The sequence below is a fragment of the Oncorhynchus masou genome, chromosome 20, assembly GCF_036934945.1.
Source record: "Oncorhynchus masou masou isolate Uvic2021 chromosome 20, UVic_Omas_1.1, whole genome shotgun sequence".
In the NCBI taxonomy this organism is placed as follows: domain Eukaryota; kingdom Metazoa; phylum Chordata; class Actinopteri; order Salmoniformes; family Salmonidae; genus Oncorhynchus; species Oncorhynchus masou.
The window spans coordinates 1,190,425-1,258,941 of record NC_088231.1 but is presented as its reverse complement, the minus strand read 5'-3'; the positions used below and the strand labels follow the sequence as shown (position 1 = coordinate 1,258,941).

Below are 68,517 nucleotides of genomic sequence, written 5' to 3'. Positions count from 1 at the left end.
GGGGCTCTCAACAAAACTCCCCCATACAGAAGAAACCTACGTCTAATGACTCTTATGTATAATGTAATGGGACTGAGTAATGATCAAGGGTAATTGCCTCCTTAAGACATGATTGACATCGGACAAAGAGGGTGGGCTATCAGTTGAACATTGATATATAATAGTTTTACAGCAAATTTCCTGCAAGTCTACCCATTTTGCCATGGTGTGGAGAGATGTTTTTGCAGTTTGGGAAATCTGAAGTGGTAACTTTGGATATTTTCTGTGCTAATACTTTTGATGTGCTAAAACTTTTCAGTCTACGTTTCACTCCCCATCATGGCATTGTTTATTAAACAGAAACACTTGCAACGTTTTTCCTCTTCACGAGTCGCGACTGAGCTGAGCCATATAGGTCATCTTGGCAAATTAAAATAGGGGGTGCAAATGTTTTTACACCTACACTTTTTTTACCAGCAAATGATCAACTGGCTCATTTGTTAAGTTTCACAAATAGTTTTGCTAGTTTGCATTAAAAAAAGATATATAACCATTTTCTAAATAATAAAATTGGGTGTGATATGATTGCATTTTGGAAAACTGCTCCCCCAAGATGAACGGTTTTGACCACCCTCCACTGCTTTGATGGTGCAGCTATAATTCCCAAGTGTCTATCCTATAATGAAAAGGCACCTGCAGAATGAAAATTCCACAAACATGTTTATCTATGTTGTGCTTTTATTACATTTGTATTGATGTTTAGTTTCGTGTCTGATGAGCTCAGGGTGTTGTTGCACAAGTTTGCAGCGGGCATCATAAGCAAAGTCATTGTATCCTATTATTTCACTTCCCCTAGCTTTGAGAACCAGGGCATGAGCACAGGGCTGACTTGGCATTGCTGTGGCACAGCTGTTAATCTGGCGGCAGCCTACTGTACCTGAAGTTGCACTGTGTCCATTATAATGTAGAGAAACACATCTCTAGTTCAAACCGTTCAATAGTTAGACTATTCATATTACCAGAGCTTCATCTTATTCTTTCTATTTTTATGGCACTTTATGGAACATGACAAAACTATAACAATAGATGGCAAGGTCAAATATACTGGTTTCCCCTATCCATCTGTGGTGAAGTTTTCCCTAAATGATTATGACAAATTCAGCAATAGCCTAGCCAGCTGGCTAATTTTTAAATATGCTGTAGCAACAACAGATAACATTAGCTATGTATGCTTAACATGCTAGCGAGCTACACTGACAGCTGTCAGTATCCTACTTGTTGTTATTTCTCCACTCCACGTGGAAATCAACAGAGTGTTCTCACCCCCAATTCGGGAATATGTATTAGCATCCGGTTTCATTCATGAGGTGGAACCTAAAAGAGAATTTCTGCCTTGGAGGTGGAACCTAAAAGAGAATTTCCGCTATAGGACAGAAATCACTTCGAAATAGGGGCGGCATTGCCCTCTGGGGGGGGGCCTTTTAAGCAAAATTACATGTTAATATGATCTGAATAAAATTGACTAACAAAATCAATGGGGGCCCCCTGGAAGTCAGGGCCCCTGGGCACGTGTCATATGTGCCCGGTCAGTATTCGGCCATGATTACTATTACTTCTGTTTAGATTGCTGGCTAGACTAACTACCAGTCAAAACATGTACATGGCTAATTGTCAAGAGAAAAAGTGCTGATGCACAAAAAGTGCTGATGCACAATACCATTTTGAAATTGCACCTGATGTATTTTACCCAACCAGACCGAATATCAATGATGATGTAAAGCAAGTGTTGATCAAATGTTATGCTGCTGTGGCACTACTGTTGATATTTAAACTACTGTAGGTAGCTACACACACTTGACCGGTGTCCGCATCTCACGCCATGCATGTTTGGATACCTGGCGTGCGCAATCTCAGTTAAGGGAAGACTGGAAACAAGTGCAACCAGGCCCGCGCGAGTTCTGTACAGGGCAGACCAACAGGCGCAACCAAAGGACGGGGTGTGGAGTGGGGATATTGACAATGTCAGAACAACTTGTGGGCAATGGGTTCAGAACAACAATGACAAAAATGATACCACCACCCAAAAGGGTACTTGGCAAGTGGAAGGTCAAAGGGGCATGTGCTGGGCACAGGTTGACTCCTACTGTTTCTGTGCAAGAACCCGACTGAATGGTTTGATGAGCATGAAAATGGTGTAAACCATATGCATGGCTCCCTCAGTCACCTGATCTTAACCCAATTGAACACTTATGGGAGATTCTGAGCAACACCTAAGACAGTGTTTTCCACCACCATCAACAAAATACCAAATGGTGTAATTTCTAGTGGAGGTGTTCCAGACACTAGAATCTATGCCAAGGTGCATTGCAGCTGTTCTGCTCATGGTGGCCCAACACTCAATTATGACACTTTATGTTTCCTTTATTTTGGCAGCTACCTGTACAGTATGTGGATATTGTGAGATATGATTATATGTGTGGTGTGTAAATCAAAATGACATTGAATGAGAAAGAAAAACTGCAGTTTTCTTTCCTATTTAGGCTGGTTCCATTCTGCCCTCCCTGCCACAGTTGAAATCAAATCAGCTCCGTCAACTACTACTTACCATGTTTGCTGCCCCTTCCCCAGCCCCTGCACCAACCGCAACTGGTGATGTTACAGTTTTGACAATGTTACACCCAGCACTTATTCATTTCATGTCTCAACATTTACAGTGAATTCATACAATTTTCAGAACCCTTGACCTTTCCCACATTTTCTTACTGTACACCCTTATTTTAAAATGGATTTATTTTTAAATTCCCTCCTCATACTACACACAATACCACATAATGACAAAGCCAAAAAAAATAATATATATATAAATATATATATGTATATCACATTTACATAAGTATTCAGACCCTTTACTCAGTACTTTGTTGAAGCACCTTTGGCCGCGATTACAGCCTGGAGTCTTCTTGAGTATGACGCTACAAGCACCTGCATTTGGGGAGTTTCTAGACAGGTGTGTGCCTTTCAAAATCATGTCCAATGAAAAATGTTGAAAAAAAAGTTTTTGCTTTGTCATTATGGGGTAATGTGTGGAGACTGATGAGGGATAAACAAAAAAAACATGTTTAGAATAAGGCTGTAACGTTGAAAAAAATGTGGAAAAAGTTAAGGGTCTGAGTATTTTTCGAATGTATTGTATATTAAACTCCCACTACATAAGATAAAATGGATCTTTATATTAATTAATGTACTTTTCTGTCTATCAGAAAAAGTACGTCGCTTGATATCCTGCATCACACAGAATGTTCACCCACTCCACCATTCAGCACTCTGTGGAAATCTACACTTTACACCATGATTTGTAATTCCTTTATGCATTTCTGTCCAATCAACAAATTATTATTTCAAGCTCAATTGTATGTCCCTCCATTCCTCTGAAGAATGCTAATAATGTTTGTGGAAATTAAAATTAAGTGTTGTACATTGCATTGCATAACTGAGAAATGTAAATGAAGTGTGGTACCTTAGCTATATTGCATAAAATCAAGTTGTACATTACAATTTGAAACAATATGTTATCAGTAAATGTAACATTAGTTAAACCTGGTGAATACACAACGTACGTTGCATGGTGTGTTAATTTAGCCTCCGCAATCCCCAAAAACCAGGTGAATTAATCATTTACAGTTTCAAAACTTTTGAACAACCAAAGTTTCTTAATACTGTTGAGACATTGTTGTTTGTGGGGACTGTGGATATATGTATTTTTAGGATTATCCACCAAATGCCTATTTTCTTCACATTTGACATCTTTAGGACACGCATTGGATGACAGCACTATCCCTTAAAGCTCATTGGTTGACTGAATGCTCAGTGGTTGACTGTGAACTAAAACGGTCTATAAAAAGCACATTCTAGTTGTTCAGTTGCAATACAACATCAGTGTCTCATCTTTAATACCAACTTTCTAACCCTTTTACATCACTTGAACAGGTAAGAGCTTCAAAGAACACTGTAGTGGAGTTTAGTCATGCGTGTCGAGCTTTGAATTCACGATACGTCTTTTTCATTTCAAGAACTCCGTGGTGACCATGAAACTACTATTCCTAGTGATGTGCCTGATTGGACTTTGTTCTTCCATTCCTGTAAGAATTCTTGAAATGCAACATCAATCCTGCAGTTTAAACATCAATACATCAAGAGATTGCTCCTTCCACAGATTGTATTGCAATGGAATGAGTAAAAATCTGACTTCTTTCCCAATATGATGAGCTTAAGTTCACAATTTGAGTGTTGATCACTTTATACTGTAATATCCTTCATCCTGTGATTTTGTTTGTGTGTGCAGATGTCTGAGGAACATGATCGAGAGGAGCGCTCGGCTAGTGATGAGGTATAGCAATATTTAGCACCATCTATTGGTATCTATTAGGTATTCTATCTATTAGAGTATTATAGTATGGGCTACTATTTGAATATGATTACTAACCAGAACTTCCCTGTAACACTGACTATCCATCCATCCATCCATCTCTCTCTCTCTCTCTCTCTCTCTCTCTCTCTTTCTAGATGTTCAGGGGTAATGGGCGTGGTTTGGGAGGGTTTTACCACTATCAGCCACCACAGTACCCACCATACTTCCCTTATGCCCAGCCTCCCCAAAGTAACTCCGCCCTGATGGCCCTCCTGCCCTTCCTATTTGCCAGACTCGCTGCCACTCCTGTAGCAACTCCTGCTGCAGCTCCCGCGCCAGCTGCCGCTGCCACACCGGCCCCAGCAGCAGGTGGAAAATGAGATGGGCGTCGCCAGAGGAACCAGAGAGAAAACTCTGACTCCCATGTCTCCACCTTGTTTACTTAAATTATGTTGATATTAGTTGCTGTTCAAAGCTGATTATTCCATGATCAATAAATTAATTAAGTTTTAAGATCCGTCATTATGTATATGTTTGTCTGTTGTGTTCTGTTTAATTTACAGAAAGGGGCAATTCTGTTTGTGATGCTTTCAAAACAGTGTAACGGCGTTCTTCGTTTGTTGAATGAGAGCCGGACCGAAATGCAGTGTGGTGGTTACTCATGTCTTTAATGAAGAAAAAAACGTAACGATACATGAAATAACTAATAAATACAAAAACAACAAACAGAACGTGAAACCTATTACAGCCTATCTGGTGAACACTACACAGAGACAGGAACAATCACCCACGAAATACACAGTGAAACCCAGGCTACCTAAATACGGTTCCCTATCAGAGACAACAAGAATCACCTGACTCTGATTGAGAACCGCCTCAGGCAGCCAAACCTAAACTAAACACATCCCTAATCAACCACAATCCCAATGCCTACAAAAACCCCAATACGACAACACAATAACATAAACCCATGTCACACCCTGGCCTGACCAACTAATTAACTAAAACACAAAATACTAAGACCAAGGAGTGACAAACCCCCCCCCCTAAGGTGCGGACTCCCGAACGCACCTCAAAACCATAGGGAGGGTCCGGGTGGGCTTCTGTCCATGGTGGCGGTTCCGGCTCGGGACGTGGACCCCACTCCATAAATGTCATAGTTCCTCCCCTTCGCGTCCTGGGATAATCCACCCTCGCCGCCGACCATGGCCTAATAGTCCTCACCCAGAACCCCACTGAACTGAGGAGCAGCTCGTGACTGAGGGGCAGCTCGGGACTGAGGGGCAGCTCGGGACTGAAGCAGCTCGGGTTTGAGGGGAAGCTCGGGACTGAGGGGCAGCTCGGGACTGAGGGGCAGCCCAGCACTGAGAGGAAGCTCAGCCAGGCAGTTGAATCCGGCAGATCCTGGCTGGCTGGCAGTTCTGGCAGATCCTGGCTGACTGGCGGATCTGGAAGAGTCTGGCTGACTAGCGGATCTGGAAGAGTCTGGCTGACTAGCGGATCTGGAAGAGTCTGGCTGACTAGCAGATCTGGAAGAGTCTGGTTGACTAGCAGATCTGGAAGAGTCTGGTTGACTAGCAGATCTGGAAGAGTCTGGTTGACTAGCAGATCTGGAAGAGTCTGGTTGACTGGCAGATCTGGAAGAGTCTGGTTGACTAGCAGATCTGGAAGAGTCTGGTTGACTGGCAGATCTGGAAGAGTCTGGCTGACTGGCAGATCTGGAAGAGTCTGGCTGACTGGCAGATCTGGAAGAGTCTGGCTGACTGGCAGATCTGGAAGAGTCTGGCTGACTGGCAGATCTGGAAGAGTCTGGCTGACTGGCGGATCTGGAAGAGTCTGGCTGACTGGCGGATCTGGAATAGACTGGCTGAGTGGCGGATCTGGAAGAGTCTGGCTGACTGGCGGATCTGGAAGAGTCTGGCTGACTGGCAGATCTGGAAGAGTCTGGTTGACTGGCAGATCTGGAAGAGTCTGGCTGACTGGCAGATCCTGGCAGACTGACGTCTCTGGCTGCTTCATGCTGACTCACGGCTCTGGCTGCGCCATGCTGACTGGCGGCTCTGGCTGCTCCATGCAGATTGACAGCTCTTGCGGCTTCTTGCAGACTGACAGCTCTGACTGTTCCATGCAGACTAACAGCTTTGGCAGTTCCTTGCAGACTGACAGCTCCTTGCAGACTGGCAGCTCCTTGCAGACTGGCAGCTCCTTGCAGACTGGCAGCTTCTTGCAGACTGGCAGCTCCTTGCAGACTGGCAACTCCATGCAGACTGGCAGCTCCATGCAGACTGGCAGCTCCATGCAGACTGGCAGCTCCATGCAGACTGGCAGCTCTGGCTGCTCCAAGCAGACTGACAGCTCTGGCCGCTCCATGCAGACTGGCAGCTCTGGCTGCTCCATGCAGACTGACAGCTCTGACTGCTCCATGCAGGCTGACAGCTCTGACTGCTCCATGCAGGCTGACAGCTCCTTGCAAACTGGCAGCTCCTTGCAGACTGGCAGCTCCTTGCAGACTGGCAGCTCTGGCTGCTTCATGCAGACTGGCAGCTCAGGCTGCTCCGAACAGGCAGGAGGCTCCGGCAGCGCTGTAGAGGAGGAAGGCTCTAGAAGCGCTGAACAGGCGGGAGACTCCGGTAGCGCAGGAGAGGAGAAAGGCTCTGATAGCGCTGAACAGACAGGAGACTCCAGCAGCGCTGTAGAGGAGGAAGGCTCTAGAAGCGCTGAACAGGCGGGAGACTCCGGTAGCGCAGGAGAGGAGAAAGGCTCTGATAGCGCTGAACAGACAGGAGACTCCAGCAGCGCTGTAGAGGAGGAAGGCTCTAGAAGCGCTGAATAGGCGGGAGACTCCGACAGCGCAGGAGAGGGAGAAAGTGCTGGCTGCGCTGAACAGGCAAGGCGCACTGAAGGCCTGGTGCGTGGTACTGGAACTGGTGGTACTGGATCGAGGACACGCACAGGAAGCCTGGTGCGGGGAGCTGCCACCGGAGGACTGGTGTGTGAAGGTGGCACAGGATGGACTGGACCGTGAAGGTGTACTGGAGAGCCTGAGAGCAGGACTGGCACAGGACGTGCAAGGCTAGGTAGGTACACAGGAGGCCTAGTGCATGAGGCTGGCACATTTTTCACCAGCCAACTAACACGCACCTCAGGACTAGTATGGAGTGCTGACCCAGGTGCCATTGAATCCCCGACACGCTCCGTCGGACAAATCTTGTACCTAAAGCACCAAGCTAGCAACTCCCTCATTACTCTCTCCTCCAATTTCTCCATTAACTCCTTCACAGTCTCTGTTTTGCTCACCTCCAACACCGGTTCTGGTCTCCTCCTTGGCTCCTCACGATAAACAAGGAGAGTTGGCTCAGGTCTGTCTCTTGACTCAGCCACTCTCCCTCTGAGCCCCCCCCCCAATAAATGTTTGGGGCTGACTCACGGGCTTTCCTCTGCGCCGTCGTGATTGCCTCTCCAACTCCATTCTCCTATAGCCCTCTTCGCACTGCTCCAGCGAATCCCAGGCGGGCTCCGGCACTCTCTCTGGGTCGACCGCCCACCTGTCTATTTCATCCCACGTCGTATACTCCATGCTTCTGCTGTCCATAACGACCTCCCTTCGCTGCTCCTGCTGTCACTGCCTGTTAACACGCTGCTCGGTCCATGTGTGGTGGGTGATTCTGTAACGGCGTTCTTCGTTTGTTGAATGAGAGTCGGACCGAAATGCAGCGTGGTGGTTACTCATGTCTTTAATGAAGAAAAAACGGAACGATACATGAAATAACTAATAAATACAAAAACAACAAACGGAACGTGAAACCTATTACAGCCTATCTGGTGAACACTACACAGAGACAGGAACAATCACCCACAAAATACACAGTGAAACCCAGGCTACCTAAATACGGTTCCCTATCAGAGACAACAAGAATCACCTGACTCTGATTGAGAACCGCCTCAGGCAGCCAAACCTAAACTAAACACACCCCTAATCAACCACAATCCCAATGCCTACAAAAACCCCAATACGACAACACAATAACATAAACCCATGTCACACCCTGGCCTGACCAACTAATAAACTAAAACACAAAATACTAAGACCAAGGCGTGACAAACAGGAGTGAAACTTCTCTGACATTGGGTGGAAGGCTCTCCAAGTCCAAATACAAGTATGAAATCCCCAAAACGCCTGAAGTCATTATCAATTGCAGGGTATTTGGTGTTTCCAAAAAGGGGTCAAAACCCACCACCAAATTCTCTTGCATTGCAGATAACAAAATATGTTGTCTATTTGGTAGCTAATAACAATACCATTTTGAAAGACACTTTGAAAATGGGTTACAACATAAAACGTTTGTGAACCTCAACTCTTTAACTTCAGTATGAAGTCAGGTACTGTAGATATCTTTCTCTAGCACTGAGAAAATAACAACATTTAATATTAGCCTAGTATACATTTTCCCCGCTTATAACAAGCCTTTAACATGTTGATTTTTGTATCGTTTATGATTTGAATTCAATCAATATCCGACGTTCTACAGTAAATTCCTAAAATATTGTGATTTGATATAAAAACCCACTCAAATGTCTTGCAATGCTAGATTAAAATCTAACTTGGTTGCATGCTTTCTGACAGTTGCATTAAACACTTGAACTTTTTATGCCATTGGACTGTATATACAGAGCATTCAGAAAGTATTCAAAAGCCCTGAATTTTTCCACATTTTGTTAAATTAAAACCTTAATCCAAAATGAATTATAAAAACAAATCCCTCACCAATCTACACACAACACCCCATATGACAAAGCAAAAACCAGTTTATAGAATTTTTTGCAAATTTATTTAAAAAAAATAAGTGAAATATCACACTTACATAAGTATTCAGACAATTTGTTCAGTACCTTGTTGAATCACCTTTGGCAGTGATTACAGCCTTGAGTCTTCTTGGGTATGACGCTACAATCTTGGCACACTTGTATTGGGGGGTTTCTCCCATTCTTCTCTGCAGATCCGCTCAAGTTATGTCAGGTTGGATGGGGAGCGTCACTGCACAGCTATTTTCAGGTCTCTTCAGATTTGTTTGATCAGGTTCAAGTTCGGGCTCTGACTGGGCCACTCACAGATATTCAGAGACATTCATTGTCCCGAGCCACTCCTGAGTTGTCTTGGCTGTGTGCTTAGGATCGTTGTCCTGCGGGAAGATGAACCTTCGCCCCCAGTCTGATGTCCTGACCACTCTGGAGCAGGTTTTCATCAAGGAACTCTCTGTACTGTACTCTGTTCATGTTTCCCTTGTTCCTGACTAGTCTCCCAGTCCCTTCCTCTGAAAAACATACCCACAGCATGACGCTGCCACTACCATGCCTCACCTTAGAGATGGTGCAAAGAGTTCAATCTTGTTTTCATCAGACCAGAGGATGTTGTTTCTCATGGTCTGAGAGTCATTTAGGTGCTTTTTGGCAAACTCCAAGTGGGCTGTCATTTGCCTTTTACTGAGGAGTGGCTTCCGTCTGGCCACTACCATAACGGCCTGATTGGTGGAGTGCTGAAGAGATGGTTGTCCTTCTGGAAGGTTCTCCCATCTCCACAGAGGAACTCTGGAACAGTGTCAGAGTGACCATCTGGTTCCCGGTCACCTCTATGACCAAGGCCCTTCTCCACGATTGCCCAGTTTTGCCGGGCGGCCAGTTCTTGGAAGAGTCTTGGTGGCTCCAAACTTCTTCCATTTAATAATGATAGAGTCCACTGTGTTCTTGAGGACCTTCAGTGCTGCAGCAATGTGTTGGTACCCTTCCCCCAATCTTTGCCTCTACACAATCCTGCCTCTGAACTCCAAGGACAATTCCTTCAACCTCAAGGCTTGGTTTTTACTCTGGCATACACTGTCAACTGTAGGACCTTATTATAGACAGGTGTGCGTCTTTCCAAATCATATCCAATCAAGTTGATTCACCACAGGTGGACTCCAATCAAGTTGAAGAAACATCTCAAGGACGATCAATGGAAACAGGATGCACCTGAGCTCAATTTCGAGTCTCATAGCAAAGGGTCTGAATACTTATGTAAATAAGCTATTTCTGTTTTTTATTCATAATAAGTTTGCACAAATGTCTGAAAAACGTTTTTACTTTGTTATAATGGGGTACTGTGTGTAGATTGATGTTGAAGGGGTCTGAATACTTTCCTGATGCACTGTATAGTTTGGCTCAAAGGCCCCTTTGTGAGGGAGACCCTTATTTGCTGGTCTGTGACTCACTGACACTACCTGGTCAGAGGTAATAAGGTAATAAGGTTACACACAGAGATTGTTATTGCAATAAATATACATGTGGAATAATAGATATTGTTCTAGGATTAACAGCAGACGACCCAGAATTTACGCATTTGATAAATACCAGTGGCAAGACGCTAATTTGTTTGCCCGACATTGCAAGGAAAACCCAGACAACATATAACATCCTTCATTGAAACACATGTAGGCTTCATTAGGGCTTTATGATTGGCTGAGAAACACTATATATTGTCTGCGTATTGATGAGTGTACTAGCGCATACAGAGGCACTGAGAAGGCTTTTGACCCTGAGATACTGTCATGCATAGGTGTAATAGGTGGCAGGGAAGTCAGGCGCAGGAGAGTCAAATGGAGTGTAAAATGGAGTCTTTTAATAAAGTCCATGGAATATGCTCCATAACACTAAATGTACATAACAAACAAACATGGGTACAAGGACCCGACGCGCACCGATACAACAAACACACTACACTGACAATAAAACAATCTCTGACAAAGACATGAGGGAAAACAGAGGGTTATATACACAACAGGTAATGAATGGGATTGAAAACAGGTGTGTGGGAAGACAAGACGAAACCAATGGAAAATGAAAAAAGGATCAATGATGGCTAGAAGACCGGTGACGTCGAACGCCGAGCACCGCCCGAACAAGGAGAGGCAACGACTTCGGCAGAAGTTGTGACAGATACGTTAAGGTATGGTTATACTAATAATTCTAACACTTTGTTCAGAGTGAAGTCATTCTTATACACTCATTAACTGTGTAGTAGATTATACATACAATATAATCTGTAACTTGTTGGGAATAGATGGATTAATAAAGTGATGATGTTTATGTTTATACTCTATTTAGATGAAGAATTTCAGCATGAAGATTGTTGTTCTACTTGGATTTGTGATGCTTCTCTCTATTGCTTTGGTAAGCCATGCATATAGTATGTACATGAAATGCTGGTACAAATGTTATTCTTTTAGATGTAGAATATACTTAAAGTTAGTGTATTTCATCCATATGTACTTTATTTTCTTATTGTTTACTTTTGAAGGCTGAGCATGAGCATGGCCATCAGCATGTCATTGAGAAGCGCTCTTCAAGTGAGGAGATGAGGAGTATGTATGACACACATCTTTGAATATTTGTTTCTTTATTGGGGGATAGAGACGTCGAGAAAATGACAGGAAAGGCTAAGTTTGTGCAAGAAGAGCATGGGCTACATTCAAACCCACTCTGACACGGTATATGTGTGCGCTAAAGTTAGCAGCCTTAACCACTAGAGCACCTCAGCCCACATTTACACATAAAAAGTTGCCAAAGACAGTATCAACACGGACAGAAACTTCACTTTAAATGGTTTAATGATTTTTTCCTTCAAATAACTTGACATACAAACCAATTACCTATAGTATCACTATCTGCATGGCCCTTGTTATATACAGTTATATATGTACAGTTATAAACAATGTACAGTTATGCTTCTATACCTGCACCTTCTGCTTCTGCAAAGACTTGGTCGGGACCCAGCCCCTGCAGCACTGGCCCCTGTAGCACCGGTCCCTGCAGCTCCGGTCCCTGCAGCACCGGTACCTGCAGCACCAGTCCCTCCAGCACCGGCCCCTGTAGCACCGGTACCTGCAGCACTGGCCCCTGTATCACCGGTACCTGCAGCACTGGCCCCTGTAGCACCGGTACCTGCAGCACCAGTCCCAGCTCCAGCCCCAACTCCAGCTGGTCGCTGAGAAAGGACATGAATCAGAAACTTCAGCTCAACAAGAGCTTGGTTGATGGTTGATGAAATGACCAGAACATTAACTGACAATAAGTACTGTAATAGCTGTAATAGCTGTAATAGAATTTTGCTTGAGTTTCCCTTTTATGTACTTGCTGTATGTCTATCTGTAATGCAATAAAGAGGATTTGAAATGGCATATGTCCCCCCCTGCACACTTTCTTTTGCCTGAGAAATTTGATTTTGAATACAAACATAATGCAGTTAGGGAATTTGTTCAGTCAGAGCAGGTTGTTTGAACATATGTGGTATGTTTTTTTACTTTTACACACAAGAATCTGTTCTTAATTGACTTACCTTCATAAATAAAGGTTACAATAATAAAAACCTCTGCTTTGATTATGCTGCAGCAGCTCCAAAGCTGATGTCTGCCCATTTGCCTTTTTAGTTGACTTTCTCCTTCACTCTCTCTCCTTATTAATAAGTTAATGATAAAAAAAATGTCTGTCTCCTGACATTTTAATACATTTGGTCTCCAGTCTATGGGCCACAGAAAACCACATACGCTACTTCTCTTTCTACCGTAGGCTACATCATTTATGTGAAATTAATTTGATGGAGTGTTGGTGGAGCGCAGCTGCACTGCGCCTCTCCAACAGCACCCTGGAGAGGCGTGCTGGGCATGGACAAGCCTTTGGCAAAGTTGACACTGCTTATCATGGGGCGGCATCGTCGCTCACCTAAATATCCTTCATGCCCCTGAGTGAGACAAGTTATCATTGTTTTGGGGCAAAATAATGTGGTGTTATGTATTGTTGGAGGTGCACCTTGGTCAGTTTACCTCGGAAAATGCTGCTCTCATCAAACTACCGCTCTCGGCAGCTGGCTAATCCTGCTTAATTTGCGGGCCGGCTGTGGGGCCTAATCATAGAATTATATTTAGAATTCCTATTAATTCAATAGCATCTCTGTGGCCCTAGTCATAAAGATTAGCCATTTTTCTTTTTAAATGTATTACCTTTAATTGTGGCATGAACGCAAACGAACATTATGTTTTCATCTGACTGTCAAACACAAGAGGCTGCTGAGGGGAGAACGGCTTCAAATAATGTCTGGAACGGGGCAAACGGAATGGCATCAAACACCAGGAAACCATGTGTTTGATGTATTTACCGTTCCACAAATTCCACCCCAGTCATTACCATGAGCCCGTTCTCCCCAATTAAGCTGCCACCTGTGCTGTCAAACAATCACTTCAAAGGGCTCCTTTTTCTAGGCTTAAGTTTTACCAGTATGGAGTACCCTCATGACTTATTTTGCCGGTACGTATTACTGGGCCGTACATCCTTACTTTCACCCCTGAATATATATGCATCACTGGACATCTAGCTAAATGGAGGAGAAAAAAAGATGGGCAGTGTGTGAGAGAGAGAAAGGGGTGGGGCTTGAGAGGATATGAGTAACAAATGATTTAAATCTGAGGATGAGCATGTTGTTTTGTCTGTTGATGTTTCTCAATATATTTGGTGACTGTGAACAATACTTGTGAACAATATTGGAGTTATGTTTTAAACATTGAAACATGTTTGAAATCACAGTCACATTGTGATGAGTAAAGTAGGATAAAGATCCAAAGGCCAAATTCAATGGTCAAACGTTAAAATCATTCAATGGTTGAAATCAATAAAAGCTTTGACATAATACAGTATAATGTTACTCGACTGCTTATTTTACCAGGCTGCTTATTATGAGCAAGTAAATGAGTCACTGGGTTACAGTTACTGTACCTGGATACAGTATAGTACATATGCATACAGGGACAAGGCAAGGATTGCAACAAGGCAAGACTAAAAACATATTTCTGTTTCAGTCTGTACATGGATACTGAAGTGTTGCCAGTGGCCCACGTGAGTTTTGCCGTAATCTCTCAATGAAGACACAGACTCAAAGTCAGTGTCTTCATCAAGTTAACACTCGTTCTGCACATGTTCTTGCAGGAGGTGCTGAATGAGGTTATACTGAAAGTAAGATTGTTCTTCTTCAGCAGATTTTACTCTCAAAGTTACCAGCACGTCGACGAAGAAAACATAGAGACAAATAAAAGATAGATTTAAAGAACAATATAAGAAAATCAAAGGGTCCAATATGTCTGTTCCACCACAGGTAAGTGGTAGTCTAACTATGCAGCTGATACTGTACTTGAGCACTAAATCAAGCCACTACTGTGTGATGAATAGGTATTGAAGGAATTTCAATTTCAAGCCATGAGTGACACCATGCGGTTGAAGGTAATACCTCACCTGGTGTGTGTGTGTTTTTTCCCGGTGTGTGTGTGTGTGTGTGTGTGTGTGTGTGTGTGTGTGTGTGTGTGTGTGTGTGTGTGTGTGTGTGTGTGTGTGTGTGTGTGTGTGTGTGTGTGTGTGTGTGTGTGTGTGTGTGTGTGTGTGTGTGTGTGTGTGTGTGTGTGTGCACGTGTGTGAATACTTTTTGACAGAGAATGACCATGTGTGTCATCTATTCATTCTTTCTTAATTCAGAGCCCATTACAATGGATTAAGCATATAATGCCAGAGTAATAATATTGAGACAGTGATATTGGGAAATCATTTGTATGACATCCAGACACAGTATTAACCCTCTCAGTCTCGTCAAGATCAACAAAAGGCTAATATTGATTAATGAGTCTAATAAGTAGATCATGATTGTTTTCATTGCTAATCTGCGTATTTATGTAGAGGTTGCCATGAGACAAACTACATCCGAAATGAGGCAAGAGTGAAGTTACACAGGAACACAACCATTAATAATGAAGACATGCCTGTTCTATCGCTAATGGAATTTCCCTAAAGTACCTGTTTCGAGGAGTCAAGGTAAAGTCAATTCAATTGTAAAGGTGAATTAAATTCCATAACTGTTCATGGAAAGCTTATTTAGACATTTGAGTAATTTAGCAGATGCTCTTATACAGAGCTACGTACAGTTAGTGCATTCACCTTATGATAGCTGTGTAGGACAACCACATATCACAGTCATATTGTGTACATTTGTCCTCAGTAAAGTAGCTATGAGCAAAGTCAGAGTTAGCAAGAGGGGGAAAAAAGTTAAGTGCGAATGTTGGTTATTTCTTTTAATGTCAAATTGAAATTATCATGGGAAAATATAAAGAATACATTGTATAAAATTATACAAAAGTGTATGGTTATATGTTAACGATACACTAAGATATAAGGACATTGATTCATTTATTAATTTGTAGGTCTGGAAGTCTGCTTTCATGATGAAATTTGCTGTACTTGCCATGCTTTTGTTTACTGTGCCTGAAACTGTAAGTGCAAAATTAACTCATCATAATATCCAAGTATATTTTTGTAATTTCAAAGTACACCAACATTTTGTTTAGAACCCTTTCAGTGGTATGATCAATTTAAGCAATTACAAATGTGAGTTTCAACCTGAATAATAAATTGATACATTGATATGTTTGATGAGTTTTAATCCTTTTTACAGCACTCTGGCCGTCACTATCATGGAAGCTACTCTGACAGTGATGAGGTAAAGATTTATTTACATTTCTTAAACATAGCTATTTTAGTATATCCTGTCTGTTGTGTTTTTTTGTGTGATCAAATTTGTATATATTTTTTAGTTATATGGTGATACAGTAACTCTGTCTTGTGTTTTTGTTAGAGGTTCTATCTTGCCCCGATCCCAACATTTCACTGGTATCAACAGAGGCCAGCGCCACCCCGACTTCAGTTCCCTCTCTGGCCCTTCTTCCCTGGGTTACTGCCCCAGCCGGCCCCTGCTCTTATCCCAGCACCAAGGCCTGGACCAAGTCCGGGCCAGACCACCACTGCCCCTGCCACAACTAGTAAAAGGGGAGATAACGGATAAACAGGACCCATCTCAGAACCGGACCAACCCAATGGATCTTCTTTTGGACTATATGTTTTTATTCTAAAATAACAATGGTACATTCAATAACAACATATTATACTTTATTAATAAAATATTCTGGGTGAAATGGTGTATCTTTTTGTTTCATGTTTTGTTTAATGTTCATTTTTGTTTATTGAATTTCATTCAGCTGTATTAATCATACTTTATTATTTGTGCATTTCTATATATTTGCTATTTTGTTAACTGCCCACTGGAATATGATTTTCTGGTTCATCTTATTGTCTTTGTGTGGATTCATGTTGAAGATCTGCTTTTCTTAATATGTGTACATCTCAATGTATATAATGGTATCTTTTTATACACTGTATTATTTTTATATTTTCCTACGATCATTTAAATTTGACATCAACATTTTATTTTGTGACAGCCATAAAGGTGTGGACTATATGAGTCAAGGTAATCATAAACTTAAAAGCTAGGCTACTGGGTGGGTCTGGTGTTTTGTCTGATCTCACACAGGATTATACACCTGTGTGTTGGCAACACCCCTGGAATAGACCTACAGCATGGACACACACCAATATCATTGGATTAACAGAGATTAGGTCTAAACTCACTGTTGATGCTGTAATACCTTCTTGTCATGACTCAGATGTCTCGTTCTGCAATGGCTGATGGCAGAAGCAAGATAGCCTACACCTTAGTCAGCACCTTAGTCAGCATTAAATGCTAATCATTCTTCTTACAGTAAACTCAAGCACACTGGTATTCTAGAATATCAACAACAACAATCTTAAAGGTGCAATGCAGTCAAAACTTCAATTTTACTGTGTTTTATATTTCCACACTATGATTTTGGAATAATGCTGTGAAATTGTGAAAATTATGACAATGCCTTTTTAGTGAAAGAGCTGTTTGAAAAGACCACCTGAAATTTCTGCCTGTTTTGGTGGGTTAGAGGTTTGCCCTGCCTGGTGACATCAGCAGGTGGTAAATTATTTAATAGAAAATAAGAAAGAGAGTTCCACACGTCTCTACCAATAACAGCTAGTTTTCAGGTTCTCCTTCCTCCCCGCTCAGACCACTCCAAGACAGTCCGAGCTAAATTCTTTCTGGAGAAATTGCTCTTTGCGAGGAAGCAATTTTTATTGAAAGAAATCACAGTAAAGTCCTTAATTGTTACCCATAAATGATTAGATATTGAGATAACAATGCCTGCATTGGACGTTTAAAATACTCCACAATTAATTTAGGCTAAAGGATTTTAAATAGACTCATAACTCTGCTTAACCCTGATGAACATCTTGACAGAAACATGATAAGATCTAATGAATTGTTTTTAGAGAATTCTAGAAATACCAGTATCCCATAGTAAATATAAAAATGTCAAAAACTTGATGAAAATGTATATCTTCTTTAGTTTAATGTACTGCCGTCATCAACATATTTATAATTTTTGCCACTTAATTTTTTAAACGTAAATAATTGGAATTAGATATAATTTCAAAGCCCATTTCATGGAGAATGTTACAAACTGGACCAGTGTTTCCTCTGGAAAAATGTGTACTGTAGCATTGGGGAAAATGATTGGGTGGGAAAGGTAACGTGGTAAAAAGGTAAATGGTAAATGTTTTATTACCATAGCATTATTGTATGTTCTCTATATTCATGTAATTGAAAATGTATAAATTGACACAACTTGTGGACAAAATCTAAATGACACCTACCTTATTGTATGGCCTTTCACTTGCATTTCAAAGACGATGGAACAAAAAGAAAAGAAAATGCCTGTTTCTTTTGTATGATCTTTTACCAGATCAAATGTGCTATATTCCCCTACATTAATTTCACATTTCCACAAATTTCAACGTGTTTCAATTCAAATGGTAGCAGGAATATGCATATCCTTGCTTCAGAGCCACAGCCACATATCCTTGCTTCCTGAGCCACAGGCAGATAGATTTGGGTGTGTAATTTGATATATATATATATATATTTCAATTTTAAAACACAATACAACCACATATATGGACACAGTACAATGCCACCAGAATCATTGAGGATGACACAAAAAAGTAAAAATAAATAAATAAATATATAGATATTTCCATTGTGGTCTTCATGAAAATACATAAACACTAAATATACACAAGATTATAACATGAAAACAATATATCTCATCAGTAAGGAGGAAATCATAAAAAAAATATATAAAATAGATTACCATGTAACATTAATTGAAAACAATTCTACTTTATCTAAGCTTATGCAGTTTTAAAGCATTTTGCCCATAAACCATTTCTTAAGGTTCATCTCTCTAGCGTAGCATGCAGATCACATGGGTTCAAACCCAGTCAGACACAAAGACATTTATCTGCTCTTCATGACTAGATCCTAGCATGGCCCTACCCTGTTTGTCTCAACTTCTGGGTCACAGACACACACAAACACACTTCCCCAGATTGTGGTCAGGATTTATTGTGGCAAATCAGAATAATAACATTTAGATGATATCATACATGTACCCTGTAATCAAAGTTGTTTGTTGTGAGTAGCTTTGTGTGGTACACATTTTTAATTAAAATCTTATGGCTGCAGGGGCAGTAGTGTCATGTCTGTCATAATGATGAGACCAAAGCGCAGCGTGATAAGAATACATTCTTTCTTTTAAATACAGAAAACTTAACAAACTAACAGAATGCTACAATAACAAGTGCTGACAGGCCTGAAGTCTTCAATAAAGACTTAAAGGTTGAGACCGAGTCTGCGTCTCTTAGCTCTATAGGAGAAAGCCCTGCCTCCAGCTGTTTGATTAGAAATTCTAGGGACAGTTAGGAGGCCTGCGTATTGTGACCGTAGCGTGCGTCTAGGTATGTACGGCAGGACCAAATCGGAAAGATAGGTAGGAGCCAGCCCAAGTAATGCTTTATAGGTTAGAAGTAAAACCTTGAAATCAGCCCTTGCCTTAACAGGAAGCCGGTGTAGAGAGGCTAGCACTGGAGTAATATGATTAAATGCTTTGGTTTTAGTCAAGATTCTAGCAGCCGTGTTTAGCACTAACTGAAGTTTATTTAGTGCTTTATCCGGGTAGCCGGAAAGTAGAGCACTGCAGTAGTCTAACTTAGAAATGACAAAAGCATGGATTAATTTTTCTGCATCATTTTTGGAAAGAAGGTTTCTGATTTTTGAAATGTTAATAAGTAGATGGAAGAAAGCTGTCCTTGAAACAGACTTGATATGTTAGTCAAAAGAGAGATCAGGGTCCAGAGTAACGCCGAGGTCCTTCACAGTTTTATTTGAGACCACTGTACAATCATCAAGATTAATTGTCAGATTCAACAGAAGATCTCTTTGTTTCTCGGGACCTAGAACAAGCATCTCTGTTTTGTCCAAGTTCAAAAGTTGATAAATGGCAGCCATCTACTTCCTTATGTCTGAAACACAGGCTTCCAGCGAGGGAAATTATGGGGCTTCACCATGTTTCATCGAAATGTACAGCTGTGTGTCATCCGCATAGAAGTGAAAGTTAATATTATGTTTCCGAATGACATCACCAAGATATAGTGAAAGAGCTGTTGCGCAGCAACTCACTGCCTTCCTAAAACGGAACCTTGAGGAACACTGAAATTTACAGTTGATTTGTCAGAGGACAAACCATCCACAGAAACAAACTGATATATTTCCGACAGATAAGATCTAAACCAGGCCAGAACTTGTCCGTGTAGACCAATTTGGGTTTCCAATCTCTCCAAAAGAATGTGGTGATCGATGGTATCAAAAGCAGCACTAAGGTCTAGTAGCATGAGGACAGATGCAGAGCCTCGGTCTGACGCCATTAAAAGGTCCTTTACCACCTTCACATGTGCAGTCTCAGTGCTACGATGGGGTCTATAAACCTATACTGAAGCGTTTCGTATACTTTGTTTGTCTTCAGGAAGGCAGTGAGTTGCTGCGCAACAGCTCTTTGTAATATTTTTGAGTGGAATGGGAGATTCGATACAGGCCGATAGTTTTTTATATTTTCTGGGTCAAGGTTTGGCTTTTTCAAGAGGCTTTATTACTGCCACTTTTAGTGAGTTTGGTACACATCCGGTGGATAGAGAGCCATTGATTATGTTCAACATAGGAGGGCCAAGCACAGGAAGCAGCTCTATCAGTTGTTTAGTTGGAATAGGGTCCAGTATGCAGCTTGAAGGTTTAGAGGCCATGATTATTTTCATCATTGTGTCAAGAGATATAGTACTACAACACTTCCCTCCTTTTACCTCCAACAAAACACTTTTATCACTGCAACTGGTTTGATACATTCACCTGTGAAGATAAATAATGTACTTAAAGTGTACTTAAAGTTTAAGTCTGAAGTTTACATACCACATTTAAACTCACAATTCCTGTAACTGAGTCAGGTTTGTAGGCCTCCTTGCTCACACACACTTTTGTAGTTCTGCCCTCAAATGTTCTATAGGATTGAGGTCAGGACTTTGTCGTGGCCACTCCAATACCTTGACTTAAGCCATTTTGCCACAACTTTGGAAGCTAGCTTTGGGGTCATTGTCCATTTGGAAGACCCATTTGCGACCAAGTTTTAACACCCTGACTGATGTCCTGAGATGTTGCTTCAATATATCCACGTCATTTTCCTCCTCATGATGCCATCTATTTTGTGAAGTACACCAGTCCCTCCTGTAGCAAAGCACCCCCACTACATGATGCTGCCACCCCCATGCTTCACGATTGGAATGTTGTTCTTCAGCTTGCAAGCCTCCCCCTTTATCCTCTAAACATATCAATGGTCAATATGGCCAAACAGTTCTATTTTTGTTTCATCAGACTAGAGGACATTTCTCCAAAAATTACAATCTTTGTCCCGATGTGCAGGTGCAAACTGTAGTCTGGCTTTTTAATGGCAGTTTTGGAGCCATGGCTTCTTCCCTGCTGAGCGGCCATCCATGTCGATATAGGACTCATTTTACTGTGGATATACATACTTTTGTACCTGTTTTCTTCAGCATCTTCACAAGGTCCTTTGCTGTTGTTCTGGGATTGATTTGCACTTTTCGCACCAACGTACGTTCATCTCTAGGAGACAGAACTCATCTCCTTCCTGGGCGGTATGACGGCTGCGTTGTCCCATGGTGTTTATACTTGGATACTATTGTTTGTACAGATGAACGTGGTACCTTCAAGTGTCTGGAAATTACTTCCAAATATGAGCCAGACTTGTGGAGCTCCACAAAAAAAATGTCTGAGTTCTTGGGTGATTTCTTTTGAATTTCCCATGATGTCAAGCAAAGAGGCACTGAGTTTGAAGGTAGACCTTGAAATACATCCACAGGTACACCTCCAATTGACTCAAATGGTGTCAATTAGCCTATCAGAAGCTTCTAAAGCCATGGCTTAATTTTCTGGAATTTTCCAAACTGTTTAAAAGCACAGTCAACTTAGTGTTTGTAAACTTCTGACCCACTGGAATTATGATACAATGACTTATAAGTGAAATTATCTATCTGTAAACAATTGTTAGAAAAATTACTTGTGTCATGCACAAAGTGCCAAACTATAGTTTGTTAACAAGAAATTTGTGGAGTGGTTGAAAAATTAGTTTTAGTAACTCCAACCTAAGTGTATGGGAACTTCCTACTTCAAATGTACATTCAGTAATCTTGCTCTGATTTATCATCCTGAGGGTTCCTGAGATAAAATGTAGTGTAGTTTTGTTTGAAAAAAGTCTATTCAAATATAGGAACTGGGTTCTAAAGTTTGACCCCACTGCTGTCTCTGGCTCCACACCCACCCCACCCTTCTAGATATGCCTTTTCTGTAGGGAAGTTAATGATCCATGGGTGGCAGGTAGTCTTGTGGTTAGAGTTATGGACTAGTACCCGAAAGGTTGCAAGATCAAATCCCTGAGCAGACAAGGTAAAAAGCTGTCATTCTGCCCCTGAACAAGGCCCACTGTTCTTAGGCTGTTATTGAAAATAAGAATTTCTTTTTAAAACATCTTGACACACCCATTCCGTTAGCGGGATGATTTTCATCAACATCCGCTGAATTGCACAGCACCAAATTCAAATTAAATTACTAAAAATATTTAATTTTCATGAAATCACAAAGGCAATATAGCAAAACACAGTTTAGCTTGTTTTTAATCCACCTGGCGTGTCAGATTTCAACAAAGTTTTTTGGCGAAAGTATACCAAGTGTTTATGTAAGGACATCTCTCTCAGTAGACAAAACATTACGAACAGCTAGCAGCCAAGTAGATTGGACACGAAAGTCAGAAAAACAATAAATTAAATTGCTTAGCTTCGATGATCTTCGGATTGTTTGCACTCACGAGACTCCCAGTTACACAATAAATGTTCCTTCCAAAAAGATTATTTTATATCCAAAATACCTCCATTTGTTTGGCGCGTTATGTTCAGAAATCCACAGGCTCAAAGCAGTCACGACATCGCAGACGAAAATTCCAAATAGTATCCGTAAAGTGTATAGAAAGATGTCAAATGTTTTTTATAATCAAACCATAGGTTGTTTTTACAATATATAATCGATAATATGTTAACCGGAATGTAGCTCCTTCCATAGGCTAGAGAGAAAAATGGCTGTTGAGCATGAAAAACTCTGCTGGCACCCAGCCATCCACTGACGCGATGGGTTCTACCTCTCTCATTTTTCAAAATAAAAGCCTGAAACTATGTCTAAGGACTGTTCACAGCTTGAGGAAGCCATAGGAAAAGGAATCGGGTTGATATCCCTTTAAATGGAGGCAAGGCATCCAATGGAACAGAGAACTTTCAGAAAAAACAGCACTTCCTTGTTTGATTTTCCTCAGGTTTTAGCCTGCAATATCAGTTCTGTTATACTCAGACACAAAATTTCTATCCTAATCTGACAATTATATGCATATTCTAGTTTCTGGGCCTGAGAAATAGGCAGTTTCAAATGGGTACGTTTTTTTAGCCAAAAACGAAAATACTGTCCCCTACACTCAAGAAGTTATTAACTGACTTGCCTAGACAAATAAAGTTAAAATAAAATCCATCATCTATGACATTCCTGGTAGTGTGTGAACTTACATTTTGTATTACTATAGCATTATTGTTTGTTCCCTATAGTTACGCAATTGGAAAATGTATAAATTGACCAATTCAGCACATTTGGGCAAACTCCTGGTAGACTTGATGCAAAATGTTGTGTAGTGAGGTAATTCTCCACTGGATCCGTCTGAACCTTTGCACATGCACTGCTGTCATCTTGTGGACAAAATCTAAGTTACAGCAAGGCTCCTACCTATGGCCTTTGTCTTGCATTTCAAAGATGATGGAACACAATCTTTTGAAAACGCCTGATTTTTTGTATTATCTTTTATCAGAACTAATGTGTTATATTCTCCTACAATATTTTTTACATTTCCACAAATTTCAAAGTGTTTTCTTTCAAATGGTATCATGAATATGCATATCATGAAGGGTCCGATACTTTTTTAACATTGTAATTTCTTCAAGGTCTTTGGGATGATTGTGGAAATTCAACTGACAAGTGTTGTGAGGGAAGGAACTGCTGTGCCTGTAAGAATCTTTCTATTTCACAAATAATTGTTATTTTAGGATTTCTTTAGTTTCCCCTTCAAAATAAACATATTTTACAAAGTGTTTTTAGTTGCATGGTAGGAATTAGGTAGGCCAGACTTTCATGCCGCCATTTTTTGAGGGGGCACAAAATCAGACACAAAATGACCAAGAGATGTAGAATATACAGATGTCGGATCTTAATTTGACCAGTTTCGTGGAAAGGGTAAAATAATCCTGCATCTGGATACATTTGGTGCATTTGTATATTATAGTGGTGCTTTAGCATTTGAACGAGTGAGAGAAAGTGGGTTTTCAGTGAATTTATGTAAATCACCAGGCTCATTTGAATATCCTGCAGTGTGTGGCAGATGAATCAGAATTAGTTGGGTAACATAGATAATTAAGATGTTTTGTTTGCATAATATGCTTATGTGATATAGTTGTTATTTAGAATGTATCCCTTTGGACTCTAGTGTTGGCAGTTGCATTTTTCCCTCAGCTCGGGCTCAGTCACTTGGGGCCCAGAGAGGGGAGAGGTCAGGCTTGTCTTTCACATGTCCTTGGTGCTATGCAGAATATCAGAAAGGGAAGAGGACAGAATATTTTGGTGCCTGCCTTTGTACAACATACAGTTCATGGACATGGAGTGTAGTTTAGATCTCTTTTAATCTGTCTCTCTAGAGGCTAAAGGAAACCAAAGCACTTACCTGGTAAATGAACACTAAAATGTTTACCTCTTTTGGCGCATGAACCGCTAGCGGGACACCTACGACAACATCTTGTGAAATTGCAGTGTGCGAAATTCAAAATACAAAAATCATAATAATAAACATTCATGAAAATACCAGTGTCATACATAATTTAAAAGTTTAACTTCTTAATCCAACCGCATTGTCAGATTTTAAAAAAGGCTTTAAGGCGAAAGCATACCATGCGATTATCTGAGGACAGAGCCCTACACCAAAATACTTTTTTAACCAGCACAGGCGTAACAAAATCACAAATAGCAATTAAATGAATCACTTACCTTTGATGATCTTCCTCTGTTTGCAATCCCAAGGGTCCCAGATACACATTGAATGGTCGTTTTGTTCGATGAAGTCCTTCTTTATATCCAAAAAAGTATTTTTAGTTGGCGCCAATGATCTCAATAATCCACTCATTCAACATGCATACAAACAAATCCAAAAAGTTACCAGTAAAGTTTGTCAAAACAAATCAAACGATGTTTCTAATTAATCCTTGGGTACTCTAATATCTAAATAAACTATCATATTTAAATAACGAAGAGCGCGCGCCTCATTCACGCGCCAACAAGACTACTTTTCTAATGAGAGATACCTTGTAGTTAGTTCTTCCAACTACTTGCTAATTCTTCGAAAAACAACCCTGAAACCCTTTCTCAAGACTGTTTACTTGTAGTGGAAGCCATAGGCCATAGGAACTGCAATCTGGGTCCTATCTATTTGTATTTCCCATAGGCTAGCACTATAATGATCTGTGACCTCAAAAAAATCATTTCTGGATGGATTTTCCTTGCGTTTTTGCCTGCCATATCAGTTCTGTTATACTCACAGACATTATTGTAACAGTTTCAGGAACATCAGCGTGTTTCCTATCCAATGCTACCAAGTATATGTGTATCCTAGCTTCTGGGCCTGAGTAACAGGCAGTTTACTTTGGGCAGTCATCTGAAATTCCGAACAAAAAACAGTCTCCAAAACAGGTTTTAAGTATTGTGTAAATATGTAATCTCTTTACAGTTATCCCAATATGAATACCCATGGTTTTTCCAAGCAGCAGTCCCACATGTTCCACATTTTCCACAATTCCCGGCAAATGCTTCCCCAGTACACCCAGCGGCAGCAGTCACCCCACCATCACAACCAGTGCAACCAGCACAGGTACCACAGTCTGACCAACAGCAGCAGCAGCAACAGCAGGTAGATAAAAAATAAATGGCAATCATGTCTAAATAAACCTATTTTATGCAAAATAGCAACATGCTTGTCTTTTTTTCTAAAAAGGTGTAGTATGGCTTCATTTTGTGTTTTGTTCAGAAACACCAGTTTTTAAAAAACGTGTACTGCCCCCAGAGTCCCCAATTCTTCTAAATTTTTCAACAACCAATGGTAAACATTCAGTAAGATAATTGTCATTATCTTTAAAGAAATCATTTTATTGTACTTTCGGTAATTGTCTCATTATACAGTGTGCCAATTCTGTTCTCGAATGCTCCATTTGGAGGTCTGAGCTCTGAAGAGCTTGAGGTAATGTAAGAAAGATCCTTATCAATCTACATTTATTTTGAGACTCATTGAACTCAGTGAAAAATATGTATCTGATACAGTATAAAGAATGCATTCATTTTGCACAGGGTTGAACAGGGTTGCAAGTTAATTCTTGACTGTGTTGTGAATTTCTGTGTATAAAAAGTAATTCATGAAATGCTAATAAAACCCCACACCAGCATTTTGACAACCTCTGGTGTCATCTTCAATCTTGATGCAACACTTGTCTATATCTGCTGCCCCAATTTCCTTTCTTGTCTCCACCAGTTTGTCTGTGGCATTGGCTACATCTAATTAAACCCAAACACAACTGCTGCCAAGGTAGCTGAGAGCTTTACATCACAAACCTTCATGTTGCAGGCCGTTGACATATTCATTATTTCCCAAATATATAAATACATATCATTCGGATAATCAGCACGAACTCCCTTCACCTCACCTATGTGCCTTAATTACCCACTCAGAGACGAAGACAGACAGAAAACATAGAGAAACTCCCAAATTTTCCACTTGAACCTAGGTTGCAACACAAATGGCACGCTGTAGTGGAATACTTTTGACCGGGGCCCATTAGGGTGACATTTTGTAAGGCAGCCAAGATGTATCTAAACACAGGAGGGCTCATTTGAAGCCTCTAGATAGGACTTGGATTAGAAATTATGGTCACACATTATTTGGATAGTCCAGATTGTCCATCTGTAAATGCTCTACAGACGGTCACACTAGCAACAAACTACAGTACCTTTTGATAAGAAAATTCTTGCTCAGGTTACGGTTAAGGTTAGGTTTGAATAAGGGTTAGGGTTAGGGCTACGGCTAGGGTTAGTAGATATTTTTTTGAAATGTTACTGATAGTCTGTAGACCATCTACAGATGGGCTATCCAATTGAAGTGTTACTGAAATGATAGACAGGTAGTGAGGCTCGAACTATTCATCAGTTGTTTTTTGTCATGACAGGTCTAGGTGATAGAGGTAAAATACATGTCTATTCGCCAGGGAACAGAATCAAAGGTACAAGCAATGCAGATACTAAAGCATAGGGGATGTAAATAAATATGTATTCAAAAAAACACACTGAACAGGGTGCTAAATACACCTAAAAAAAGAACTCCTAAAATAAATATTGCATTTCAAAAAGTGAGTGCCAATGTTGTTTGAGGGTAGTTTGAAGGGTGTTAGGATTGATATCATAGGTATTCTCTGCAATTCACAAAGCAAACAGCAGTAGCAAGCTGACAACAGTGAAGCACGAGGCTAAACTTCTCCACAGTGTTTGTTTCGCAGCTATGTTGCTGCAGAGTGATGTGTACCAATGGACATGCACAGATTGATACTCTGTACGTGCATCATCTTACATTGGGCTTATCTGAAAAAAATGGGTTCAACATACTGTGCATGTCAAAGTCTAAGTTTAAGTAGACCTAGCTTTAGTAGACCTTCCTTTTAATTAATAACATCACACATTTAACAAAATCCATATTTTATTGAGGGCTTCATTTGAAAAGTTTGGTAATAATGTAGGTAGACAAAAACAAATCTTGCTCTATGCCAAATTTGGTGCTTTATCAAAATGTTTACTACTTTTAGATCTGTATGTATTGATGTGAATTGTTAGATACTACTGCACTGTTGGAGCTTGGAACACAAGCATTTCACTACACCCGCAATAACATCTGCTAAATACAATATGATTCGTTTTGAGTCCACATTTTCAGCTTAGCATCGCATCACTTGTATACAAAAGAGAGACAATTTTTAATTTAACCATATTAACACAGATAGTCATAAATTATGTTTTTATGTTGGTAAATAGTTTCTTGACAAAGTCCTACAATTTCAGAAAGATAAAATTGACCCCTTTTGGTGCTTTTAGGGTTAAGACTGGCCTGCTGCTGGGAATACTGTTTTGACTATATGGATGGTCACAAGAAAATGTGAATTACTTGAAACAGGTCACAGACCAAAATGTTTTGATTAAATAACAAAGCAATGCATTGGTAGCTAGTTACCAATAGATTTAAATATTTTTGTTTTGTTTTATGGTATCCAGCTGGTCTTCTCTCATTGAGAGAAGACATTCCTGCCACAGGAGTTGCTAGAGCACAATGGGACAAGGACATCACTGCCAGCCAAACCCTCCACTAAACCAGACAATGCTGGGCCAATTGTGTACCACCCCATGGGTCTCCCAGTCACAACTGGCTGCCACAGAGCCTGGACTCAAACCAGGATCTCTAGCGGAAGAGTTAGCAACTATAATGCAGTGCCTTAGACCAATGCGCCACTCGGGAGGCCTAGATTGAAATCTATAAACACTGAGGTGAAGCCAGGTGTGCAAAACGTCTTATGTCATATTCATATACATCATAGGATGATATCTTAAAGTTTATCCTTAAAGGCTGCCAATCAAATACAGGATGGGGGTGGGCATCTGTAATTACAATCAAAGCAAAAAAAGGATATTTGGAGATTGTTCATATAGATAAACAATAGCTGCCAAAGCAGCTTTTGAATGATCAAAGAATGGCTTGGCTAGTCACCAAGTCATCATCAGAAGTTGGACCTCCTTTTGCTTTTGGGGAGAATAAAAAGGAGCAGATCTCTCCCTCAGACATCATACCCTTCTTCAGCAATCCTTTGATTCTCTTGTGGAGCTGCACTACTAAAGGTAATTTATTAGAAATCAACTCTGATTCAACCTTTAGCTTCAGTATTTGTCAACGCAAAAGGGAAAATAAACTAGAGGAAACTACTTCAGAAAGTGATGAAGGATTTTTCAAAATGTCAAATATTTTTCGTCAACAGAATCCTTCAAGATGAAAACCTTCATTCTGATCGCCTGCATCCTGGGGACTGCTCTCGGCCGCCCTGTGAGTTCAATTCTCCGTTGTATTATGTATAAGTGTACTGTGTTGTCTTTCCGATTTTATGTTTCTCTGTTATTCTGTACAAAATATCCATGGTGGCAGGTACCCTAGTGGTTAGAGCATTGGACTAGTAAACGAAAGGTTTTAAGATCAAATCCCCAAGCTGACAAAGTAAAACGCTGTTGTTCTGCACCTGAACAAGGCAGTTAACCTGCTGTCATTGAAAATAAGAATTTGTTTTTAACTGACTTGCCTAGTTAAATAAAGTACATTCTAAAATGATATATATATTTTTCTTTAATTTACAAATAAATGGATTGGAAACATTTACAAACAGTATTCATATATTTAGTCATTATTTACTGTGATTACAGTGTCTTTATAAGTGCTGAACCTAACATTCATCTAACATTCATCTGTACTTCACAGCAAAGGCTGGTCATGGAGTTTGACTTCCAGGCTGCCAACGCTCAGGTAAGAAACACTGCTAGTCTACACCTGTTGTTTACGATGCATTTGATTTGATACATAGTTACGGTGTCCATATTAGGACATACATAACTCAAGGGAGTTATTCCACGGACATGTGATGCTGTCCCAAAATGGGCACCATAACTGATGTAATGTGATGAAAAAATAAGAATAATAGTTACAATATGAATAGTTTTAAAATCATAAAATGAGGAACAAAGTGCCTGAAAAGGGAATAGAACACTGAAGAACTGAATTTTCCATAATACAAATCTTTGTTTTCCAATCATTTGTAGGCTCTCCAAGCTGGACAAGCCAGACCTGATCTAGAGATTGTAGGTGTTTGACAAAATAAATAGTTCAAATTAATCACAATACATTTCCCATTCTAGATTGAAGTCAACCTTCTACGTTTACTGTAGTAACCAGAGTGTTCCAATGTTACAGATCCTTCCTGTTGGTGGTGGAGTACCTGTAAGTAACCATAGCAACATAGTGAAATACACTGTGCTGTTGTGTTAGTGATGCTACACCAGTGCATCTCACACTAATAGAGAGAATGTTCATTCCAGTCAATATCACAGGTGTTAACTTATCAGAATTCAGAAAGTCATGATGAAAGTGTGTGTGTGTGTGTGTGTGTGTGTGTGTCAAAACATAGTCAGGTGGTTTCATCAAACAGGAGATCCCCCAGCCACTCGGCCAGGAGAGCGTTGAGATCGTGAGTGATCATGACCCCTATTAATATACAGTACATGTACACAGCATGACAAATGTATTGTGTGTCTGCTTGATTGCATCTGGGGCGGCAGGTAGCCTAGTGGTTAGAGCGGTGGGCCAATAACTGAATGGTTGCTGACAAGGTAAAAATGTGTTGTTCTGCCATTGAACAAGGCAATTAACCCACTGTTCCCCAATACTCATTGTAAATCAGAATTTGTTCTTAACTGACTTGCCTAGTTAAATAAAGGTTAAAATAAATATATATATATATGACTCTCTCCTTTCCTCTAGTACCACCCCTTCAGCATCCAGGTTGCCCCACCTGCTCCTGCTGCACCTGCCCATGTAAGACCTAATGCCTTTATGTCCGCAACATACATCAGGTGGCAATTTGAACATATTTGAAGGGAGTGCTGCTGAGACTTAGGCTTTACTCATGGACACCGTACCTACGTTCATATAGGAGCTACACTGTGAAAGAGCCTCACTCAATCATGTTTATTTTTTATTTTTTTATTCTATATATAGTGTAATACAGAGGTGGTTGTTGATCATGGACTTTCGCTAGTAAATCCATGTCATTTTCAAATGAAAATGTACTGATTTCCAATATGTTATAGTGGGTTACTTTAAAGATACTGTCAAAAAATCTGGGAACAGTGTCTTCAACCATTCCTTTCGCCATTGTGATGTGAAATGAAACAACTGTTCAAATAGGAGTGCTGATTGGTTAATTGGCAACCACTGTCATTGCAGACTCATACATCCGATGAGGAAGACGATTAGAGATGTGAGTAAGACCTTTGCTCTACCATATGACACAAACATGTATTGCCATATTTAAGCTCATGAATTGCTGAATTCCTTAACTGTTCTGTCACAGAGCAATGCAACAGGCTTGATAATGTTGTTTGGTGGTGGCGTACCTATGTTTGATTGTGGTCAGTTTTTTTGTATTATTATGTAAAATATGCAGTACATTCTAAATTCATACATTATCATACCTCCTGTGGTTAAATCTTAGAGACTCAGAGAAGTCTGCTTTGTAAGAAGACTGTTGACTTTGCACTTACCTGTATATCTGTTTTTCAATCCCCCATTTTTTACTCTTTTCAGATTACCAATAATTGGATATCTACAATACCCTTTGATGAACAACGATGTCCTTCAACTCCAAAGCTGCTTTTAGTGTCCTAGATTGATTCAGTAAATGCAATGCTTAACCCAGCAATAAACATAGTGTAACATGGTGCTTAACCGATGGCTTGATGCATGAAAGCTGTGTGTAATTGTTTGTACTTGGCAGAAGAATGTTAATTTTTTTTTAAAGAATGTTTTGCCAAACTTCTCCATAACATGCCTCAATTTTCTTTCTTGTCTCTGCTTGTTAGTCTGTGGCATTGATGACATTATGAATTCAAATGATTTAAGTTCTTCTCAATCGCGTAGGCATTTTTATAACAATGTCATTTTTCTAGACAGTACACAAGACACACAACTCTGTGTAGTAAATTTTCCAAATGTTGTTACCTTCTCAAAACAGCAAATAGAGCACACTATATAAAAAAAATATATGATACTATAGGACACCCTCAAAACTGCAAATACATCCATAAAAAAAACACAGCCTGCAAAACATGAACACAACCATATATACACTATATATACAAAAGTCTGTGGACACCCCTTCAAATGAGAGGATTTGGCTTTTTCATGCGCAACCACTGCTGACAGGTGTAAAATCAAGCACACAGCCATGCAATCTCCATAAACAAACATTGGCAGTAAAATGGCCTTACTGAAGAGCTCAGTGACTTTCAACGTGGCATCGTTGAAAGGATGCCACCTTTCAAACAAACCAGTTTCTCAAATATCTGCCCTGCTAGAGCTGCTCTGGTCAACTGTGAGTGCTGTTATTGTGAAGTGGAAACATCTTGGAGCAACAACGGCTCAGCCACGAAGCGGTAGGCCACACAAGCTTACAGAACAGGACAGCCGAGTGCTGAAGCTCAGAGCAAGAATCTTCTGTCCTCGGTTGCGAAACTCACTACCGAGTACCAAACTGCCTCTGGAAGCAACGTGAGCACAAGAACTGTTTGTCGGGAGATTCATGAAATGGGTTTCCATGGCCAAGCTATGCGCAATGCCAAGCGTCGGCTGGAGTAGTTTAAAGCTAGTCACCATTGGTTTCTAGAGCAGTGGAAACGCGTTCTCTGGAGTGATGAATCACACTTCACCATCTGGCTATCCGATGGACGAATCTGGGTTTGGCGGATGCCAGGAGATCGCTACCTTCCCAAATGCATAGTTTCAACTGTAAAGTTTGGTGGGGGAGGTATAATGGTCTGGGGCTGTTTTTTATGGTTTGGGCTAGGCCCCTTAGTTCCAGTGAAGGGAAATCTTAACACTACACCATTCAATGACATTCTAGATGATTCTGTGCTTTTGACCTTGTGGCAACAGTTTGGAGAAGGCCCTTTCCTGTTTTAGAATGACAATGACCCCGTACTCAAAGCGAGGTCCATACAGACATTGTTTGTCAAGATCAGTGTGGAAGATCTTGAATGGCCTGCACAGATCTCTGACCTCAATCCCCTGACTTCACCATCTAACACCTTTGGGATTAATTGGAACATGGACTGCAAGCCAGGCCTAGTGGCCCAACATCAGTGCCTGACCTCACTAAAGGTCTTGTGGCTGAATTGAAGCAAGTTCATACAGAAATGTTCCAACATCAGGTCAAAAGCCTTCCCAGAAGAGTGGAGGCTTTTATAGCAGCAAAGGGGGGACCAACCCCATCTTAACGCCCATGATTTTGGAATGAGGTGTTCGACGAGCAGGTGTCAACATAGTTTTGGTCATGTAGTGTATCTCAGAAACATTTTACATGAAGGGGGTATACCTAACACCATTATGAAACCAAACATAACACCTTTGTAAGTGTTGCAGTACCATTTCTAACAACCTTCATAACACATTTATTCAAAATCATTCACAAGAGTTTTCAAAATGAAGGTTCCCTCAAATAAAATGGAAATTCATATCTTTACTGTCACAGCACCCAAAGTCCTGGTACTATTCACACAACAGGTGGGGTTAAGCTCAGGGTCAGCCATACAGCATTAACCTTGTAGCAGTTTAGGGTTAAATGTTCTGATCAATGCCATATTGGCATATTGGGGATGGCACCAGCCTTGAGTGTAGTATATTGAAAATACAAAAGCAAGCTGTGCTTGATTGCACTTGCCTGGCGCAACGGCATTGTCCCAAAAGTGCAACGCCAGGCAGGCTCAGACAAATGCTCAAAGTGTTTGAAAGTTTTCAAATAATATTTCAACACTGGCAATTGAGTAATTGTTTGCCATTGTAATGTAGTAAGCAATTTTAGCTAATACCTGAAGAATTTGATTTGCATCTTTATCTTAGCAGGCTAACACAATCTTGTAACATCAGCAACTACAGTATCTGGCTCACTCCCACCAGATGTTATATTGTTAATATGGTATAGTTAATAGTCTGGGAACAAAACACTTCGGTGAATCTGTATTCATAGTTTTGCAAACAGGTGTCTTCAAACGTTAGTTTGACAGGCAGTCACATTCTAAACATTTGTCAATTTTTGGGCTTATCTGATATATATTTTCCACAATGTGTAAACAGCAAAAATACAATTAACACATTGTAATAATGTATAGATCAATAATGTATAGATCAATCAAAGAACAATCAAAACAAAGAAGGCTATTACAATATACTTTTTTTCAAATATAATGTGTCCCTAAGTTTTATGTCATTGGTGTTACCACCTTCAAAATCACTCATTAGAGAGATATACAAGAACCTTGCGCATTTTGTCAAAGACAATGCATCGCAGTGCTAGCTGCATTACTATAGATCCTGGTTCAATCCCAGGCTGTGTCGCAGCCTTGCCACAACCGGGAGACCTATGAGGCGGTGTACAATTGGCCCAGCGTCATCCAGGGTATGGAAGGTTTGGCCGGGTTATCCTTGTCCCATCACTTAATGCAACTTCAGAATACAAAAGAAAATACAAATACAAAAAAGTTTACATGTACACCCATTTACGGACATCACTCTGCTTGCTAAGCGAGTACCACATCCCCCCGATTCGGGTCTCATACTTGGCTCGAAACGCACCCGTGACCGCCCTCCTTGGCAACATTCCAACGGTTTGAGCCAACCAAAAGGTACGAATTGGATGGATCCATCCGTGACATTTCAAGTTAGCTATGGAGTGAGCTTAAGCAAATGTTCTTACCTCCGTTACACCCACAGGCAGTTGTTAAAACTGAAATTCATGAGTATTCACCAAGAAATGGAATCAAAAACAAAAGCAACACACAAACTAAAGCATAGATATATATATATACAGTGCCTTGCGAAAGTATTCGGCCCCCTTGAACTTTGTGACCTTTTGCCACATTTCAGGCTTCAAACATAAAGATATAAAACTGTATTTTTTGTGAAGAATCAACAACAAGTGGGACACAATCATGAAGTGGAACGACATTTATTGGATATTTCAAACTTTTTTAACAAATCAAAAACTGAAAAATTGGGCGTGCAAAATTATTCAGCCCCCTTAAGTTAATACTTTGTAGCGCCACCTTTTGCTGCGATTACAGCTGTAAGTCGCTTGCTCTATCAGTTTTGCACATCGAGAGACTGGAATTTTTTCCCATTCCTCCTTGCAAAACAGCTCGAGCTCAGTGAGGTTGGATGGAGAGCATTTGTGAACAGCAGTTTTCAGTTCTTTCCACAGATTCTCGATTGGATTCAGGTCTGGACTTTGACTTGGCCATTCTAACACCTGGATATGTTTATTTTTGAACCATTCCATTGTAGATTTTGCTTTATGTTTTTGATCATTGTCTTGCTGGAAGACAAATCTCCATCCCAGTCTCAGGTCTTTTGCAGACTCCATCAGGTTTTCTTCCAGAATGGTCCTGTATTTGGCTCCATCCATCTTCCCATCAATTGTAACCATCTTCCCTGTCCCTGCTGAAGAAAAGCAGGCGCAAACCATGATGCTGCCACCACCATGTTTGACAGTGGGTATGGTGTGTTCAGGGTGATGAGCTGTGTTGCTTTTACGCCAAACATAACATTTTGCATTGTTGCCAAAAAGTTCAATTTTGGTTTCATCTGACCAGAGCACCTTCTTCCACATGTTTGGTGTGTCTCCCAGGTGGCTTGTGGCAAACTTTAAACAACACTTTTTATGGATATCTTTAAGAAATGGCTTTCTTCTTGCCACTCTTCCATAAAGGCCAGATTTGCGCAATATATGACTGATTGTTGTCCTATGGACAGAGTCTCCCACCTCAGCTGTAGATCTCTGCAGTTTATCCAGAGTGATCATGGGCCTCTTGGCTGCATCTCTGATCAGTCTTCTCCTTGTATGAGCTGAAAGTTTAGAGGGACGGCCAGGTCTTGGTAGATTTGCAGTGGTCTGATACTCGTTCCATTTCAATATTATCGCTTGCACAGTGCTCCTTGGGATGTTTAAAGCTTGGGAAATCTTTTTGTATCCAAATCCGGCTTTAAACTTCTTCACAACAGTATCTCGGACCTGCCTGGTGTGTTCCTTGTTCTTCATGATGCTCTCTGCGCTTTTAACGGACCTCTGAGACTATCACAGTGCAGGTGCATTTATACGGAGACTTGATTACACACAGGTGGATTGTATTTATCATCATTAGTCATTTAGGTCAACATTGGATCATTCAGAGATCCTCACTGAACGTCTGGAGAGGCTGCACTGAAAGTAAAGGGGCTGAATAATTTTGCACGCCCAATTTTTCAGTTTTAGAGACTTACCCAGAAAGACTCACAGCTGTAATCACTGCAAAAGTTAATTCTAACATGTATTGACTCAGGAGTGTAAATACTTATGTGAACAAGTTATTTCTGTATTTCATTTTCAATAAATTTGCAAACATTTCTATAATTTCACTTTGTCATTATTAGGTATTCTGTGTATATATAAAATAAAATAAAATATATTTAATCAATTTTGAATTCAGGCTGTAAAATGTGGGTGTCATGCTTGTTGAAGGAGTGGACCAAGGCGCAGCGTGCGTAGAGTTCCACATGATATTTAATAGTGAAACTTACAACAAAACACAAAGAATAACAAATGTGCCGTCACGGCGCGCACAAAGCACTAACCAAAACAATATCCCACAAAGCACTAACCAAAACAATATCCCACAAAGCAGGTGGGAGAAAGGGCTTCCTAAATATGATCCCCAAATAGAGGCAACGAATTCCAGCTGCCTCTAATTGGGAACCATACAAATCAGCAACATAGAAAATAAATGACTAGAACACCCCTCTAGTCACGCTCTGACCTAAACACCATAGAGAACCGAGGGCTCTCTATGGTCAGGGCATGACAGTGGGGTGTGACTACTTTCTGAAGGCACTGTATTAGACCTGGTTTTAATACCTGTATCCTTTCTGACTCCCTTGAGTTAATCGCGGATCTGCAATAACTTGATAGGAAGCCTAAAAGCAAGAGCTCAGTGACTATAAACTTGGCACCATCATAGGATGCCACCTTTCCAACAAGTGAGTTAGTCACATTTCTGCCCAGTAAGAGCTGCACCGGCCAACTGTAAGTGCTGTTATTGTGAAGTGGAAACCTCTAGGTGTAACAACGGCTCAGCCACGAAGTGGTGGGCCACACAAGCTCACAGAAAGGGACCACCGAGTGCTGAGGTGCGTAGAGCGTAAAAATCATCTGTCCTCGGTTGCAAAACTCATTACCGAATTCCAAACTGCCTCTGGAAGCAACATCAGAATGGGTTTCCATGGCCAAAAAGCTGCACACAAGCCTAAGATCACCATACGCAATGCCAAGTGTTGTTTTGTATAGCCTGCCGCCATTGGACTCTGGAGCAGTGGAAACACGCTTCCCCATCTGGCAGTCTGACGGACTAATCTGGGTTTGGCGAATGCCAGTACAATGTTACCTGCCCCAAAGCTAGGTCCAGACGAGCAGGTGTCCACATACTTCTGGTCATGTAGTGTACTTGTTGGTAATGTTTCTCTTGTTTGTTTATTTTGTTGGACCATCCCATTGAACCTGGCTGCTACTGTAGGACCCAAAATACTTTCTTTTAGTTTGCAATGCTGTTACTCTACAACACACAATATATATTTATGTCGATTTCGAGGCCTATGCAGTGAAATGTATTTTGGAGTGACATTCAATGCTTATTCTATAGTCAAAATTGGCCAATATAAGGCTTAGCGAAAGAACTGTGATATGACTGTTTAAATTCAAAACTTTATTATATATTTTTGACTTTTATGGCCATGAAGCATTACAGTTACTGGTAACTCCTTTTGCAGTAAAGTAAGAGGGAACTATAAACTAATGGACATTGATATTTATTTATTATCAACAGATGTTCATCGATCCACACTGTTCAACTGAAATGAACACCTACAGATATTGTACTGATAAAGAATAATTGAATAAAATGAACTGTTTAATTTCTTCAAATTCACACAAAGACATTAAACAGGGAAAACACTCAATGATTGCTTGTAAAACATACTTTAATTGCCTTTACTAAAACACATGGCTTAAATTAAATGTAGCAAAGAAAAGATTGTAAGGCAGATAATGTCCACCCATACTCTCTATTGCCTACTGTAATATCAAGGATGCATGCTTATTATACTCATTACAATAGCTTCCGCTAGAAACTTCAAGGGGAAAAACTCTAAAGGACAGTAGATTAACAATCTACATTGATACTCATAACCATACTACTGTAAATACCCCAATTAATATCAAAAGGCCATATTGAAGCAGCAAATCATCTGGTCTTCTCTGGGTCGGCAGACTTTGTACTTCCTTCAAGCTGGTAACTAAAAGAACAGCAGGAATAATGTAATGAATAAAATATATTGTGTCTTCATTTTGTTGTCAAAGGACTTTACAGCATAATTAAGACTTACATTCCGTTTCCATTCTATGGTTGCACATGAGGTACCTGTGGACAAAAAAAAATGACACTGTCATTCTTGGATTCCCCCTAAGCTATAGATGACATCTTCTAAATGAGTAGGTAGAAAAAACTAAAATCACTTGAACACTATGTTCAGGAAAGGAGTTGTTTTTCAGTCAAACGTTCACTGTCATTGTTGTATTGCTTAAACTACAGATGACATATAGTAAACGAGTATGTGAAAAGAAGGTAAATCTTTTCCAAATGATGTTCAGGAAAGAAGTTGTACATATAGTTATGATAGATAGAGTTCTAGCTTTCCAACCTGGCTTGTCTGCACTGTCTGCTCCTGCTGAGCTGGCTGCAAAGGATCCTGGGAATGAGGAAGCTGGGAGTTGTTTGGTGGGAATGGGATCTGCAGAAAAAAAGAGCACCTGTTGTCTTGGACACCAGAGCAGGGGTTTCCAAACTTTGTGTCTGGGACACCTTTTGTGATAACAAATTCATGAGGGACCCCCCATAACATCAGAACACAACTCTTACTTTAGAGTTCAATAAAAATAGCATACAAGCAGTTTTACTATGACCTCTGTAGTGTTTGGCCAGACTACGTCTCTTGACACTGGAAGTAACATTTTAAAGGCCCCCACTTTGCATGTTGCAGTTGTAAAGTTAATGTCCTGCAACACTGAAAATGTTTTTTGGGGGCAGGAATAACCTTTAGCAATTGTAAAGCTTAAACTTACAGTGAATTATGTTCAAAACAAACATTTAGGGGAATACAAGAAGGTTTTGTTGAACATGTTTATACTTGATGACCACTGTGGATACCAATATCCCTGTGAGCCTCCCAGGCCCATGTTTTGCATATAAGGCCCAAGAACATAAATTGTGGTGTAATAATATTACATTGCATTATATTGCACCCTCTAAACTCTTTCCACTGATCCTTTCTCCAAAATGTGTTTATTCGATTGTTGCAAGCAATATTCATAAAAATAAAAAATGTATTAAAATTGTATATATTTTGAGATTTGGCCGTAATACTCCACTTTGACCCCTGCTCTATAGCATCTGTAGTCAAGGAAACGTGTACATCTTTGCACCCATTACAATAACTAAAGGTCAAGAAACGGATGTCCTACATTGGGTCTTTGCTGTAGCACAGTTTATGGTTGGTATTCATTCGGGAACATGAAATTATTTATTACATTTTTTTGAGTGATTAAATGTTGTACTCACGTTTGGAATTTGTGGCGTCTGAGGAATATTTGGCATCATCTGAAACAAAAATAAATAGCTCAGACATCCTTTAATGACAGAATGGATTAACTAAGATACAAATGTTTACACCAATTAAACATATTATTAATATTTAACATGATATATCCAGGTCAGTGTATGTGTGTGTGTTTATATGTATATGAGGGTGTACTTACTACGTGCACATGCTAAAAGTAAGGTAGGAGGTGGGTAGAAAACAAAGTGTATCATTGCAGCTAAGTATTTATAAACTACAAATCAGATCTCTTAAACGTTTAGTTCATTTTTGTTATATTATCGAATCAATAGGCCATGATTAATGTTGGCCCAATTACGCCTGGCGTTCAAGGAGCTTTTCATTGTGATTGGGTTATTTTGCCTACAAACCTTTAGAACTACCTAAAGAAAAATCAAAAAGCAACTCTGTATCTCTGCCCAGTCTAGCAAGAGTGGCCAAAAAGGTGTTTAGCATCCCCAGTGGCTCTGCAAGTGTGGAGAGGATATTCTCTGCTACTGGCCTGCTCTCCATGCACCATTGCATGAGCCTGAAGCCACAGACTGGCCAAACTTGTGTTGCAAAAAAAACATATTCTAAAATTCATTCAAAGGCAGTAATAGGTCATTTCTCGTTTAATTTGTAATTAATTCTAAGTCGCAGCCTATATGCACAATGTATAGGCCCTAATGATTTAATATAACAAAATGTTGTTTAAATGCTGAGTGCTTGTCATGCACTGACCATAGAGAGCCTTTAATTCTCTATGTTGGTTAGGTAGGGGTGTGACTAGGGTGGGTTATCTAGGTTATTATATGTCTATGTTGGCCTGGTATGGTTCCCAATCAGAGGCAGCTGTTTATCGTTGTCTCTGATTGGGGATCATATTTAGGCAGCCTTTTCCCACTTGATCTCGTTTGTTTGTGTGTAGTTGCCAGTGTGCACTGCAATTGACTTCACGTTTTGTTTTTGGTTCTGTATTGTTTTGGTGAGTTTCTTTAATTAAACATGTGGAACTCCATCCACGCTGCGCCTTGGTCTGTTAATTCTACAAATAACCGTGACAGTGCTTTATGTCCGTACCACACTACTCTGTCGCACTCCCAAATTCTTCTAAATGTATTAATTTGTAGGCTATAGCCTGGAAATAATAGAAATAATCTAGCCTATATAATTTATTTTAGGCTCCATGTCAGGCTCTTGACCTATTTACAGTGTTATATGCTGTTTAATATGACATGTGGCCTATTTTAAATCATGTGCACTTCTTACAATCACATTTTCATGTTAATTCAAATCATTTTCATTCAAATTCATTCAAATTTGATTGTGTTTCAATACTTCAAAACCAAATGGTAGGTCCAGGTAGTCACAAAAATGAATGCGTTTTGGTTAAAATTGGAGCAGCATTTTTTTCTTCTTATGAGTGCAGAGCTGATTTTAGCAGAGAGAGTGTTGGAAAGGACGTGGAGAGCAGGAGTTGTGCGCGAGCACCGCTCCATGAGCTATGCCCTGGATTTCAAATGGTTCAATTCTGCTCACCTCCTCTGATCCAGGTCCCACTGAAATAAAATGATTGGTTGCAAACAAGTAAATGATATCAGGATTTACCTTTTGCTGCACAAGGTCATAGGGGTAGTACTTTAATATGGGGGGAAAAGAAACAGAGAAACAATCATTAAACTACTGCAGTATATAGATAAAATACATTCAATGTGATCTGTGCTTGAGTAAGATATTAAATGGTTGGGTTCTCTTACAAAACACATACAGTATAACAACCCTCATTTCCTGCTGTGCAATTTGGAATGTACCATGTTTTAACTTTAGCCACTTAAAGTCATGAGTCAACTGAACTTAAATAGTGCCTATCAAATTTCATATAGCTGTAATTGAAGAGAGAGATTTCTTCACATACCTCAACACCTATAATTCTGAGGAGGGATAAGTAACTCAACTTGAGACAACACTTACAATTTCTACACTCTTTCTTCCTGGGGCCTTAGGTAGGGAATATTTGACGAAGACTTGAGAGGGATAGGACTGCTGAAAGAAAAGAAAGGGAAAGTTAAAAGGAATGTTCAATGTGGAGGATGGTTGATATATTAAAGAAGGTGAAGTACGTTTTAGTAGTATCTGTAGTATTTACTGGTCCATTGATCTGGCCACCAGTAGACCATCCAGGGAATCTCTGTGGAAACACCTGTAACATAAAGTAAAACAAACAAAACAGTTACACATTACAAATAAATACAATTACTATACTATGTAATTAAGACAAAACTCCAGTGTAACTACTAAAGTTCATGATGATTACTCATCACAGTCTGAATTAAATAGGCAAGTGATAAGTCAAGAGAAAGTAAATAATGAAGTAAGTAATAGTGCAGACTTCAGCACATTTATTAGAAAGCACATATCTTATCACAAACCTGTGTGAATTTATAGTAAACAAACCATATTCAACAACAATTAATTTAATATTTTCTTAAACAACAACACAATGCAACATCAAGCGTACTGTAAATTGGTCTAGTATATTAGCAATCCAATTGTTAACACCGTCGTGTTTGTGAGAGTCTCATCCTTGCATAGAGTGGTCATAATAGTTTTTAGGCCAAACCTTGTCTCATGGACTGACAAGCACCACTCTCGCTCTGTCACCTTTCACCGCAGATGCAGAAGTGTGACTGGATTGAGACGCATCCAATGCAAGAATATACAGTGCCTTGCGAAAGTATTCGGCCCCCTTGAACTTTGCGACCTTTTGCCACATTTCAGGCTTCAAACATAAAGATAAAAAACTGTATTTTTTTGTGAAGAATCAACAACAAGTGGGACACAATCATGAAATGGAACGACATTTATTGGATATTTCAAACTTTTTTAACAAATCAAAAACTGAAAAATTGGGCGTGCAAAATTATTCAGCCCCCTTAAGTTAATACTTTGTGGCGCCACCTTTTGCTGCGATTACAGCTGTAAGTCGCTTGGGGTATGTCTCTATCAGTTTTGCACATCGAGAGACTGAAATTTTTTCCCATTCCTCCTTGCAAAACAGCTCGAGCTCAGTGAGGTTGGATGGAGAGCATTTGTGAACAGCAATTTTCAGTTCTTTCCACAGATTCTCGATTGGATTCAGGTCTGGACTTTGACTTGGCCATTCTAACACCTGGATATGTTTATTTTTGAACCATTCCATTGTAGATTTTGCTTTATGTTTTGGATCATTGTCTTGTTGGAAGACAAATCTCCGTCCCAGTCTCAGGTCTTTTGCAGACTCCATCAGGTTTTCTTCCAGAATGGTCCTGTATTTGGCTCCATCCATCTTCCCATCAATTGTAACCATCTTCCCTGTCCCTGCTGAAGAAAAGCAGGCCCAAACCATGATGCTGCCACCACCATGTTTGACAGTGGGTATGGTGTGGTCAGGGTGATGAGCTGTGTTGCTTTTACGCCAAACATAACATTTTGCATTGTTGCCAAAAAGTACAATTTTGGTTTCATCTGACCAGAGCACCTTCTTCCACATGTTTGGTGTGTCTCCCAGGTGGCTTGTGGCAAACTTTAAACAACACTTTTTATGGATATCTTTAAGAAATGGCTTTCTTCTTGCCACTCTTCCATAAAGGCCAGATTTGTGCAAATAAGACTGATTGTTGTCCTATGGACAGAGTCTCCCACCTCAGCTGTAGATCTCTGCAGTTCATCCAGAGTGATCATGGGCCTCTTGGCTGCATCTCTGATCAGTCTTCTCCTTGTATGAGCTGAAAGTTTAGAGGGACGGCCAGGTCTTGGTAGATTTGCAGTGGTCTGATACTCGTTCCATTTCAATATTATCGCTTGCACAGTGCTCCTTGGGATGTTTAAAGCTTGGGAAATCTTTTTGTATCCAAATCCGGCTTTAAACTTCTTCACAACAGTATCTCGGACCTGCCTGGTGTGTTCCTTGTTCTTCATGATGCTCTCTGCGCTTTTAACGGACCTCTGAGACTATCACAGTGCAGGTGCATTTATACGGAGACTTGATTACACACAGGTGGATTGTATTTATCATCATTAGTCATTTAGGTCAACATTGGATCATTCAGAGATCCTCACTGAACTTCTGGAGTGGAACGAGTATCAGACCACTGCAAATCTACCAAGACCTGGCCGTCCCTCTAAACTTTCAGCTCATACAAGGAGAAGACTGATCAGAGATGCAGCCAAGAGGCCCATGATCACTCTGGAAAAACTGCAGAGATCTACAGCTGAGGTGGGAGACTCTGTCCATAGGACAACAATCAGTCATATATTGCGCAAATCTGGCCTTTATGGAAGAGTGGCAAGAAGAAAGCCATTTCTTAAAGATATCCATAAAAAGTGTCGTTTAAAGTTTGCCACAAGCCACCTGGGAGACACACCAAACATGTGGAAGAAGGTGCTCTGGTCAGATGAAACCAAAATTGAACGTTTTGGCAACAATGCAAAATGTTATGTTTGGCGTAAAAGCAACACAGCTCATCACCCTGAACACACCATACCCACTGTCAAACATGGTGGTGGCAGCATCATGGTTTGCGCCTGCTTTTCTTCAGCAGGGACAGGGAAGATGGTTACAATTGATGGGAAGATGGATGGAGCCAAATACAGGACCATTCTGGAAGAAAACCTGATGGAGTCTGCAAAAGACCTGAGACTGGGATGGAGATTTGTCTTCCAGCAAGACAATGATCAAAAACATAAAGCAAAATCTACAATGGAATGGTTCAAAAATAAACATATCCAGGTGTTAGAATGGCCAAGTCAAAGTCCAGACCTGAATCCAATCAAGAATCTGTGGAAAGAACTGAAAACTGCTGTTCACAAATGCTCTCCATCCAACCTCACTGAGCTCGAGCTGTTTTGCAAGGAGGAATGGGAAAAAATTTCAGTCTCTCGATGTGCAAAACTGATAGAGACATACCCCAAGCGACTTACAGCTGTAATCGCAGCAAAAGGTGGCGCTACAAAGTATTAACTTAAGGGGCTGAATAATTTTGCACGCCCAATTTTTCAGTTTTTGATTTGTTAAAAAAGTTTGAAATATCCAATAAATGTCGTTCCACTTCATGATTGTGTCCCACTTGTTGTTGATTCTTCACAAAAAATACAGTTTTATATCTTTATGTTTGAAGCCTGAAATGTGGCAAAAGGTCGCAAAGTTCAAGGGGGCCGAATACTTTCGCAAGGCACTGTATATCTCTAGCTTAAAGATACTGTCAAAAAACCTGGGAACAGTGTCTTCATTTAGCCACTGTGATGTGAAATGAAATGAAACAACTGTTCAAATAGGAGTGCTGATTGGTTAATTGGCAACCACTGTTATTGCAGGAGGAAGATGAATAGAGATGTGAGTACACTTGTATTGCCATATTTAAGCTCGTGAATTGCTCAATTCCTTAACCGTTCTGTCACAGAGCAATGCAATAGGCTTGATAATGTTGTTTGGTGCTATGTTTGATTGTGGTCAGTTTTTTTGTATTACTGCGTAAAATCTACTGTACATTCTAAACTCATAAGACCTACATTTATCATACCTCATGTGATTTGATTTGATTTGGTTAAATCAGACTCAGAAGTCTGCTTTGTAAGAAGATTGTTGACTACACTTACCTGTATTTCTGTTTCTCAATCCCCCATTTTTTACTCTTTTCAGATTTGTAATTTTTTTTAACTGTTATTTAACTAGGCAAGTCAGTTAAGAACAAATTCTTATTTTCAATGACAGCCTAGGAACAATGGGTTAACTGCCTGTTCTGGGGCAGAACAACAGATTTATACCTTGTCAGCTTGGAACTTTGAACTTGCAACCTTGCGGTAACTAGCCCAACACACTAACCACTAGGCTACCCTGCCGCCCCGATTACAAATACTTGGAGATCTACAATACCCTTTGATGAACAACAATGTCCTTCAACTCCACAGCTGCTTTTAGTGTCCTAGATTGAGATTCAGTAAATGCAATGCTTAACCCAGCAATAAACATAGCGTAACATGGTGCTTAACCGATGGCTTGATGCATGAAAGCTGTGTGTAATTGTTTGTCCTTGGCAGAAGAATGTTAATAAAACCCCCAGAATGTTTTGCCAACCTTCTCCATACCATGCCTCAATTTTCTTTCTTGTCTCTGCTTGTTAGTCTGTGTCATTGATGACATTCAGCATTCAAATAATACCATTGCGTACGCATTTTTGGAACATTGTTGTCAATTTTCTAAACAGTTTACACGACACACTACCACTACTTTACTACAGTGTCGTAAATTGTCCAAATGTTGTTACCTTCTCAAAACAATATGAAAGTATTAAAAACTATAGGACACCCTCAAAACTGCAAACACATTCATAAAAAGAACAACACGGCCTGCAAAAATATGAACACAACCATACATAAACTATATATACAAAAGTCTGTGGACAACCATTCAAATGAGTGGATTTGGCTATTTCAGCTGCAACCATTGCTGAAAGGTGAATAAAATCGAGCACACAGCCATGTAATCTCCATAGACAAACATTGGCAGTAAAATGGCCTTAATGAAGGGCTCAAGGACTTTCAACATGGCACTGTCATAGGATGCCAGCTTTCCAGCAAGTCAGTTTGTCAAATTTCTGCCCTGCTAGAGCTTCCCCGGGTCAACTGTAGGTGCTGTAATGTGAAGTGGAAACATCTTAGAGCAACAACGGCTCGGCCGCAAAGCGGTAGGCCGCACAAGCTTACAGAACGGGACAGCCGAGTGCTGAAGCGCATTGAGCAAAAATCTTCTGTCCTCGGTTGCAATACTCTCTACCGAGTTCCAAACTGCCTCTGGAAGCAAGATCGGCACAAGAACTGTTCATCGGGAGCTTCATGAAATGGGTTTCCATGGCCAAGCAGCAGCACACCATGAGCAATGCCAAGCGTCAGCTTGAGGGGTGTAAAGCTCGTCGCCATTGGACTCTGGAGCAGTGGAAACGCATTCTCTGGAGTGATGGTTCATGCTTCACCATCCACGCTGTCTGACAGACGAATCTGGGTTTGGCGGATGCCAGGAGAATGCTACCTGCCGCAATGCATAGTGCCAACTGTAAAGTTTGGTGGAGGAAGAATAATGGTCTGGTTGTTTTTCATGAGATGGGCTAGGTCCCTTAGTTCCAGTGAAGGTAAATCTTAACACTATTTCATTCAATGACATTCTAGACGATTCTGTGCTTCCGACTCTGTGGCAACAGTTTGGAAAAGGACCTTTCCTGTTTTAGAATGACAATGACCCCTTGCACAAAGAGAGGTCCATACAGACATTGTTTGTCGAGATCGGTGTGGAAGAACTTGACTGGCCTGATCGGAGCCCTGACCTAAACCCCATCTAACACCTTTGGGATTAATTGGAACATAGACTGCAAGCCAGGCCTAGTGGTCCAACATCAGTGTCCAACCTCACTAATGGTCTTGTGGCTGAATGGAAGCAAGTTCAGACAGAAATGTTCCCAACATCTTGTCAAAAGCTTTCTCGGAAGAGTGGAGGCTGTTAGAACAGCAAAGCGGGGACCAACTCCATTTTAACGACCATGATTTTGGAATGAGATATTTAACTAGCAGGTGTCCCCATACTTTTGGTCATGTAGTGTATCTCTAACAACATTATGAAACCAGTCACAACACCTTTATAAGTGTTGCAGTATTGTTATAACAACCTTCATAACACATTTATTCTAAACCAAAATAAAAGCTCCCTCAAATAAAACTGAAATTCACATTTGTACTGTCACAGCACCCACATTTCTGAGGGTGACACGCAGGGTCAGCCTTACAACATTAACCATGTAGACGCTTAGGGGTTAAATGTTTTGATCAAGGCCATAATGGCAGTATGAGATAGCACCAGTCCTGCGTGTAGAATCGTTATTATACATAACTGGCGCAACAGAGTTGTCCCAAAAGTGCAACTCCAGGCAGGCTTCAGCAAATGCTCAAAGTGTTAATACTATTTCAACCATGGCACTTGAGCAATTGTTTGCCTTTGTAATGTGGTAGTTAGCAATCTTAGCTAATACCTGAAGAATTGTATCAGCTCCGCAAACTATTACCTTTAGCTTAGCAGGCTAACACAATCTTATAATATCAGCAACTACAGTATCTGGCTCATTCCGACCAGATGTTATATTGCTAACATAGAATAGTTAATAGTCTGGGAACAAAACACCTTTCAGTGAATTTGTGTTCCTAGTTTTGAAAACAGGTAACTTAAAACGTGCGTTAAGACAGGCAGCCACATTCTGATCTTTTCTCAATTATTGGGCCTATCTGACATATATTTTCCCCATTGTGTGACAGCAAAATACAATTAACACATTGTAATAATATAATTGTATAGATCAATCAAAGAACAATCAAAACAAAGAAGGCTATGAAAAAATACTTAAAAATATATATATAATGTGTCCCCAAGTTTTATGTAATTGGTGTTACCACCTTCACTCATTAGAGAGAGAGGGACAAGAACCTTGAGCATTTTCTCCAGTGCCAAACTGTTATTAGGGGTTGGGTCTATATTAAAGAAAAGGATTAGGGAATCACACCCTTTAAGCATATCATAAATGCAATTCAAGAATTACCAAGAAGCTACATCAGTGTGAATGCAAAAATCTCATATGAGTGTGTTTAAATGGCATCCCAATTCCTCTTTTTTTTCGAATTGGTATTTTGACCAATCAGAATTGCACTTTTGCCAATAGTGGAACGCAGAAACACAAAGCTGAGCGTGGACAATCAGAAAAAAAAGATCAGATATATAGACAAATCTGAATTGGGTTCATAGGCTTAACACAGCCTAAAATATTCAATCCAGATTTTTATGTTTTTATATTTAACCATTACTTTAAATATTGTTATTGTATTCAGCATCATCGTTAGTTCGTTGTCTACAGCAATTGCGTAGATGTATGAAAGCACAGGGGTCCGATGAAGCCTCTAGGTAGAACCTGGGTTAGAACCTGGGTTAGAAATGACAGACATGTAGAAAATGTGCTAAAACTATTATTTTGTGTCTGTGAGACCCTGGCCTCCCGAGCGGTGCAGCGGTCTAAGGCAATACATAATTTGCATAATTTGCCATCTGCATGTAATTGTGATGGACACTGTAGGAAAGAGGAATAACATTGTGGGAGAGACAAAAAGTGAGTAAAAAAACATCCTAAATATATGTTTATAACTACAAATGAACTTTCTGTCGATTCTTGTTTTTTTTAAATGTCACAATTCCAACCTGTAACAGCAGATTTCCTCTTCGTCTGAAGAGGAGTAAGGATCGGACCAAGATGCAGCGTGGTAAGTGTTCATGACAATATTTTAATAAAGACAAAATGAACACTCGAACAAAAACAATAAACGATCGTGTGAAATATACCAAACCGAAACAGTACCGTGTGGCGACAAACACTGACACGGAAACAAACACCCACAAACCAACAATGAAACCCAGGCTACCTAAGTATGATTCTCAATCAGAGACAACTAACGACACCTGCCTCTGATTGAGAACCATACTCGGCCGAAACAGAAACCAAACATAGAAAAACAAACAGAGACTGCCCACCCCAACTCACGACCTGACCATACTAAATAAAGACAAAACAAAGGAAATAAAGGTCAGAACGTGACTCAACCCTCCTACTTTTTCTGGGCTTGGGACGGGCAAAAGTGACCCAAAAGAGACACTCTGGCGGGGTTACATAGTTTTTTATTTGATTTATTTGTTTTTAGTTTTTTAGTTTAGTTTTCTGAATTTGGTTTGGTTTTTAACCTTATGGTCCACTTAGGAGCCTACAACAAGTCACAGTAAAACATGAACATTTTTAATCATAACATTATTTTTTTTTTGCATACAATCTACATTATCAATCTAAATGGACCAAAAAGAGATAAAAGAAAAAAAGTTCAATGGCAATGTGAGAAAATTATGGTGACTAGTCTGGCCCTAATTCAGGTTAATTGCTTTTTTAATGTAAGCCAGGGAAGGATCAGCCAGCGGCGGCTTCCCGCATGCGCGATTCATTTCCAGTCTAGGGGTGAACATCTCCTGCTCTGACTGCAGCTGCGAGGGACTGCTGCAAGAGAACTGGCCTGCCTGTGACTGCTTTGGGAAAGGGGTGGGGCCCACGGCAGCACCCGCTGCTTGTTGAGAAGAGTAAGAACAATAAGTGCTTTCAAGTCAGAGTCTCCAAAAACACCAGAAAAAGTCGCTAGATTTGTCGCTAGTCGCTTTTTTGAAAATGAGTCGCTAAAGGGGTCTGAATACTCGCTAAATATAGCGACAAAAATGCTAAGTTGGCAACACTGGATGCATGGCTCTCGACCTTCACCGCTCCCTCGTCCACACAGGAGTTGCAGCAATGCGACAAGACTGTAAATATGAAATGGATATCACGAAATTCTGGAGAAAAGTAGTAAAAAAGAGTTTGAATAATAATAAATAAAAAATATCTAAAAAGTTCACTGGGACTCCTTGACAACATTCTAAGCGTTCGAGCCAACCAAAAGGTACAAATTGGATGGCTCCATCCGTGACATTTCAAGCTAGCTGTGGAGTGAGCTTATGCTACTCTTCTTAAGGGCCACATAAATTATGAGAATATGTGCCTGTAAAATCATCATCATAAAGTCACTTCTTTTTTGTTAACAATACAAAAAAGTGAGGATAAGACAATTAGGTGGAATACTATGACTCTGTTGTTAGTTTTGCGAAGAAATAACAAACATCCTTCACTTTAGGTAGACTCATCTATACACAAAGTAAACAGCAGTATCGGATCAACTTGCACAAGGTTAAACTTCTCCACAGTATACACTTGAACATTCACAGCTCAGGAGGCTTCTAAGCTGCTGATGGGAGGACGGCTCTTAATAATGGCTAGAATGGAGTGGAAAACGTGTTTGATGTGTTCGATACCATTCCATTGATTCTGTTCTGGCCACTACTATGATTGTATGGGCTAATAGCAGTTAGGCCAAAAACAAACGCATAACAGATTCAATACATTGAACAACAGATAGTCCCTCCCAAATAATGTCGGCCCAATTTTTATGACATATTTGACATGTATTTAACCCCTTATTTTTGACACTCAACAGTCTCAATATACAGTATGCTTCCATTCATTTTCTCAACTGCTACTGGGGGACCTTCAGACTAGTCTTGTGAGGCCTGTGGGAGTTCTAGAGCAAAACAACCGACATGTACGTGTTTGTGAGAGCCTCACCTTTCCACAGAGGTGTGTAGCCCAAATTGTTCAGACGCTGCAGACAGAAGTTGGCAGATCGGCTGTACTGACTTCAGATAAGCCCCAAGACGCTTGTGGAAAGCAAAACAGAGAACAAACTTGCCATACAAAACATGGTTAAGTAAAAATCCCTCAGTTTAAGCTAGAGATAGCAGATTTGGATGCGTCTCAATCAACTGCATCCACCGGTGTCGCACTTCTGCATCTGATGTGAAAGGTGACAGAGCAAAGAGCAGTGTTTGTCAGACCATGAGACAAGGTTTGGCCTAAAAACTATTTTGACCACTCTATGCAAAGATGAGACTCCCACGAACACGACGGTGGTATCAATTGGATTGGTAATAAACTTTACCAGCTTACAGTACACTTGATTTTGCATTGTGTCATTGTTTAAGATCATTTTTAATGAATTGTTGTTGAATATGGTTTGTTTACTATAATTTCACACAGGGAAATAAAAAGCTTGTTACATACACACCGCAAGTATTAAAACACTACCGTTTATGATTTGAAAGAAGGTCAAAGACTACAGCAACCAAGCAGTTAAGACACTTAAAGACTATACAATATCATACAATATCATTGGAAAAAGCACATTTACTGACAGCATTTGGGTTGAATTCAAATGTACAAAATAATATTCCCTGTTTGTGATAAGATATGTGCTTTCCAATAAATGTGCTGAAGTGTGCACTATTGCAGACAGTGTAATTAGCCATGCTCTGCTATTATGATTACTATACTATATCTGACCACTGTCATTTACCAAAGCTCATGACTAGACAGCCCTATTCTCATTCACTAAGTGATGTCACAGCAGGTCAATTTTGGTTGGCTGAAATCTCAACTGACACGGTTTAAAAGCAGAGATAGATCTCTGCACTGTATGACCCTCCATATTCCTCATCTATACTGGTATCACCAAAGGTAATGTGGCTAGAACTTGTCTATTTAAAATGAATTTTATCTGGATGTTGTACAAAGTAATGGTATGGGGTTCTTTATTCGAATGAATTTACAGAATGCTTTGGGTGCCTACGGAGTCTCACAACAAAATTGCAAGTGTTAACTTTAATAGAGTTAAGTTTAACCATCAAAGTGTCTCTATAGTGTCCCACATACTACACAGAGTTATTGTTAGACTTTTATAAGTGTTATGCTTTTAAGACTTTCACAGAATTTCTGTAAGCAATATGTTAGAAATGAAAACAGACCAACACTGGTTATTGTTGCAGTCAGTCAACACTAGTGGTCAGTGTTAAAATGTGTCTTATGTAATAGAGTTGACTACTTTTCGACACTGGAGGGTGTTAACTTAACATTATACCTCTCTTTCATGTGCAAGGTTCTACTTTGAAAATGAAGATCACCATTATGTGCCTTTGTTTGGCCAGCTCAATATCTGCTGCTCCAGTAAGTTTGAAAAAACAGCCAAGGAAAACTTTACTACTGTATTTCTTAAGAATAGGAATTTGAATACGCATAGAAAGTGGATACGCAAGGGTGCGCGTTACAATGGAGAAAAATGTAAACAGGAGACACCCTCTTTTCGGAGACAGGTTATTGACATGGCATCGCTACGGTAGCCAGTTTATAAGCAATTGTTAACTAACTGTTAACAATTTGGTCTGGATAGCTAATCATCTTGACTAACTGTGGTGCAAAACTGTTCACTTAGCCAATTAGTTACCTTTTGATATTCTATGACGTCTTCACTTTCCAAGCTTATCATGATCTATTTCCAGAATCTGGACTTAAAAGAACTTAGTTGAGTGTTAAGAGTTCAGAGCACATTATTCACGCTCATTTTCCACTGAGTGTCTGTCAACAGTCTGTCATTTCTTTAAATTGACTATGGCTTCATCAAAATTGTGATTGTTTAGTATTTGTTCAATATTCACAGCGTCAACCTTTCTTCAATTACTTGCCCCACTATGGGGATCCAAGGCAATCAGGACCACCCACACAAGTAAGAACAAATGCATATTGTAATATTCTACTGCATTCTGTTGGTCACCTTCTTTCTTAGGTGTGGTTCAACATAATATGAAACAATACATAACATGAGAAGATTAAGTACTGAAATTAATTTATGAGGACACTTTTGTTTGACCTTTGACGTAAGTGTTTAATCTCCAGGTGAATGAAGGCCTCTACCCAGCAGGCCAGCCTTACCCTCAGCCTGGACTCAACGGCCCTGTCAGCATGGAAATAGTACGCTCTTACATCATCTTCACTATGAGACCTCTATTAGAAATGAAAATGATATGATCTTTTTAGTGACTTAATGACCTACTAATAATTACTTAAGTTATTACTTACTTCATTATTTACTTTCTCTTGACTTATCACTTGCCTATTTAATTCAGACTGTGATGAGTAATCATCTTGAACTTTAGCAGTTACACTGGAGTTTTGTCTTAATTACATAGTAGAGTCATTTTATTTATTTGTAATGTGTAACTGTTTTGTTTGTTTTACTTTATATTACAGGTATTTCCACAGAGATTCCCTGGATGGTCTACTGGTGGCCAGATCAATGGACCAGTAAATACTACAGATACTACTAAAACATACTTCACCTTCTTTAATAAATCAACCATCCTCCACATTGAACATTCCTTTTAACTTTCCCTTTCTTTTCTTTCAGCAGTCCTATCCCTCTCAAGCCTTCATCAAATATTCCCTATCCAAGGCCCCAGGAAGAAAGAGTGTAGAAATTGTAAGTGTTGTCTCAAGTTGAGTTACTTATCCCTCCTCAGAATTATAGGTGTTGTGGTATGTGAAGAAATCTCTCTCTTCAATTACAGCTATATGAAATTTGATAGGCACTATTTAAGTTCAGTTGACTCATGACTTTAAGTGGCTAAAGTTAAAACATGGTACATTCCAAATTGCACAGCAGGAAATGAGGGTTGTTATACTGTATGTGTTTTGTAAGAGAACCCATCCATTTAATATCTTACTCAAGCACAGATCACATTGAATGTATTTTATCTATATACTGCAGTAGTTTAATGATTGTTTCTCTGTTTCTTTTCCCCCCATATTAAAGTACTACCCCTATGACCTTGTGCAGCAAAAGGTAAATCCTGATATAATTTACTTGTTTGCAACCAATCATTTTATTTCAGTGGGACCTGGATCAGAGGAGGTGAGCAGAATTGAACCATTTGAAATCCAGGGCATAGCTCATGGAGCGGTGCTCGCGCACAACTCCTGCTCTCCACGTCCTTTCCAACACTCTCTCTGCTAAAATCAGCTCTGCACTCATAAGAAAAAAAATGCTGCTCCAATTTTAACCAAAACGCATTCATTTTTGTGACTACCTGGACCTACCATTTGTATTGAAACACAATCAAATGATTTTAATAAAAGTGTTTTGACTTACCATGAAAAGGTGAATGTAAGAAGTGCACATCATTTAAAATAGGCCACATGTCATATTAAACAGCATATAAACACTGTAAATAGGTCAAAAGCCAGACAAGGAGCCTAAAATAAATGATTTAGGCTAGATTATTTAAATTCTTTCCTTGCTAGAGCCTACAAATAAATACATTTTGAAGAATTTGGGAGTGAGACAGAGTCGTGTGGTACGGACTTAAAGCACTCAGCATTTAAACATTTCGTTATATTAAATCATTATGACCTATACATTGTGCATATAGGCTGCGAAATGAGAAATTATGTATTACTGCCTTTGAATACACTTGTAGAATTTTTTTTGTAGAAACACAAGTTTGGCCAGTCTGTGGCTTCAGGCTCATGCAATGGTGCATGGAGAGCAGGCCAGTAGCGGAGAATGTCTTCTCCACACTTGCAAAGATACAGATTTTTTGATTTTTTCTTTAGGTAGTTCTAAAGGTTTTTAGGCAAAATAACCCAATCAAAATGAAAAGCTCCTTGAACGCCAGGCGTATTGGGCCATAATTAATCATGGCCTATTGATTCGATAATATAACAAAAATGAACTAAACGTTTAAGAGATCTGATTTGTAGTTTATAAATACTTTGCTGCAATGATACACTTTGTTTTCTACCCACCTCCTACCTTACTTTTAGCATGTGCACGTAGTAAGTACACACACATATACATATAAACGCATACATATACTCTGAAATTGATATATCACGTTAAATATCAATAATATGTTTAATCTGTTGTAAACATTTGTATCTTAGTTAATCCATTCTATCTTTAAAGGAAGTTTGAGCTATATTTTTTGTTTTAGATGATGCCAAATATTCCTCAGATGCCACAGATTCCAAACGTGAGTACAACTTTTAATCAGTCAAAAACATGTAATAAATCATTTCATGAATTTTCGGATTGATGTTGGAATTTAAGTATCTTTTTTATTTATTTTTGTTTTATCTTTTCACAGCTGTTCCCGAATGAATATCAACCACAAACTGTGCCACAGCAAAGACCCAATGTAGGACATCCCTTTCTTGACCTTTTAGTTATTGTAATGGGTGCAAAGATGTACGCATTTCCTTGACGACAGATGCTATAGAGCAGAGGGCAAAGTGGAGTATTACGGCCAAATCTCAAAATATATACAATTTTAATAAAATTTTTATTTTTATGAATATTGCTAGCAACAACAAATGAAACAAATTTTGGAGAAAGGATCAGTTGAAAGTGTTTAGAGGGTGAAATATAATGCAATGTAATAATATTACGCCACAATTTATGTTCTTGGGCCTTATATGCAGAACATGGGCCTGGGAGGCTCACAGGGATATTGGTATCCACAGTGGTCATCAATTATAAAAATGTTCAACTAAAACCTTGTATCCGCCTAAAATGTTTGTTTTGAAGATAATTCACTGTAATTGAAGCTTTACAGTTGCTAAATGTTATCCCTGCCCCAAATAAACATTTTCAGAGTTGCTGGGAATTAACTTAAAACTGCAACATGCAAAATGGGGGCCTTTAAAATGTTACTTCCAGTGTCAAGAGACGTAGTCTGGCCAAGCACTACAGAGGTCATAGTAAAACTGCTTGTGTGGTATTTTTATTGAACTCTAAAGTAAGAGTTGTGTTCTGATGTTATGAGGGGGTCCCTCATGAATTTGTTATCACAAAAGGTGTCCCAGATACAAAAAGTTTGAAAACCCCTGCTCTGGTGTCCAAGACAACAGGTGCTCTTTTTTTCTGCAGATCCCATTCCCACCATACAACTCTCAACTTCCTCATTCCCAGGATCCTTTGCAGCCAGCTCAGCAGGAGCAGACAGTGCAGACAGGCCAGGTTGGAAAGCTAGAACTCTATCTATCATAAATATATGTACAACTTCTTTACTGAACATCATTTGGAAATGATTTACCTTCTTTTCACATACTATTTTACTATATGTCATCTGTAGTTTAAGCAATACCACAATAACAGTGAACTTTTGACTGATTTTAGTTTTTTCTACCTACTCATTTAGAAGATGTCATCTATATCTTAGGGGGAATCCAAGAATGACAGTGTCATTTTTCTTTGTCCACAGGTACCTCATGTGCAACCATAGACTGGAAACGGAATGTAAGTCTTAATTATGCTGTAAAGTCCTTTGACAACAAAATGAAGACACAATATATTTTATTCATTACATTATTCCTGCTGTTCTTTCAGTTACCAGCTTGAAGGAAGTACAAAGTCTGCCGACCCAGAGAAGACCAGATGATTTGCTGCTTCAATATGGCCTTTTGATATTAATTGGGGTATTTACAGTAGTATGGTTATGAGTATCAATGTAGATTGTTAATCTACTGTCCTTTAGAGTTTTTTCCCCTTGAAGTTTCTAGCGGAAGCTATTGTAATGAGTATAATAAGCATGCATCCTTGATATTACAGTAGGCAAAAGAGAGTATGGGTGGACATTATCTGCCTTACAATCTTTTCTTTGCTACATTTAATTTAAGCCATGTATTTTAGTAAATGCAATTAAAGTATGTTTTGCAAGCAATCATTGAGTGTTTTCCCTGTATAATGTCTTTGTGTGAATTTGAAGAGTAGAATACGTTATTTGATTAAACAGTTAATTTTATTCAATTATTCTTTAACAGTACAATATCTGTAGGTGTTCATTTCAGTTCTTCAGTGTGGATTGATGGACATCTGTTGATAATAAAAATCAATGTCCATTAGTTTATAGTTCCCTCTTACTTTACTGCAAAAGGAGTTACCAGTAACTGTAATGCTTCATGGCCATAAAAGTCAAAAATGTATAATAAAGTTTTGAATTTAAACAGTCATATCACAGTTCTTTTGCTAAGCCTTATATTGGCCAATTTTGACTATAGAATAAGCATTGAATGTCACTCCAAAATACATGTCACTGCATAGGCCTCCAAATCAACATAAATATATATTGTGTGTTGTAGATTAACAGAATTGCAAACCAGAATAAAGTCTTTTGGGTCCTACAGTAGCAGCCAGGTTCAATGGGATGGTCCAACAAAATAAACAAATAAGAGAAACATTACCAACAAGTACACTACATGACATTCGCCAAATCCAAATTAGTCCGTCAGACTGCCAGATGGGGAAGCGTGTTTCCACTGCTCCAGAGTCCAATGGCGGCGGGCTATACAAAACTCAAAACGACACTTGGCATTGCGTATGGTGATCTTAGGCTTGTGTGCAGCTTTTTGGCCATGGAAACCCATTCTGATGTTGCTTCCGGAGGCAGTTTGGAATTCGGTAATGAGTTTTGCAACCAAGGACAGATGATTTTTACTCTCTACGCACCTCAGCACTCGGTGGTCCCTTTCTGTGAGCTTGTGTGGCCTACCACTTCGTGGCTGAGCCGTTGTTACTCCTAGAGGTTTCCACTTCACAATAACAGCAAGAACAGTTGGCCGGTGCAGCTCTTACTGGGCAGAAATTTGACTAACTTACTTGTTGTAAAGGTGGCATCCTATGACGGTGCCACGTTGAAAGTCACAGCCTCTTGCTTTTAGGCTTCCTATCAAGTAATTGCAGATCAGTGATGAACTCAAGGGAGTCAGAAAGGATACAAGTATTAAAACCAGGTCTAATACAGTGCCTTCAGAAAGTAGTCACATTCCACTGTCACGCCCTGACCATAGAGAGCCCTCGGTTCTCTATGGTGTTTAGGTCAGAGTGCGACTAGGGGGGGGTGTTCTAGTCATTTATTTTCTAAGTGGCTGATTTGTATGGTTCCCAATTAGAGGCAGCTGGTAATCGTTGCCTCTAATTGCGGATCATATTTAGGAAGCCCTTTCTCCCACCTGCTTTGTGGGATATTGTTTTGGTTAGTGCTTTGTGGGCGCCGAGATGGCACGTTTGTTATTCTTTGTGTTTTGTTGTAAGTTTCACTATTAAATATAATGTGGAACTCTACGCACACTGTGCCCTTGTCCACTCATTTCAAAAACCGTGACACCCACATTTTACAGCCTGAATTCAAAATGGATTAAATATATATTTTTATTTTATATGTTTACATAGAATACCTCATAATGACAAAGTGAAATTATGTTTTTAGAAATGTTTGCAAGTTTATTGAAAATGAAATATCTCGATTACATAAGTATCTACACTCCTGAGTCAATACATGTTAGAATCACCTTTTGCAGTGATTACAGCTGTGAGTCTTTCTGGGTAAGTCTCTAAGAGCTTTAAGCACCTGGGTTGTACAATATTTGCAATATTTGCACATTATTCTTAAAAAATATATATATACAGTGTTGTAACAATGTACAAATGTTTAAATTACACAAGGGAAATAAATATGCATAAATATGGGTTGTATTTACAATGGTGTTTGTCCTTCACTGGTTGCCCTGTTCTTGTGGCAACAGGTCACAAATCTTGCTGCTGTGATGGCACACTGTGGAATTTCACCCAGTAGATATGGAAGTTTATCAAAATTGGATTTGTTTTCGAATTCTTTGTGGATCTGTGTTATCTGAGGGAAATATGTCTCTCTAATATGGTCATACATTGGGCAGGAGGTTAGGAAGTGCAGCTCAGTTTCCACCTCATTTTGTGGGCAGTGAGCACATAGCCTGTCTTCTCTTGAGAGCCATGTCTGCCTACGGCGGCCTTTCTCAATAGCAAGGCTATGCTCACTGAGTCTGTACATAGTCAAAGCTTTCCTTAAGTTTGGGTCAGTCACAGTAGTCAGGTATTCTGCCACGGTGTACTCTCTGTTTAAAGGCCAAATTGCATTCTAGCTTGCTCTGTTTTTTTGTTAATTCTTTCCAATGTGTAAAGTAATTATCTTTTTGTTTTCTCATGATTTGGTTGGGTCTAATTGTGCTGTTGTCCTGGGGATCTGTGGGGTGTGTTTGTGTTTGTGTTTGTGAACAGAGCCCCAGGACCAGCTTGCTTAAGGGACTCCTCTCCAGGTTCATCTCTCTGTAGGTGATGGCTTTGTTATGGAAGGTTTGGGAATCGCTTCCTTTTAGGTGGTTGTATAATTTAACAGCTCTTTTCTGGATTTTGATAATTAGTGGGTATCGGCCTAATTCTGCTCTGCATGCATTATTTGGTGTTCTACGTTGTACACTGAGATATTTTTGCAGAATGGCCCTCATTGGTTGGTGACAGAAGCACCAGATCATCAGCAAACATTTGACTTCGGATTCTAGTCGGGTGAGGCCGGGTGCTGCAGACTTTTTTAGTGCCCGCGCCAATTTGTTGATATATATGTTGAAGAGGGTGAGGCTTAAGCTGCATCCCTGTCTCACCCCATGACCCTGTGTGAAGAAATGTGTGTGTTTTTTGCCAATTTTAACCGCACATTTGTTGTTTGTGTACATGGATTTTATAATGTCGTATGTTTTACTCCCAACACCACTTTTCATCAATTTGTATAGCAGACTTTCATGCCAAATTGAGTCGAAGGCTTTTTTGAAATCAACAAAGCATGAGAAGACTTTGCCTTTGTTTTGGTTTGTTTGGTTGTCAATTAGGGTGTGTAGGGTGAATACATGGTCTGTTGTACGGTAATTTCGTAAAAACCCAATTTGACATTTTCTCAGTACATTGTTTTCATTGAGGAAATGTACGAGTCTGCTGTTAATGATAATGCAGAGGATTTTCCTGAGGTTACTGTTGACGCATATTCCACGGTAGTTATTGGGGTCAAAATTGTCTCCACTTTTGTGGATTGGGGTGATCAGTCCTTGGTTCCAAAAATTGGAGAAGATGCCAGAGCTAAGGATGATGTTGAAGAGTTTTAGTATAGCCAATTGGAATTTGTTGTCTGTATATTTGATGATTTCATTAAGGATACCATCAACACCACAGGCCTTTTTGGGTTGGAGGGTTTATATTTTGTTCTGTAACTCATTCAAGGTAATTGGAGAATCCAGTGGGTTCTGGTAGTCTTTAATAGTTGATTCTAAGATTTGTATTTGATTATATGTTTTTGCTCTTTATTCTTTGTTATAGAGCCAAAAAGATTGGAGAAGTGGTTTACCCATACATCTCCATTTTGGATAGAGAATTCTTTGTGTTGTTGTTTGTTTAGTGTTTTCCAATTTTCCCAGAAGTGGTTAGTCTATGGATTCTTCAAATACATTGAGCTGATTTCTGACATGCTGCTCCTTCTTTTTCCGTAGTGAATTTCTTTCATAGTGAAGTCGTGGACTCAGTTTTCCGGGTCTCTATGTTTTTGGTTGGACAGGTTTCTCAATTTCTTTCTTAGATTTTTGCATTCTTCATCAAACCATTTGTCATTGTTGTTCATTTTCTTTGGGTTTCTATTTGAGATTTTTCGATTTGATAGGGAAGAGGTCAAATATACTGTTAAGATTTTCTACTGCCAAGTTTACACCTTCACTAACGTTTTACCCAGGAAATTGTCTAAAAGGGATTGAATTTGTTGTTGCCTAATTGTTTTTTGGTAGGTTTCCAAACTGCATTCCTTCCATCTATAGCATTTCTTAATGTTACTCAGTTCCTTTAGCTTTGATGCCTCATGATTGAGTATTTCTCTGTTCAAGTAGACTGTGATTTTGCTGTAGTCTGATAGAGGTGTCAGTGGGCTGACTGTGAACGCACTGAGAGACTGGGTTGAGGTCAGTGATAAAGTAGTCTACAGTACTAGTGCCAAGAGATGAGCTATAGGTGTACCTACCATAGGAGTCCCCTCAAAGCATACCATTGACTATATACATACCCAGCGTGCGAAAGAGCTGCAGGAGTTGTGACCCGTTTTTGTTGGTTATGTTGTCATAGTTGTGCCTAGGGGGGCATATGTGGGAGGGAATGCTGTCACCTGCAGGCAGGTGTTTGTCCCCCTGTGTGCTGAGGGTGTCAGGTTCTTGTCCGGTTCTTAGCACACAATCTTGTAAGATCAGCAACTACAGTATCTGGCTCATTCCCACCAGATGTTATATTGCTAATATGGTATCGTTAATAGTCTGGGAATAAAACACTTTTCAGTGAATTTGTATTCATAGTTTTGTCTTAACTTGCATTTAGACAAGCAGACACACTGGTCTTTTGTCAATTGTTGGGCCTATCTGTTATATATTTTCCCCAATGTGTGACAGCAAAAATACACTTCACACATTGTAAAAATATAATTGTAAGGGTCAATCAAAGAACATTCAAAGCAAACAAGGCAGTGCTCCTGGGTGGCACAATGGTTAAGGGCGCTGTACTGCAGTGCCAGCTGTGCCATCAGGGACTCTGGGTTCGCGCCCAGGCTCTGTCAGCCACGCCTGTCTTATGACAACTTTTTTTCTCATTTTGTCTGTCATAGTTGAAGTGTACCTATGATGAAAATTACAGGTCTCTCTCATCTTTTTAAGTGGGAGAACTTGCACAATCAGTGGCTGAGTAAATACTTTTTTTGCCCCACTGTATATGTATTACATAAAGATGCAGTAGATGATATAGAGTACAGTATATACATATGAGATGAGTAATGTAGGGTATGTAAACATTATATTAAGTGGCATTGTTTAAAGTGGCTAGGGATACATGTATTACATAAAGATGCAGTAGATGATATAGGGTACAGGGTACAGACTGACAGGATGCTCTCGATTGTGCATCTGTAGAAGTTTGTGAGTGCTTTTGGTGACAAGCCAAATTTCTTCAGCCTCCTGAGGTTTGATCATAACAACACGGCTGTGATTATAATCGAAGAGAATTCCCTTGGTAGATAATGCGGTCGACATTTGATTGTGAGGAATTCTAAGTCAGGTGAACAGAAGGACTTGAGTTCCTGTATGTTGTTATGATCACACCACGTCTCGTTAATCATAAGGGATACCCCCCCCCCCGCCCCTCTTTTTACCAGAAAGATGCTTGTTTCTGTCAGCGTGATGCGTGAAGAAACCAGCTGGCTGCACCGACTCCGATAGAGTCTCTCGAGTGAGCCATGTTTCCGTGAAGCAAAGAACGTTACAGTCTCTGATGTCTCTCTGGAATGCTACCCTTGCTCCTCGGATTTCATCAACCTTGTTTTCAAGAGACTGGACATTGGCGAGTAGTATGTTAGGGAGTGGTGCGCAATGTACCCGTCTCCGGAGCCTGACCAGAAGACCACTTCGTTTGCCCCTTTTACGGTGTCGTTGTTTTGGGTCGCCGGCTGGGATCCGATCCATTGTCCTGGGTGGAATCCAGAACACAGGATCCGCTTCGGGAAAGTCATATTCCTGGTCGTAATGATGGTGAGTTGACGTTGCTCTTATATTCAGTTGTTCCTCCCGACTGTATGTAATGAAACCTAAGATTACCTGGGGTACCAATGTAAGAAATAACACGTACAAAAACAAAATACTGCATAGTTTCCTAGGAACGCGAAGCGAGGCAGCCATCTTTGTCGGTGCCGGAAGCACAGGGGTCCGATGAAGCCTCTAGGTAGAACCTGGGTTAGAAATGACAGACATGTAGAGAATGTGCTAAAACTATTATTTTGTGTCTGTGTGACCCAGGCCTCCCGAGTGGTGCAGTGGTATAAGGCAATGCATTGCAGTGCTAGCTGCATTACTACAGATCTGGGTTCAAGGCCAGCCTGTGTTGCAGCAGTCCACGACTGGGAAACCGATGAGTCAGCTCACAATTGGCCAAGTGTTGTCCCGGGAAAAAGAGGGTTTGGCCGGCTGGGTTACCTTGTCCCATTGAAGCTTGGCGGGGTTTGATTTTTGGACCTTCACCACTCCCGAGTCCACACAAGAGTTGCGATCGGTCAAGACTGTAACTACTAATTGGATATCACAAAATTCTGGAGAAAATGTAGAAAAAATTAATAACCATAATAAATAAAAACGTTTACTGTGACACCCATGTTACGGACATCACACTGCTGGCTAAGTGGGTACCACTTCCCCCCCAATTCAGCTCGAACTCGGGACCTCTGCTTTGCTACACAAGTGACCACAGTCCTAGACAACATTCTAAGCGTTCGAGCCAACCAAAAAGGTACCAATTGGGTGGCTCCATCCGTGACATTTTAAGCTAGCTGTGGGGTGAGCTTATGCAACATTCTTAAGGGCCACATAAATTATGAGAATATGTTGCCTGTAAAATCATCATAAAGTCATTTTAGAAGTCACTTCTTTTTTTGTTAAAAAGACAAAAAATTAAACAAATCAACAAAAGTCAGATTTCACAAATGTTATCATATAGTGAGGATAAGACAATTAGGTGGAATACTATGACTCTGTGTTGTTAGTTTTGCGAAGAAATAACACATCCTTCACTTTAGGTAGACTCAACTGTACACTAATTAAACAGCAGTATCGGATCAACTTACACAAGGTTCAACTTCTCCACAGTATACACTTGAACATTCACAGCTCAGGAGGCTGGAGAGGCGTGGAAAACTTGTTTCATGTGTTCGATACCATTCCTTTGATTCCGTTCCAGCCACTACTATGATTATTTTTGGCCCAACTGCTATGAGCCCATACAAACGCATAACAGATTTAATACATTGAACAACAGATAATAATCCCAAATAATCGAAAGGAAGTGAGTTCTGAAGTGTCGGCCCAATTTTTATGACATTTTTGACATGTATTTAACCCCTTATTTTTGGCACTCAACAGTCTCAATATACAGTATGCTTCCATTCATTTTCTCAACTGCTACTGGGGGACCTTCAGACTAGTCTTGTGAGGCCTGTGGGAGTTCTAGAGCAAAACAACCGACATGTACGTGTTTGTGAGAGCCTCACCTTTCCACAGAGGTGTGTAGCCCAAATTGTTCGGACGCTGCAGACAGAAGTTGGCAGATCGGCTGTACCGACTTCAGACAAGCCACAAGACGCTTGTGGAAAGCAAAACAGAGAACAAACTTGCCATACAAAACATGGTTAAGTAAAAATCTGTCAGTTTAAGCTAGAGATAGCAGATTTGGATGCGTCTCAATCCACTGCATCCACCGGTGTCGCACTTCTGCATCTGATGTGAAAGGTGACAGAGCAAAGAGCAGTGTTTGTCAAACCATGGGTTTGCCTAATTACTCTTATGACCACTCTATGCAAAGATGAGACTCTAACGAACACCATGGTGGTATCAATTGGATTGGTAATAAACGTTATCAATTTACAGTACACTTTTGATGATGCATTGTGTTGTTGTTTCAGAAAATCTTTGATTCATTGTTGTTGGATATGGTTTGTTTACTATACTTTCACACAGGGAAATGAAAAAGCTTGATACATACACACTCAAAGTATTAAAACACTTTGAAAGAAGGTCAAAGATTACAGCAACAAAGCAGATTACACTTAAAGACTATACAATATCATGCAATATCATTGGATAAAGCAATATCATCATACAATATCATTGGATATTGCAATATAATCATACAATATAATTGGATACATCAAATTCACTGACAGCATTTGGATTGAATTCAAACGTACCAAATAATATTCTCTGTTTGCGATAAGATATGTGCTTTCCAATAAATGTGCTGAAGTGTGCACTATTGCAGACAGTGTAATTAGCCATGCTCTGCTATTATGATTACTATACTATATCTGACCACTGTCATTTACCAAAGCTCATGACTAGACAGCCCTATTCTCATTCACTAAGTGATGTCACAGCAGGTCAATGTTGGTTGGCTGAAATCTCAACTGACACGGTTTAAAAGCAGAGATAGATCTCTGCACTGTATGACCCTCCATATTCCTCATCTATACTGGTATCACCAAAGGTAATGTGGCTAGAACTTGTCTATTTAAAATGAATTTTATCTGGATGTTGTACAAAGTAATGGTATGGGATTCTTTATTCGAATGAATTTACAGAATGCTTTGGGTGCCTACGGAGTCTCACAACAAAATTGCAAGTGTTAACTTTAATAGAGTTAAGTTTAACCATCAAAGTGTCTCTATAGTGTCCCACACTACACAGAGTTATTGTTAGACTTTTATAAGTGTTATGCTTTTAAGACTTTCACAGAATTTCTGTAAGCAATATGTTAGAAATGAAAACAGACCAACACTGGTTATTGTTGCAGTCAGTCAACACTAGTGGTCAGTGTTAAAATGTGTCTTATGTAATAGAGTTGACTACTTTTCGACACTGGAGGGTGTTAACTTAACATTATACCTCTCTTTCATGTGCAAGGTTCTACTTTGAAAATGAAGATCACCATTATGTGCCTTTGTTTGGCCAGCTCAATATCTGCTGCTCCAGTAAGTTTGAAAAAACAGCCAAGGAAAACTTTACTACTGTATTTCTTAAGAATAGGAATTTGAATATGCATAGAAAGTGGATACGCAAGGGTGCGCGTTACAATGGAGAAAAATGTAAACAACAGGAGACACCCTCTTTTCGGAGACAGGTTATTGACATGGCATCGCTACGGTAGCCAGTTTATAAGCAATTGTTAACTAACTGTTAACAATTTGGTCTGGATAGCTAATCATCTTGACTAACTGTGGTGCAAAACTGTTCACTTAGCCAATTAGTTACCTTTTGATATTCTATGACGTCTTCACTTTCCAAGCTTATCATGATCTATTTCCAGAATCTGGACTTAAAAGAACTTAGTTGAGTGTTAAGAGTTCAGAGCACATTATTCACGCTCATTTTCCACTGAGTGTCTGTCAACAGTCTGTCATTTCTTTAAATTGACTATGGCTTCATCAAAATTGTGATTGTTTAGTATTTGTTCAATATTCACAGCGTCAACCTTTCTTCAATTACTTGCCCCACTATGGGGATCCAAGGCAATCAGGACCACCCACACAAGTAAGAACAAATGCATATTGTAATATTCTACTGCATTCTGTTGGTCACCTTCTTTCTTAGGTGTGGTTCAACATAATATGAAACAATACATAACATGAGAAGATTAAGTACTGAAATTAATTTATGAGGACACTTTTGTTTGACCTTTGACCCAAGTGTTTAATCTCCAGGTGAATGAAGGCCTCTACCCAGCAGGCCAGCCTTACCCTCAGCCTGGACTCAACGGCCCTGTCAGCATGGAAATAGTACGCTCTTACATCATCTTCACTATGAGACCTCTATTAGAAATGAAAATGATATGATCAAAGAATTGTCTTTTTAGTGACTTAATGACCTACTAATAATTACTTAAGTTATTACTTACTTCATTATTTACTTTCTCTTGACTTATCACTTGCCTATTTAATTCAGACTGTGATGAGTAATCATCATGAACTTTAGCAGTTACACTGGAGTTTTGTCTTAATTACATAGTAGAGTCATTTTATTTATTTGTAATGTGTAACTGTTTTGTTTGTTTTACTTTATATTACAGGTATTTCCACAGAGATTCCCTGGATGGTCTACTGGTGGCCAGATCAATGGACCAGTAAATACTACAGATACTACTAAAACATACTTCACCTTCTTTAATAAATCAACCATCCTCCACATTGAACATTCCTTTTAACTTTCCCCTTTCTTTTCTTTCAGCAGTCCTATCCCTCTCAAGCCTTCATCAAATATTCCCTACCTAAGGCCCCAGGAAGAAAGAGTGTAGAAATTGTAAGTGTTGTCTCAAGTTGAGTTACTTATCCCTCCTCAGAATTATAGGTGTTGTAGTATGTGAAGAAATCTCTCTCTTCAATTACAGCTATATGAAATTTGATAGGCACTATTTAAGTTCAGTTGACTCATGACTTTAAGTGTCTAAAGTTAGGACATGGTACATTCCAAATTGCACAGCAGGAAATGAGGGTTGTTATACTGTATGTGTTTTGTAAGAGAACCCATCCATTTAATATCTTACTCAAGCACAGATCACATTGAATGTATTTTATCTATATACTGCAGTAGTTTAATGATTGTTTCTCTGTTTCTTTTCCCCCCATATTAAAGTACTACCCCTATGACTTTGTGCAGCAAAAGGTAAATCCTGATATCATTTACTTGTTTGCAACCAATCATTTTATTTCAGTGGGACCTGGATCAGAGTAGGTGAGCAGAATTGAGCCATTTGAAATCCAGGGCATAGCTCATGGAGCGGTGCTCTCTGCTACGACTCCTGCTCTCCACTCACTTTCCAACACTCTATCTGCTAAAATCAGCTCTGCACTCATAAAAAAAACTGCTCCAATTTTAACCAAAACCCATCATTTTTGTGACTACCTGGACCTACCATTTGTATTGAAACACAATCAAATGATTTTAATAAAAAGTTTTGACTTACCATGAAAAGGTGAATGTAAGAAGTGCACATCATTTAAAATAGGCCACATGTCATATTAAACAGCATATAAACACTGTAAATAGGTCAAAAGCCAGACAAGGAGCCTAAAATAAATTATTTAGGCTAGATTATTTCAATTGCATTCCTTGCTAGAGCCTACAAATAAATACATTTTGAAGAATTTGGGAGTGAGACAGAGTAACGTGTGGTACTGACATAAAGCACTCAGCATTTAAACATTTCCATATATTAAATCATTATGACCTATACATTGTGCATATAGGCTGCAGTGCATGAGAAATTATGTATTAATGAACCTTTGAATTCACTTGTAGAATTTTTTTTGTAGAAACACAAGTTTGGCCAGTCTGTGGTTCAGGCTCATGCAATGGTGCATGGAGATTCTGTCACAGTAGCGGAGAATGTCTTCTCACACTTGCAAAGATTAACAAGAGTTGCTCTTTGATTTTTGCTTTAGGTAGTTCTAAATCACATTAGGTTTTTAGGCAAAATAACCCAATCAAAATGAAAAGCTCCTTGAACGCCAGGCGTATTGGGCCATAATTAATCATGGCCTATTGATTCGATAATATAACAAAAATGAACTAAACGTTTAAGAGATCTGATTTGTAGTTTATAAATACTTTGCTGCAATGATACACTTTGTTTTATACCCACCTAAATACCTTACTTTTAGCATGTGCATATAGTAAGTACACACATATACATATAAACGCATACATATGCTTTGAAATTGATATATCACGTTAAATATCAATAATATGTTTAATCTGTTGTAAACATTTGTATCTTAGTTAATCCATTCTATCTTTAAAGGAAGTTTGAGCTATATTTTTTTTTTTAGATGATGCCAAATATTCCTCAGATGCCACAGAATTCCAAACGTGGGAATATGTACATATTTTTAATCAGTCAAAAACATGTAATAAATCATTTCATGAATTTTCGGATTGATGTTGGAATTTAAGTATCTTTTTTATTTATTTTTGTTTTATCTTTTCACAGCTGTTCCCAAATGAATATCAACCACAAACTGTGCCACAGCAAAGACCCAATGTAGGACATCCCTTTCTTGACCTTTTAGTTAATGTAATGGGTGCAAAGATGTACGCGTTTCCT

At 39.7% G+C, this 68,517-nt stretch overlaps 2 protein-coding genes and 2 long non-coding RNA genes across 4 annotated transcripts; all 4 read left to right on the top strand.

Moving 5' to 3' along the window:
- Positions 1-3,898: 3,898 nt before the first annotated feature.
- Positions 3,899-4,850, top strand: LOC135506482 (uncharacterized). Its single transcript, XR_010450508.1, has 4 exons — positions 3,899-3,966; positions 4,050-4,118; positions 4,322-4,366; positions 4,543-4,850. It is a non-coding gene; the product is annotated as an uncharacterized LOC135506482 (long non-coding RNA).
- A 10,350-nt stretch (positions 4,851-15,200) lies between these two features.
- Positions 15,201-16,313, top strand: LOC135506481 (uncharacterized). Its single transcript, XR_010450507.1, has 4 exons — positions 15,201-15,268; positions 15,655-15,723; positions 15,906-15,950; positions 16,086-16,313. It is a non-coding gene; the product is annotated as an uncharacterized LOC135506481 (long non-coding RNA).
- A 12,474-nt stretch (positions 16,314-28,787) lies between these two features.
- scpp7 (secretory calcium-binding phosphoprotein 7) lies at positions 28,788-31,528 on the top strand. Its single transcript, XM_064925861.1, has 9 exons — positions 28,788-28,832; positions 28,970-29,034; positions 29,461-29,505; positions 29,799-29,837; positions 29,950-29,976; positions 30,164-30,223; positions 30,517-30,570; positions 30,982-31,015; positions 31,342-31,528. The coding sequence occupies exons 2-8, from the start codon at positions 28,981-28,983 to the stop codon at positions 31,009-31,011; spliced, it is 309 nt and encodes a 102-aa protein (XP_064781933.1). The 5' UTR covers positions 28,788-28,832; positions 28,970-28,980; the 3' UTR covers positions 31,012-31,015; positions 31,342-31,528.
- Positions 31,529-51,622: 20,094 nt separating this feature from the next.
- LOC135506478 (uncharacterized) lies at positions 51,623-56,786 on the top strand. Its single transcript, XM_064925860.1, has 12 exons — positions 51,623-51,677; positions 52,096-52,163; positions 52,654-52,719; positions 52,890-52,964; positions 53,244-53,297; positions 53,401-53,472; positions 53,806-53,835; positions 54,986-55,024; positions 55,139-55,189; positions 55,921-56,010; positions 56,255-56,289; positions 56,380-56,786. Exons 2-11 carry the CDS (start codon positions 52,110-52,112, stop codon positions 56,273-56,275), a joined length of 552 nt encoding a protein of 183 aa, XP_064781932.1. The 5' UTR covers positions 51,623-51,677; positions 52,096-52,109; the 3' UTR covers positions 56,276-56,289; positions 56,380-56,786.
- The last annotated feature ends 11,731 nt before the right edge of the window (positions 56,787-68,517 follow it).

What these genes read in the sequence shown, in the direction of transcription:
- scpp7 (XM_064925861.1), top strand. Translation starts at nt 28,981, where the DNA reads ATGAAAACCTTCATTCTGATCGCCTGCATCCTGGGGACTGCTCTCGGC. An exon ending in CTGTTGGTGGTGGAGTACCT is followed by an intron (nt 29,977 to 30,163) that starts GTAAGTAACCAT and finishes GTCAAAACATAG; the next exon opens with TCAGGTGGTTTCATCAAACA. An exon ending in CTCCTGCTGCACCTGCCCAT is followed by an intron (nt 30,571 to 30,981) that starts GTAAGACCTAAT and finishes CTGTCATTGCAG; the next exon opens with ACTCATACATCCGATGAGGA.
- LOC135506478 (XM_064925860.1), top strand. Translation starts at nt 52,110, where the DNA reads ATGAAGATCACCATTATGTGCCTTTGTTTGGCCAGCTCAATATCTGCT. An exon ending in GCCCTGTCAGCATGGAAATA is followed by an intron (nt 52,965 to 53,243) that starts GTACGCTCTTAC and finishes TTTATATTACAG; the next exon opens with GTATTTCCACAGAGATTCCC. An exon ending in AGATGCCACAGATTCCAAAC is followed by an intron (nt 55,025 to 55,138) that starts GTGAGTACAACT and finishes ATCTTTTCACAG; the next exon opens with CTGTTCCCGAATGAATATCA.